Source organism: Tiliqua scincoides, chromosome 1 (genome assembly GCF_035046505.1).
Source record: "Tiliqua scincoides isolate rTilSci1 chromosome 1, rTilSci1.hap2, whole genome shotgun sequence".
NCBI lineage: Eukaryota > Metazoa > Chordata > Lepidosauria > Squamata > Scincidae > Tiliqua > Tiliqua scincoides.
In genome coordinates this window covers 263,022,811-263,094,899 of record NC_089821.1, presented here as the reverse complement: position 1 = coordinate 263,094,899, position 72,089 = coordinate 263,022,811, and the positions used below count along the sequence as shown (strand labels likewise).

Genomic DNA, 72,089 nt, shown 5'->3' with positions numbered 1-72,089 from the left:
GCCCCCCCAAAAACACCCAAGAAGGAAGTCCCTCCCTCCAATCAGGCGAATGTATTGAGCCCTATGGAAAGCGAAAGTAAGCCACATGGTTGCGTTTACTCGTGAGTAAGCAAACGTGCCTTGGCTGCTGTTCAAGTCAGGCAAAGGGGAATGCAAGGCTGGCTGCATGGTCCCAATCTGATGAAAGTGAAGCTCAGCAAGTGCTCCAGAAGGCAGCACCCCCTCCAAGAATGAAACAGAGGCTTGAGCTGGTAAGGTGGGCACTGGGGAGGGCTGAAAATCTCACTGATTTGTTGTGGGTAGGGTGTTATTGCAGGTAGGCTACAGAGAAAATCCACTTGGTGAAATAGGGTTAGCTTCCCCTTATTTAATTATCTGTTTTTAATGTAATTATTTATAATTATTTTATTTTGCTTGTTGATGTCACTTCCAGCCATGATATCACTTCTGGTAGGTCCTGGACAGATTGAAATTCTAAAAAGTGGGTTCTAGTGTTAAAAATTTGACAACCACTGTCTTAACTCAAAACAGGCCAATGAGACATTCCGGGGGGGGGGGGGGAGGGTGGCACCCTTGTGACCACAATTCTGGAAATCGTGGCTTTTAGGAATACTACCATCATGTTATATACCATTTGATGCAAACTTCATCTATTGCTTGTGGGGAAATATTCCCTGCTTTTATTTTCTGGCCATTATTATTATTAATCTCATGTCATGACTATTACTATCTCTCAGTCTCACCTACCTCAAAGGGTTGTTGTGAGGACAAAGTAAGGGGAGGAACCATGTACACCACCCTGATCTGCTTAGAGGAAGGGTGGTATAAAAATGTGAATCAATCAATGATTAATAATTAATTAATAATATAATTAATAATTAATTAATTATGTTGTATGGGGTGACAAAAATTTATGGGGCCCAGGTGTCAAATGACCTAGCTACGCCTCTGCCCCAAAGTGCTGCTGCACAAAGTTTGGGAACCACTGGTTTAGCTAAACAAATCATGATCTCACAAAGTTACCCAGGGTAGCTTTGATCCCACTATTTAGCTGTAGGTTGTCTTGCATAGCTGTGCCTCACTTCTTTCACCTTTCATGTGAGGCTACTCACATTCAGGTGGTAGAAATTTAGTCTAAAACCATGACACTTTCTCAAGAGATGCCTAAATAGTTCAGCTTTCTCATCTTTTTGCAATGTCAACTCACAGGCTTATCGGTTGAGATGTTAACCCTTTCTATACTCCTGGAAAACCTATGCCACCATTTTTGGATGCAGATAAAACCATGCCCTTGGCAGCAGCACTCAGGTACTGTGTTTATTTCCATAGCTTTTATTCTCAAGTTGGGACAGGTTCCACAACAGTCAAGTTATCTTCACTGTTGCAGAGGATTCTGGGAATTCCTCCAAAAGAAAAAGCATTTGGGGGAGAGAGGCAATGAGGAAATCAGCAGTAGGTATGTGGGGAGGGTCTGCATGCCCTCTTTTCTATAAAAATCAGAACTTGGTCCCTCCTTTATATGTGTTTGGGGATCATCCCAAATTTATGCAGATGTTTCCCATTTTGTCTGGTTGTCCAGCCATCCATAGCATCTAGACTGGACACTCCTAATAGGCTGCCTTATCTGTTCTATACTCTTAAAGCCTCTTTGTAACAAGGACAGTTTCATTAGAATCTCTGCCTGAATTTGACTTGTGCTATGTGCATCTGTTATTCCGACCATCAAGTGTTTTATTTGTCTCAGAGTTAAGTTCCCTTTTCATTAACTTTCTTCCTTTCATGTGGAAAATGTAGTCCATTGAGAAAGAGAATGAATTAGCAGAGTGAATTTACACATGTAAGTACTGCTTAACAGACTTCTACTGTGAGCTAATCAATCCCACCAAAATGAAAATTGTACAAAAAAGTCAAATTGCCTTCTTTTTTTTTAGAGCAAGTCAGCTAAGATGGCATCACGGACAACTTAGAGAAGGGAAAAATCAATAAGGAAGGAACAAAAAAAGAGAGGTCTTGTTTGTTAGTTTGACTTGGGCTTTTGAAGTTTTCGCTGACATTGGAAGCATTTCTGTATACTGCTTGTATTCCTTTTAATAGCATCCAAAAGTAGCCTGTCAGACAGAACAGCTAGGAAAGTGTAATTAAAGCCAGAAACCAACACACTGATGAACTGTGAACTTCCACTTCTCCCCACCCTGCCCGACCATGCAACATTACTTCCAAGAAAGTGAATACAACTGGACTTATTATTTGGAAATAGTCTTCTCCATGCAGAGAATCTGACTGAGATCTACACGTGACTTTAAAAAAAAAATGCTGTAAAAGTGAAGACAGACATTTTAAATGTAGTGCCAATGATTTGAGAACACACCTTCTCTCTCCTAAAAGCTACTGCTTCGGAATGCCCCGGGGGCTGCAGGACGGAAGTGCATTCTGGCCTCTGTCCTTGCTGGAGGACTAAGGGCTGCTTGATTGTTTTGGGGTTGTTATCTCCTGGAAGCTGCCTTGGAGATCATTTTGATTGAAGGGCATGGTATAAATCTTCAAAATAAAGAAAGAAATATGCCACTGGGTACAGCTAAGCTCTTGGGCATGCCTATAGTTGCTCTTTGGATCTTGGCCTAATTCAGATGCTTAGAGAAGTGTTTCACATCTCTGTGAGTTAGGGCGAAGCTACACAGGAGGTTTGAAGAATTATTAACCCGAGTGGGTTTAGTTTTTCTGCCTTTGGTAGCAGTCAGATGGAGGGGCATTTGTGTTGGGATATTGGGGCTGTAATGGGAAGCAGAAGGATTTAATTAAACCTACTTTCTTTGGCTATAATCCCAATCCATGGGGCTCCCAATTTGGTTTCTGTTTCCTTTGTAAACTTGTTGAGAGTTGGCAGCTGGCAAGAGAGTTGAGAATATGTCTGAATAGACAAATGCCAAGTCTTCTTCACTAGAAGTGTGGGCTCCACTGTTGGGATCCTTCAGTCTCGGAAGACTATGGTATTGCACTCTGAATAGTGGTTCTGGAACAGAGTTTCCTCTCCAGTGCGCGAAGCCTGGGTAAAGTAGATATGGAGGATAGACTGTAACCCATGCAGCAAATCCCCCCTCTCCACATCACTGAAATGGTTCAATGGAAAGGCAGAAGCCAATATGGTTGGTTCCAGTGGCGTTGCAGGAGTTGCCAGAGCGTGACTGTGTTCAGCCATGAACTGCCTCAGGGACTCCGGCTCCGGATTTTGCCTTGAGGTTGACTCCTGAAGCCTTTTCCATAACTGGATGTAGCCACAAGGCAGTGGAGGTTTGGGATCAGAGTTTTCCTTCTCTCAGATGAGCTGCCTTCCCAGGCTAACGAGTCCCATCTACCTGGTGGCTGTTTAGTCGCCTCTTATGACAAGTACAGCCAAACTAAGGGCCTATTCTTATCCCCAGCCCCCAGGGGAACACCAGGGGCTCAACTGCTCCCCTTAAATCTTCTCTTCTAAGCTTGTTTATCAAACAAGGTAGGGAGCATCTCTTATTCTCTCACTAGAGAGAAAACATGTTGCTAGAAATAAAAAGGACTAAAGAGTGAATCACAAAAGAATGAGAGTCAGCAGGCAGGAAAAGGTGCTTTTGGTCTGACTTCTGTTTACCACCACAATGAATATTCTTATGTTCATGATGTGAATGTACAAAATTGGGTCTCTCTCTCTCCTCAGAAAAGCAAAGTGAAAAAAGAAGACAGACATGACATTTCAGCAGTAATACAGCAAGTTTTTCACCTTTATTATAATCCTGGCCTTGCAATTTGCCGTACACACATGTGCCAACAAGTCAAATGCTGGTTATGCCATCAATCCTGCTCATCGTCTCATGCTTCAGGAGTGCAATCTGCCTTAAAAATGTTTTGAAGCATCGTATATACATGTACAAATAAATATGTCCATCATTATATCATTGTATATTATGTTGTGAGATTGGAATTTGATGTAGGGTATGAAACATTGAATGTTAGAAACTACTTCAAAAGTCATCTAGTCTAGCCCCCTGCTTAGAACTACTACAGCATCCCTTATAGTTGGCCATCCAGCTTCCAGTGAAGGGGAGACCATTGCACGAGGTAGATTGTTCTAGTGCTGAACAGCTCTTACTGCTAGAAATGCTTCCTCGTGTCTTGCCTAAATCTACTTTCCTGTAGTTTCAACTCATTGCTTCTAGCCCTGCACTCAAGAACCCAGAAAATAAGTTCTTCCCCTTCCACAGGCCTTCAGATACCTAAAGATGGCTATCATGTCTGCCCTTAGTCTTCTCTTCTTCAGGCTAAACATACCAAGCTCTCTTAACTGTTCCTCATAGGAATTGGTTTCCTTGGCTCACCGTCTTTGCTACCCTTATCTGAACCAGCGTACTATTACTATTACAGTATTTATACACCACTTTTCAACAAAAAAGTTCACAAAGCGGTTTACAGAAAAAATCCAATAACTATAAATGGCTCCCTGTCCCAAAAGAGCTCACAATCTAAAAAGATGCAGAACACCACCAGCAAAGAGCCACTAGAAAAGATCTTGTGCTGGGATGAAAAGGGACAATTACTCTCCCCCTGCTAAATAAGAGGAGCACCACTTTAAAAAGTGACTCTTGCCCAGTTAGCATATCAGTATCCTTTTTAAAATGCTGTGCTCAAAACTGCACACAGTGTTCCAAGTGAGATCTAAGTAGTGCAAAACAGAGCAGAACTATTGCTTTTCATGAGCTGAATTCCATGTCACTATTTCTGCAGCCCAATGTTGCATTTGGTTTTTTGTAGCTACATCAGGCTGCCTGGCTCGTATTCGGCTAGTGGTTTGCTAAGACACCTAGATCTTTTCCAAATGTGCCGCTACCAAGCCAGGTCTCTCTCATACTGTATTTGTCCCTGTGATTTTTGTATCCACATGCAGGACTTCACATTTATCTCAACTGAGCTTTATTTCCTTAGTATGGGCCAAGTCTGTCAGGTTGGTTTGGATCATGGTTCTGTCTTCCAGGGTGTTAGCTATCCTTCCCCCAGCTTTGAGTCATCTGTAGACTGTCCGCCGGGACAGTGCAGCCCTCCTGCCCGTGCTCCTAACTTGTGCAGTGCCGCAAACATGCTTTACGGCACATTTGTGACACCTAGCACCAGTGCAGCAACTGTGGTGCTGGCACTCCATGCAAATAGGATTGGGCCATGAGCGAAAAGACAGCATGTGCTGGTAGATTCTAAAAGAGGTAGAGAGAGGGACAGGATTTGATCTGGGAGAGACTGGAATGGAAACCAAAAAGAAGAGCTGGTGGTTAGCAGCTGCACCCAGGCTCAAAAGACAGGTGTAGCTAACCTTGCTTGCAGGAGCATACTCCCTATCCCATCCAGAAAGCATCCAGTGATTTCTCCTCCATAGGAAGGCCGAACCCAGATAACATACTCCTGGAATGTCTCATCGCTCAAGGAAGTGGGTCACACAAACACTGTATAACAACGAAATTACATACTTATAAATGCCCATATGCTGCAAAACATCATACCTACTACTCCTCTGCAAATATTTTTAAAACATGGGCAAATTTGCTTCAGCAATTGCATGTGGGGGGGGGGGTGATGACATGAGTGCTAACCAACAGGCAGCTTTTCCTCAGTTCAAACCACACCACAATGAAAACATGCAGCTCAAAGCTAGAAATACAGCAATATTTTGGGGGAAATTTCTTTACCATCCTTTGCCATTTTTATCAGGGTGGCTCACAAAGCAAAGGGGATGTTTTCAGTGAACATGGTGAGGGAACTTTCAGTCTGCCCCAGTGCTTTTACAATGTCATGTCTGTCTGCACCTGAGTTTGATGAATGTCAGAGTCAGCAGAACCCTGGAGCGTGTTTTCCAAAGATTCATGGACAGGCATACCAGGGAACATGGTCACTCTTCCCAGAGCCAGGAAACAAATCCAGTATTCATTCAGATCATTCATTCAAATCCTCAAGGCCTTTTGAGGCAATATTGCCTTTACGCAATAAATGCACGGTTATCCCTTATTCATTGTGGGGAGGAGCCAGATGTTTCCCTTCCACATGGTGGTTTTGTGTAAGGGTACCATCTTGATCCACACTTAAATTGCAGTGTAGTGCTGCTGGAGAAAATGGAATTCAGCACTTCCCCCTCTTCCAGGGAGTGCTATATTTGAAGGAGTTTGTCGTACTCCTCTGCCCTGAGACATTTATGTTATGGTGTTCTGGAGAGTTCTTGTGTTTTTCCACATCTATATGAAGCTGCTGGGTGAGGAGATCTGGAAATCTGGTGTGAGAAATCATCACTACACCAATGCAGGCATTCCAGGCCAAACTTTGGACAATTTGGCCGCATTGGGCCCCATGTTGCCCCATGCTGCTGCCGCTCCGACATAGAATTGCCCATGGAATCATGTGGACCCTCCTGCCCGCACTTACTTACATACAGCCCCAAATGGGCCTCCTGGAAGCATTTGGCAGCGACGTAGTCACATTACTGCCAACTATTTTCAGGTGATGCGCTTTGTGCGTGGCACCTTCAGTGATTGGTTGCCACGGTGAGTGGAGGGCCTGCGGGAAGGCTGGGAGCTCTGGCCAAATGCTCCACATTGGGCCCCACCACTCCTGGGGTTGGCACTGCACCAATGACACCCAAAGCCGTTTTTCCTTTCAACAGTCAAGTGAAGCAGTGAAAGTGCTGAAGAGGGCTAATACACTGAAGTTCATCTGGATAAGTCCAGACTTGGAGTGAGTCCTTAAGTCTTACCAAGGAGAGCCTGTTCAACTTGTCTTGGATGCATCCTAGGTTATTATGGGCAAGTGTGAGTAACCCCTTCATCTCACTTTATTAGGGTTATAGTGATGGACAGATGTGACTTTGTAGCTTTGGTGGGCAGCTCTCCTAGAAGGAGGAAGAGGAAGTTCCAATCACAAATCCCACACCTGCGTCAGCTGTCATGTTTTTGTAATCCTGTGCATTCGTGCAACAATAGCAAGATGGGCTCAACAAACCTTTCTCACTTAAATTCATTCTTAGTGCATGATCTGCAGCCAAGCCATGTGTCATAATTAACCAGCAAAGCTAAGCCAGAAACATGAAGAGTGGAAGTTGCCAATGGATTTGTGCTCCCATCAGTCAAAGCAACAGGGAGTCTAGGGGTGGTGCAGGAGGCTAGAGGATGACACGCTATGTTAAAACACCCAAGCAGTTTCAAATGGCTTACGTAACAAATCCTACCAGGATGCAGTCAAATTGTTTTTCTTGTCTCTCAGGCAAAACCCAAGCAGAGATTCTGGAGCTGACTCTTAGGGATAACCTCTGACTAAAATGAACCTCTAGCATTAGTCATGCAGATGATTTGTGAGAGCAACTCATGTGGTTGAACACTGCATCATGCAAAGAAGCCTTCTGCATATCAATCCAACCATCATGCTCACTTCCTCTAACTCAAAGATGGGTTTTCATTGGGAGTAACTACATCCTGCCTTGTTTGTAATTCAAATACTGTAAATCACATGGGGATTGTAGGATACCAGCACCTCCAATTAAAGACTGTGGCATGTGAACCATTTCCTCTTTTGTTTTCTAAAAGTTCATCTGCAGTTCCAAAGACATATTTTCCTCCATGAATAAGGACACCCTCCCCTTGGAAATGATGCATTCTCTAAAGCAGCAATTTTCAACATTTTTCTCATGGCACACTGACCTCTATGGTCTTCTCTATGGTCTTCACCTCTTGTTACGTCACTTCCAGCTTCCGGGAGACTTCCGCGGTTGAAAAGAGCTGAAAAACTCTTCCAAGTTCTGCAGCTCTGTTCTTAGGGCAACTGTCTGTAATAACAAATTGTCTGTCCCTCTTTCTCAGCAGTAGAAGAGGACAGACAATTCATTACTATAGATAGTTGGCCAAGAAACAGACCCACAGAATGCGGAAGAGTTTTTCAACTATTTTCAACCACTGCACTCCAAACTCCCCACAGCGCACCACAGACCTTTCACAGCACAGCAACATGCTGTGGCACACCAGGTGAAAATCACTGTTCTGAAGAGATGTGGAGCATTTGGGTTTTTTCCCAAGAATAATGTACATTCTGGACCATCTTCTGGCAAAAAAAAAAAGCCTCTCACAGCAAAGTCTCCGCCAGGAGGAAAAAATTGTGCGCACATTTCCTGGGGAGAAAATGCCATTATTTTCCCCTGAGGAACTGGTGCCATTTTCCATACTGAAAACAACTCTTTCTTTTTTATTGAGTAAAAATGTTAACTTTCAGGTGCCTGCAGAAATGAAGCATATATACTGGGGGAGGACAGAGAAAACGTCAAAAGAGGACTGTGTTAATGGAGACTCCTGAATCTAAAGATATGACCACAATCAGATTTTAAAACTGTTTTAAAAGGTTAACTGGCAATAACCTGTTAAAGGTAGAAAGGCTGGAGGAGGGACAATCCCAGATAGCTGGAGTACTTTGCTCAAACCTCCGTTGGCATTGCAGGCATCCCAGGGCAGCCCATCCATGAGGTCAACTGGAATGGCTGCTTTGAGCAGTGGGAGGTGGTAAGCTGGCACATGGTGCCCACATTCAGCAATCTAGTCACTCTCGTGCAGAGGGGAGCGCCTCTCCAGGACATTGGGATAAGCCAAAGCACTATTATGGGGATGGGGGGAGAAAGTATGAGGGGAAGAGGAGTGTGCATATTTGTGAAAAATGAGAGTGAATGCAATAGTAGAGGAATGTACGTGAGCTAGAGAAAATGAGGAGGGCTAGATCTGTTCTCCCACATTTCCCAGAAGCTGCCCAGCACAGCTACTCTCTTCTAAAAGGAGTGAATCATTGGTAGATGGCTGCCTCACTTTTCCATCCCCCTTTTCCTCCAGTTCCTCTTGCTGTGCCCCGTCCCTCATGCAGTTTTATGTTTGTGTGGAAGCAAAAGTGCACTGTTCTATGGGCTTTACTCTCAAGTTTCTGTAAATCCATTTGTCTCCTCTTCATTTTTTCCATTCCTTTCACACCATTATCTCAACTGCGGACATCTGCAGCCCCGTGCCGGGGCAAAGCTCTGTGATGGTGCCCCCCCCCACAGGCTATCGCAGCCCCCCCGCACAGAAATCCGCCCCCCCCTATTCACCAGAGGCTCATGGAGCCTCACACGACCTTTTCCCACATCAGGGAAACCTCTCTGAGGTTCCCCAGTGCTATAAAACGTGCTTCCGGCAAACTGGAAGCATAGTTTCCTCTCCTGTCAGGAGCCTCAGAGAGGCTTCCGCGGGGTCCTAGCGGCTGCACCTGGGGCATCTCCCCAGGGAAGTCTATGGTAGGTACGCAACTGCATTATCTTTCCCCATCCTCTTCTTAATATTCTGTTTCTCATTCCTCTTGCAACCCTTCTTTCCTGTTAGAAGGCATAGGATCCACCTGTAACTCAAGTCTCTCTGTGTTCGGCAGGACTAAGTATGCACACGGTTTCTGCTCTAATTTTATTCTTCTGTGCCATTCCAGCCCTCCTCTCAGTTCTTTACCTTTACCATCTTTAATGAAGTTACCTCTCAGATTTCCGCTGCCAATGTAATGTTTTCCTTCCCACCTAAATAGCAAACACAGCCTTACAGTATTTTTCTTCTACATATCAGAAAAACACAAAAGTAAAGGGGGGGGGGTAATAGCCTCTGCCACCTTCTCCTCATCCTCTCCCCAAAACAATTGGTGTTTCTTGGTGAAGGGAGACAGGGAACAGTTCGCCTCAAAAAGGCACCCACAGGTGGAAGTGGCCACAATGACTCTTTGCTTTGATGGCTTTTCCTAACCACCGAACAGGGCATGGAGTGATAGCATAAATGACCCATCAATCTTTGTTTGTCAGTTGTGGACATTTGAACAAATCTCATGGAAAAAGATGACTTGCAAAATGATGATGTTCTCAACAATCATTAATATAGCACAAAGAAATAAAGCATCAGTAGAGACCTAGGGGAGAGCAGCGGCCAAGATTGTGACAAATGAGGAAGTCCATATTTGAATTTCACCCCAGTCTTGACCTCACTGGGTGATTTTAAACAAGCTGTTTGTCTCTCTCCACCTCAGCCCTCCATCTGCAATACGGTGATAACAAAAGCTAAAGCCATAAGAAACACCATTGATTGTGGGACTGAGTGTTGGTTCAACACGTTCAGAGCAGGAAAATGAGAAATATGCTTTTATTAAACTGATCCTCAATTTTGGCAGACAAGCATGTATGAGATCAATATTCCCCTGTAAACTGAATCAGGATTCTCACACATATCTAATTTCATATGTACTATACATTAAAGATGAATATAAACTTAATGTTCCTTTCCTTTAAACTTGCAGCCAAGAAGAATTTTATACCAATGTATCCAGCTTACAGGCCCATGGGAATTACCCTGGGAATGAATCTCATTCAGAAATGTCTGAAGTAGCAGCATCGCCAAGGGCCCCAGTGCAGTGACATTGTGATGTCATGCAACATTGTGACATCACTTCCTGGTTCTCCTGAGTCAGAACAGTGGGTGGGGTGCATGCCCACTCACAGTGGCAGCTTCAGTGATATCTGGACATTGCCAAAGCCGCAATGTGCTCCACCTACTGTTCTGACTCAGGAAGTGACTGGAATATGTGCACTCCCTTTGGCCTGGCCTGGCACCTGGGGTGGACTACCCCTCTGCCCACCACTTGCTACATCATTGGTCTGAAGATCTGGAAGGCTTTTTTATGCCTGCAGTGGAGGTGAACAGAGGCAAGGAAAAACAAGCATTGCTGGCTTAGTACATGAGATGTGGCATGCTATGGCTTCATTTAATGTAGTGGTGGGAGAAAGTAGACCATGATCTACTTGGTGGGCCACTGGCCAGTTGCCAGAAGCCACCTACCACCTTCTTGTGGTTCTTACTAAAATGCTGAACTAGGAACCTATATGAAGCTGCCTTTTGTGAAGATGACCCACAGGTACACTATTGCCTGGGGGTTGAGATAGAAGTCTTTTGTAGCCCCACCTGTAGGTACCAAGTTCTGGGGGAATTTCTGCATCCAAACCTGGTGCTCTGCCACTGAGCTACAGCCTCTCTCCAGAAGGACTGATGTCCAGGGACTGAGCTAATGCAGGGATAACTGGGACTGACTCAATCGTGCGACTCTGAGTAAAGTTGCTTCCTATGTTCCTAAGGTGTCACCTTTTCCTCCAGAGGAAATGCTTGAAGCCAAAATTTTGAATCCTCCTTCTGCACTGAAAATTGAAGTAATTCTCGTTCCTTCAACAGTGCGCTTTTCATGCTGATGGTATTTTTTAAAGGTCAAGGATCTTCAAATACTTGCCTCTTTTGCTTCTCCACCTGACCTAATTTCCTCTTGACTTGACTGGCAGACTCAACAAAGAGGAAGAGTCATTTCCTTTCCAGTCACTTATGGCTGTATTTCGTTTCATCCCTGAAAGCAGTCTTGTGATGGAAAAGCCTGGACGATTCTGCATGTGGAATTTTCCACCGTCAGTGCAAACTCCCTCTGTGCCGATGCCAAGACAGGTGCTGGGTGAACGTCTTGGCTATGTTGTGATGCAGAGATGTTCCAGAGGTAGTGCTGTTGGATTTTGGCTTCTTTTGGAGAAGAGAATGCTGGAGACTTAACTGTGTGTGTGTTTTTAAAAGACACACAAAATATATCTGTGTTATTTTCAAATGTGCATGTAGCACATAAGTGATGACAAAGGACAGACCACTTCATACCATATTCCCAGAGAGATCTAGGTGACAATCTTCTAATCTCCCTCTGCCTGTTCCCAAAAAAGCTCTTTTATTTTTGTATAATCTCTCTCTCTCTCTCTCTCTCTCTCTCTCTCTCACACACACACACACACACACACACACACACCCCTCTGCTTACATCATCCTCCCTTTTAGCTGAGAACAGGCTGGGATGCACCACTTCTCTCACATTCTCACAGGCTATTGCAGAAATCCTAGCATCATGGAACCAAATTTTGACAATTAGCTCCCATTGAAGAGACATCAACTGACCATTAATGAAATTTTAACATTTTTCTGTCAAATCCCTCATCTGTTGATCACGCTCTGGTCTGAGGCAAAATCATAATGAGAGGTCAATTCACAATACACTGAAAGCAAACCCAGAACTGCTGTATCCCAAGTGACAGTATATTTGTTTCATCAGATCAGTGGTGTCACAAGGGGGGAATGGGGATGGGCCACCCCTGATGACACCCCCAGAGAAGGGTGACACACCATATTGCCCTTCAGCAATCTCTGGCCTGCTTCGGCCCAGCTGCCACATGCCCTGGGTGCCAGGCTTGGGGGGGGGGGTGCCGTGACCAGCTCCCCCCCACCAGTTTTTTTTGCGCAGTCCGGAACCATGCTACCAATGGCTGCACTCGCACAGCTACTGTTGGCATGATTCCTTGCCAATCTGAGGGCTACCCTCTTCTGCTCCTCTTTTTTAAAAGGGAAATGCTGCTTCCAGTAGGCGTGCACCACTCCATCCATGCCTCCAGAAGCAGCACTCACCTCCTAGGTGCTTTCTCTAGTAGCACAAAAAAATTCCAATGGAACCTTTACACCACTTAGCAGTGACGTGCAAGCCTCCATCAGAGCCTGGGCTGCCTCCTTGCTCCCCCTTTTTTTCAAAGGGGAAAAGGAGAAGGTGGTGTGGAAGTTGCCACTGCAATTACTTCCAGTTCAGGGGTGGCAAATGGAGGGGGTGGTCCCTGGCAGGAAAAGCGCCAGGACTGCCACTGCCTTTTAGGACCATCAGGATCCATAAAAACCATTAACTAACCTCCTGGATTATTTGCTGTAGAAAAGCAGCAGCTGGCCAGCATTCCTGACTGCTCACCAGTTTCAGTATGTTGACCTGCTATTTAAAATGGAGATTATTTATCTCTCTCTCATTTGCAATGTGGGAATCTATGGAACTGTAAAGTCATGACCTCCTTAAAACAAAATGGCTTTACAAGAGCCATAGAAACCACAAATTCCTGTAAAGGGCCCTCTCACTCACAAGGGCTGTTACTGGAGGATTGATCAGGATGCAGACCGAATTAATCCTTCAAGCCTTTTTCAGATCCTAGCTTAAACAATGCTTGGCATATGGATGCTTTTTCATAATGGAGTCAAAATATTCAAGGGGGTAAGGGAAAATAATTCCCCTTTTCCTCCCAAGCCTCATGATCTCCTCCCCCTCCCCGGTGGATACAATGTGTGCCTTTTTTGCACAGCTGCATCATTGGGGGAAGGATAGGATTGGGCTCTGAAAGGCTTTATGAAAATGGTGGCCGTCAAACACCATTTAAAAAATAGCAAAAGAAACTCCCTGATGTATTCCTAGGCAGGTGGAAGAGTACCACAAGTATGGAGCCACCATTGAAAACGCTCAGCTCTGGTATTCATCACATATATCTGATCTATTAAAAGTAGGTCAGAAGGCAGGGTCTCCAGTGCCTATCATATCAAAGCAGGCTGTCCGTGAGACAATCTGGTCCCAGGCCTATTTGGGCTTTGAAGACTTGACTGCACATGTGCCAGGAATAGGAAGTATTGTGCATGATGGAGAGAAAGCAGAAAGAAATTTTTCTTCCTTTCTCACAATACTAGAACTAGGTTTGGCCAATGCTTGGAGGGAGCTTTAGGACAGACAAAAGGTGCTTCTCCACATAATTGCATAATTAGTCTGTGGAATTGGTTGCCACAAGACATGGTGATTTCACAGTATTTTGGATGGCTTTAAAAGGGGTTTGGGGAAATACATGGAAGAAAAATGTATTAATGTTTATGTGATATCTCCGGGTTCACCAACAAGCTAACTTGTCACTCTTTTGTCCCAGTGCCATCCTGGGGGGCTGGGTGAGAAGGCTCCGAGAAAACTTGCTGCCATGTTGAAAGAGCATTCTGAAAGCGGTGTTGCTGTCCCCCAGTTCCCTCATGTACAAGTGGAAGAATTCACAGCATGGGGGCAGGGCTGGCCCATTTGTGAGGCCAACTGAAGAGGCAGCCTCAGGCAGCAGACTGGCAAAGTGCACCCACCTCTGTCCACTGACTCACCTTCACAGCTTCTTCTCCCTCCACTCTCTGGACTGAAAAAGGAAGAGAGGGAAGAAGACATGTGATGGAGAGTGGTGGGTAGCATTTGGCACACCAGCTCAGGCACCAGGAGATCTTGGGTCAGTCAGTGGTGGGGGAAAAGAGAAGAACAGTACACATTGAATATGAAAGCTCACCCTGGATACCATCTCTCAACAATTTATTGCTTAGAATTCACTGGAATATCCCTGGTGAAACAAAAAAGCAGCACAACTTTGTTTCTAGTTTCAATCCATCTGAACCTAGGATTCTTCAAGTCCCTGGGAAGATTGCACAAACTCAACCACTCACACAGGCATCTGTTACAAACTGAATCCGTCCCCCAATTTTCTCACATGGACTTCTCATCCCAAGGGCATTTGGGCTTGGCAATACACAACAGTGAGAACAGGGGAAAAAACACAATTGTTCTTTCTATTCCCCCTTGCATGAGTTCCTTGTGGGGCTTCATTTGCCCCCTTTGAGGGCCCCTCTCCCCATACACAACCTTCCACTCTGGGGGTTTAGCATCACACTGCTAAATCAGCAAGAAACATCACTGTGTAGGTACACTGTCCAGGGTCAACGTTTATTCCAACCCATCCATATTTCTGCACAGCAACAAGGACAAGGATCTAGCCATCAATCCATAATGGAAAAAAAACAAGCAAACCATGTGTGTATTCCATTAAATCTGCCCCCTCCAAAGTTTGTGGGTTTAATTCCGAGAAAAATCGGCCTTCAGGAAGATAACTCACTGTTTCTCATAAATAAGCAACGTCGTTTTTCTGCCAAGGCCTTCAAACAGTTCCACCCCCTCCCCCTTGGTCCAATTTTATTCTTCCAGGCTACATTTAACCAAAAAGGGTCCCAGCATAGATCTCGGCTTCTGCTGTCAATCACCGCAAAGCAGGCCTTGTTTAGAGACCATTCAAATTATGTACATTCTTATTAGATGACAATCCTCCAATGCCCTTCATTGCATAAAATGGAAAACAGTTCTTTTCCAAGTTTATCAGAAGGGCAGCCAAATGCTGAGGTTATACAGTGAGATCTTGCACTAGAATGCTATTTTAATCAATGGTCTTCCAGGGAGGTAAATTTAGAAGTTGATGAGTGCTCTCTCTCTCTCTCTCTCTCTCTCTCTCTCTCTCACACACACACACACACACACAATCCTTCCAAAAGAAGAGGTGCATTCATCTAAGTGGAAAACATGACAAAATACCTTGTGACACCTTAAAGATGAACACTTTTACAAGAACTTACACTTGTTAAATGCAACCATCCTCAAGGTGCAACAACACTCCCTGATGTTCCCATTCTCCCAGAATTTGGAGTCAATGAAATCATTTAGCAGTAAATTCTGGGAGCTAAAGAAAGGACTTCTTCACACAATGCAGAATAAAATGTATGGAATTTGCTGCCACAGGATGCACTGATAGCCGAAGTGCAGAAATTCATGGAGAAAAGGTCTTTCAATAATCATGAAGGGTATGTGGAGCCTCCAGATTCAGTGGTAGTATGCTTCTGAATACCAGCCACTGAAGAGGCAACAGCATTGCAGGGATGTCAAACATAAAGCCCAGGGGCTGGATGTAGCCCATTGAAGTTTTTTATTTGGCCCTTGAGCACTCAGCTACTGAGCAGTGCTGAGGTGGCACTGCTGAAAAGGTGATCTGCATGATAATTGGGCTCTCCCAAACCTAGAAATATGATCAAGATTTGCATATTTTCTCTTGCAGTTTTCAGTTAATAAGTTCCTAGATGAGAAAAAGTGCTTATTTCTGGTTATGACCTGTTTAATGACATCACTTCCTGCCTAATGACATCACCTCTGGCCCTCAGCAGGCTTTGTGAATGCTAGTCGGCCCACTGTTTGAAACTAGTTTGACACCCCATTGCCTTCATACCCTGTTTTTGGACTTCCTGGTAGGCTGCTCTTGGAGGCTGGTCCAGATGAAGTTTCAGATGGATCCAGCAGAGCTCCTCTTCTGTAGTATTATTTTGATGGAATTGCTTCTTCAGTTTATACAAGTCTACTGAAGGGAAATGGAAGCAAATGATAATGGAAATATTGGTGTCTGAGAAGTACAAATAAGCCGCCCAGTAGCACAAATCAGGGTTGTTATGCTAAGAACAGTGGAGATGTGGTTTTTGCATGAGACTTTGGTATGGCCCAGTGATCAAGGGAGGCTGGAAGTTTGGTGTTGTTTCTAGCATCCATAATGTACTTCAGTCATTCCTATCTATCAGGGTTTTTCCTAACTGACAAAGGGGGAGGGGGGAGGGATCCAGGCAGAATGTCCTGGAGGATAGCAGGAGAAAAGCAGTCTTGGATACTGGAGGGCTGTATTGATCTAGAATACACACTGCCCGTATACTTTGTGAACTGCAAGACCTGCTAACTTCTATATTGAAAACTGATTGTCATCTAGATACCTTAAGAGTCTCCAGTGAATCTTACTGCCAAAAGTTAGCTGATACTAAAAAGGCTGCCCTGGACTTCCTTCTGCTTGCGGAAAACACAATAGAAATATAATACAGATTATAACATGTTGCCATCTAGATAATACCATCTAGCCAAGAATGGTCCATTGAGACCCTAGAGAGTCACTACCAGATACTGGCAGAGGTCTTTTTCCAGTACCTGCTACTCAAGATCATTTAACAGGAGATATTGGAACCGGAAGCAGAGGACACTAATTTCAGTGTCCAATTGCAAACTGATTTTACAAAAGTTCACAAAACCAGTAGCATGTCAGCATGGAGGAGAAGACAATCTACATGATGGTTCCAAGAAGGGAGGTAGATACATATCTGGTGTCCATCAAGTCCTCCCAGCCCACACACTCCTGCAGCTTTTAATCTATTTAGGCTATGCATTCCTGACATTTTGTTATCCTGCATTATATGCTAATTTTATGATTGCTCACCATTTTGGAAATGTGAAGAGAAGTTGAAATGTAGATTATAAATCTCTAAAAGTTCTTTAAAAAAATTACATGCCACAAAAGAGAACCTTGCTCTGACCCCTTGAACTACTGATTTAGCCCACAAAATCTTGGAATGAAGGGCAAAGCCATCTGAAGGCTCTCAATGAATCATCTAACTTTGTTTAAAGGAAATGGAAAGAGACAGTTCTGCAAGCCACATAAAAATCCAGAGGCTGAGCTCTTTGGAATACTACTACTTTGCACTTGTATAGCTCTTGCAGAGGCTTTAAAAACACGTGTATACTTTTGTTGCAATCTTTACAAGAACCCTGGAAGGTTAGTATTATTATCCCCATATCATAGATGGGATGGTTAAGGCTAAGAGAGAATAGCTTGCCTAAGCCTACCAGGTGAGCTCATTGGCAGTAGTGAGAGTCAAATCAAGGGATTTCCAATTTGAAACTCAGCTATGTGGTACAACAGCTCTCTTTGCATCTTTCAGCAGGAGTTAGTATGGACAGATAACTCCCTCCAATTTATGACCTGCAAGAATGGTTCTGGGCTGCATCAAAATCACATTCCTGGTTCTAATGGATTAGGGATCTGTTCTGTATGAATGAAAACATTTCCATTCTTATTCACAGAAGCTGACTTGAGCAGTATGTTTAAAAACAAAGGCCCATTTGCACTGTTGATGAAAATGGAACACTGTTAGGTCACCACCAGCACTGGTTGCCAGCTTGGTATGCAGTCTCTCTGTTGGGCACAGTCTGCAACCTGCTGCTGCTCCTGCAGTCCATTCAGTGAGAAGTCACAACATCTATGAGAAGAGGAAATGGCCACTTAATTGGATATGGTATCAGATCTGCTCCTTTGGTATAAACAAGCTGGCTCTCAAAGACTGTCTTGTTCAAACATACACTGCTGTAAGAGTGTATTTAGTGATGTGTGCCTGCAAAATATTTATACCAAAATAGAAGCATGTTTGCAAAATGAATAAGAGAAAAAACCAAGTCACCTGCTGGGATTATCAGTCAGGCAGTTTCGCTGAGGGTGCATCCATACTATTCCTCCTGATGCAGCAATATTTTGCAGGGGCTCCACTGGAAGTCTGATACATGCAAGTAATTCTCATTCACTTTAGTGGAGAGGCAGCTACTTTATGAGTCCTTGTGAAGGATTTGTGGGCTTCACCCTGCCATTGAAATTAAGAGGAAAAGCTGCTGACATAGGAGCTTCACATACAAAGCAGAGTGTATGTGGGCATCTCCATCAAGGCATAACTCTTAACTGAGAATACAATCCTATGTACTCAGAAGTAAATCCCATTGAATTCAATGGAGCTAACTCTCAGATAAGTGGGTATAGGATTGCAATGCCAAGCTTCAGCAGCATTGTTGCCAGTAGAACTGCCATTATGCTGCAGAATATGAACTCCTTCATCACTAGAATTGCCATTATGCTGCAGAATATGAACTCCTTCATCACTAATTATGCCTCTAAAAAGGTAAGCAACTACTAGCACTTGCACAACAGATAACTGTACACTAGACTGCCAAATTTCTTTGCCACAATGCCAGCACCTTTCATTTCTTCTCCATGTTTAATTATTGAAGATATACAGTATTGTACTTTAGTGCTTTTATTACAGCCAATGGAACAAGTGTTCTGAAAGGAGGAATTGCCATTCAAGAGTTGAGCCCATCAATGCCATTAATTTAAACACCACTGACAATGAAATGAGCCACAAGCTAGCTAAATCAGGGAATGACAAATGAATTGCTATCTTGGATAATGAAATCATGAATGGTAATCGAAGGCATAAGCCCCACATAAATCTGAATGAATACCCTGCAGTACTTTTCAAATACATTAGGCCAGTGGTTTTCAACAGCTGTGCTGTGGCACACTAGTGTGCCGCGAGGCAGCCTAAGGCCAGAGGAGGCAGGCAGCAGCTGTGGGCGGGAGAAGCGGCCGCTTTGACCCTCACACAGCAGCAGCTGCTTTGCATCTCCTGCTGTGAGCAAGAGGAAGGCTGCAACCCGATCCTCCTTTACCTAGGAGTAAGGCCCATTGACTATTATGGGGCTTACTTCTGAGTAGACATGCCTAGGATTGGAGAGCAAGTCCCTTGTCTGCCCTGCCTGCTGACTGGGCAACCAGAAAAGCCTGGCAGAGGTCTGGGCGGAGTGAGAAGGAGGAAGCCTGGCAGGCAAGCAGGTAGGAAGCATCCAGTCTGCTGAGGCCACCAGCCTAAGAATGGGCTGGCTGAGGGTCCTTCTAAGTGCAGCTCCCCAAAGCAACCCTCCCTGCCTTGCCTTTGCCTTTCAGAGAAGGAGTGTTGGGCCACAATCCTATCCACACTTTGCTGGGGGTAAGCCCCATTGACTATAATGGGACTTCTGAGTAGACATGCCTAGGATTGGGCTTTTGGTCATACTTTTTTCTGAAATACAAGAGCAGGCAATGGGGGGGGGGAAATGTGAGACAAGTGATTCTGGACCTTTGGAAGGTGTGGACCAGTGAGGGGAGGGACAGCAGGAGAGGTGCTAACTGCAATTATGAGATGATGGGAGGGGGTGGGGAAGAGGAGGAGAGAGAAGTGCCATTGCCTCCTCCTGTATTTGAGAAAAAAGAGTGCAACCAAAAGCCCAATCCTAGGCATGTCTACTCAGAAGTAAGTCCCACAGGCACACCCCCCCCCCCAAGTCTTTGGCTGCAATCCTAACCACACTTTTCTGAGAGTAAGCCCCATTGAACAAAATAGGACTTACTTCTGAGTAGACCTGGTTAGGATTGTGCCCTTTGTCATGTAATGATTTGATTGTATTAATTATATTAATTAAAAATTAATTGTAATATCGCTATTTAATGTAAGTAAAAAACTGGGAGTGTGCCTTGACAATTTTAGTGCCTTGACAGTGTGCCATGAGCTGAAAAAGATTGAAAATGGCTGCATTAGGCAATCATGTACTCCATTTTTACTCTCTCCAACTACATAATCCTGTTTTTGTAGTTTAGTCGAACAATTAAGTCACCAATGCATTTTTTACAACCTGCAGAGTATCTTGCAGGTTTAAAAAGATTTCTTCTTCCAAATGCAAAGAGGAAGAAGAATCCACCCCAAATCAACTCTCTTTTATAGTTGCACCTGCTTTCATTATATCACTTTCCTAGTGAACGTATAATATACCATACTATATACTATGGGCAGGAGGTCTGGTCTAGAGGGTAGAGCCTCCATTTGCCTGAAGATAACATCCGAAGGTCGCCAGTTCGAGGGCACCGGTACCGTGCAACCTTGAAGCAGCTGACAAGCTGAAGCCGAGCTATTCCATCTGGTCTGAACGTGGGAGGATGGAGGCCAGAATGTGAAACCAGATCAAGAAAGTAACACCTGAATGTTGTGGTTCTTATAAGATAGAACATTATTTCAATTGTAAAAATCCCAACGGGGATTTAATAAGCCTGCCTATGTAAACCGCCTTGAATAAAGTCTTGAATAAAGACCAAGAAAGGTGGTATATAAATACCTGTATTATTATTATTATTATTATTATTATTATTATTATTACCTGAACACTTTAACAGCAAGTACATTGTTTGAAAATAACTTGAAATAAAAACACAGCCTTTTTCCCCCCCAATTTTTTTTTAACCTAAATTTGAGGGGTAAAAACACTAACAAAAAAACACATTTTTATTTATAGGGGATCCAGTACAGGCACTCAGAGCTTGGGTGTTTCCAAAGGCCTCACCATTCATGGGTATGGTTGCTGGTATGAAGTGCTGGTATGATGTATGAAGTGAATTGTATGGTTGCCCCTCTGTGGCACTGAATGAGAAAATTCCCCTTGTGTGGGACTTGAGATATTTTCTCTTGTAAATTCTGTTAAGAGAGGGTTCACAAAAAAACAGCAGGTGTCAACCACACAAAGGCATATGATCACCAACAGCAGAGGCATATCTTGGACAGAGCCTGAGGGGCACGTGTTCCAGGTGCCACCCCAGGGGGGTGCATAACTGCTGCCAAGCTCTGCTCAGTCACCTCCACAAATGTGGGGCACTGCAGGTTTTGCAGCACTCCATTTCAGTTTCTGTAAAGGCTCCCAGCCGTTGCAGAAGCCAGAAGGATGTGCACCACGGCCCACCCTCGGAGAGAACATTGTGACGTTCTCCCCGAGGGTGAGACTTTGCAGAGCCCTGTCCCGAGGTGGTGTGACAAACCCCGCCCTACAGAGAAGCTGGGGCAGTGATGTCACAATGTTGTGGAACATCATGACATTGGATGACAGCATGACATCTCTGCCACAGGTACTGGGGCGAATACCTCTGAGTGACAGGAAGCATCACATATAAGAATCGTATACATGAAAGACATGACCAAGAGCATATCTAGAAGTCAGGTCACCTCACAGCAGTCATTAACCTGCCTTCTTGTGGCATATCAATGGAAAGAGGCCCTTGTCGTGTACCCTTCTATGCATGATGGACTTTTGTTCTACCATCTTTGCCACTGAACATTCCGTACTGCTTCCCTGTCCATCTTCCTCTGCCTTTGTTCTATCAGCTTGCTAAGCCCATCAGCAGAAACAATTATCAAATTCAAAACCCAAAAACTGACATCAAGGTCTTTTTCCCATATCAAAAAACAATAATTCACAATTACTCAATGTGATTGTTAAAGTCAGGTGGATCAAAAGCAGAATTTGAAGTGTGGAAATTTCTCAACTGCACCAGGCCTGGGCCTTTCTCAGCATCAAAGTTCAACAGTGCAATGAGTTGAAGGCAGCAGTGGCTACCAGTTGACTTCAGACACAAGCGAGCAAGAGCATTCAGGTTGCCAGTTGACTGGCTGCCAGTCCAGAGCTACTGCTTGTACAACAATGCAAGGTGCTGGCAATTAAAGTCCTAAATGGGGATGTCCAAAGAACTGCTTCCCCAACATGAAGTCACCCACTCATTAAGATCGGCCAGAGAGAGCTTCTTGTGCACCCCTTCCCTTCTCAAGGCTTAGTTTGTGATGAGAGATGAGGATTTCTTGGGGGTGAACCCCAAAATGTAGCACTTCCTGTACTGGGAGATTTGTCTGGCAACCAGATTTGTCTGGACTTAGACCTGGATGATCCAGGTTCAAATCTCCCCTCAGCCACAAAGCTTCCTGGGTGACCTTGGGCCAGTCACTTTCTCTCAGCCTCACCTACCTCACAGGGTTGTTGTGAGGACTAGAAGGAGGGGAGGAGCAGCTGTGTAAACCGCCCTGAGCTCTTTGGAGGAAGGGTGGTATAAAAATGTGAATAAATAAAAAAAAACCAGTTTGCTTAAATTCCAAGACCTGACTTGTATGGCTGGTTTTTAATTAGTCATTCTGAATTTACACAGAGAGCTAGTATAATGCCCAAACTACATGTTACCATTAATGTAGAAATGCAACCCTGTGTTTTTTTTTGTTTTTTGTTTTGGTAAATATTGTGTGGATGAAACAGCAGAGGCAGGAGTTTTGAGGTGTGAATAGTTCCTTATATGCCTTCCTTATGCTCTTACCATTGCAAGGTCCTTCAACCCAATGAAATTCAGGGCGCAATCCAAAAGTGCCCTTGGGCCAACACGTCCATTGCGGCAGCCCAGAAGGGTTACTTCTTTGAGAGGAAACTGGTCCGGCACTCTGACAAGTGCCAGCCTGCAGAGGGTGATGGAAGCCTCTGTGCTGGCTTCCTCCTTGACTCTTGCGTCGGCCCAGCTGGGCTGGGGTAGGTGGGGGGAGGCATTCCTGGGGAGGAGGGCAGATGGGTGGGCAGGGAGCAGGGGAGGCATTTTGGGCAGGCGGGTAGGGAGTGGGAGGCAAGGCAGTAGTTATGCTGGATCCCAACGCCCTTTCCCAGGGAGAATGGAGAGGCTCCAAGCCGCTCTGCTCTCCTCAGACTTGCACCACCTCTTGAGGTGGCGCAAGTCTGAGGAGACCCATAGGGGCCAGTGGCCCTTACCCAGGGTAAGAGGAAAAGTTTCCCCTTGCCTCTGGCTGAGCCACTTATGGCCACTATCCTGCACAGGTTTGTCCTTTCCAAATATTTCAACTCCCTTCTAATACCCTCTTCTTGGCTAATTAACACCCTCCTTTTTCAAGAACAGGAGCTGTGGAGTGCAAAGAAATGAACAGAACTCCTTATCAGTTGAGCGATTAACAAGAATTTATTGCTACAAACACATACACTCCCTGCAAGTCCTCTTGTCTAGAGACTTTCCCTCCCCAAAACTCCACTTAACTCAGTGGGTAAAGTCCAAAGCCTCCAGTCCAAGTCCATAGTCTAATCTCTAAAACACAGTCCAGTCTTCTGAAGCAGAGTCCCTACTCTCCAGTAGAGTGTCTCCTCCAGCAGGGTCCTGGTAGTCCTCTCTTCTGTCTCCTCCAGCCAAGTCCTGGTAGTCCCCTTCTCCCATAGGTCTGGATCAGGTAGCTCTGTCTCCTTCTGAAGCTGCCTTTTATCCTTGGATGTCCCATTATCCAAAACGCAGGTCAGCTGTGAGCTACCTTGTTAAGTCCAAATTAGGCTCAGGTGAGTCATCCCTTCAGTCCATGTCCATTCAAAGTCTCATCAAGGGCAAATGAAGCTCAGGTGTCCATCCAGGTCTCCATTGGCCTTGATTGATTACAGCTGTGGAGCCAGCCCTGTCCTTCCCAGAGCTGTCAACCAGCTGTCAAAACATGGAATCACTGTCAACACCACATCATTGACCTGATGATCTTCTGATCTTTCATTACAGGTTTACAGCGCAAGCCTCCTGGCTTGCCTGTTCCAGCACAGGATAGGATTGGGCCCTCAGTCAGCTATTTCAAACCCCTTTGCTTTGTTCTTCAAAAGTGTTTGAAATAGTCTATGGCTGCAATCCTAATGACACTTTCCTGAGAGTAAGCCCCATTAAACAAAATAGAACTTACTTCTGAGTAGACCTAGTTAGGATTGTGCCCTATGTTCTTCCTGCAAGTGAAGCAACTGCCCATGTGTCATGCCCACTGGCTCCAACTTCACAAACCACATAGGTGTGACTTGATAAGGCCAGTGGCCATTGAGGGAAAATGGGGAATTATGAGATCCATGAACGACTTTTGCAAAAAAAAAAAAAAAAAAAAAACAGCGCACAAAGTTACATATTCACACTAGAGCAAACTTGTCAGAGCCTTTCATCAAGGAAGATACATACATTGTCTTCGAACTATTTTATGCTATTTCGCAAATTGGGGAACAAGGGTGAAAGCTTATGACACGCCCAATGTCAGCAAGCATACAGATGAGACAGAATTTGAATCCAGATCTCCCCCCTGCAAACCTAATATCCTACCTACTGGGTCAAGCTGGTACTTGTCATGGATAAACATGATAAACTGGAGTAACAAAGGCCATGTACAAAGTCTAATGGTAATTTCTAACAGTGCTCATATCCCCTGTATTTCCAACAGAGGACAAATCCCCTGGTTTAAAAATAATGCATTACTTGCCTACTATAATGACAGGGACAAAATTATTCCCAGACATTCAGTTTTAATCAAGAATTAGTTATTAGTCTCCTGGGAAAGGGGCTTGGAGTGGTTTGGCTTTCAAGGCAGACTTCGTGCCCACCTCTTGAAAAATCTCTTGGCTTTCAGTTACATTCATTGAGGCCGAGGGGCTAACTGGAAATCTTGGTTTATTAGTTTTCATTTCAGGCATCAAGCACATTTTCAGTGTTTACTCCCTAGAAGAGATTTTTATAGCTGTTAAGTGTTTCCAGATGTGGGTTCATGTTCAACTTTGAAGGAACACTGAAATCTTTGTCTAAGGCTTCAGGGGGAACCAGAGATGAAAGCTTCCCCTTTTGGAAATTGAGCATATTGAAGAACTGACTTGGCTACGCACTACAGTGCATGTATGTACAAGAGTGCGTTTACGTGGGCACACACACTTTTCTTCATTTCTGGGGTGGACCAACAATGTGGAGTTACTTGTAATAAGAACCCAATTTGTGCCTAGCAGCAGTGGATCCAGCAGCAGCTTGCTAATGTGAAGGGGACTTATGTCCATTAGCAGTGATATAGCAGAGGAGGAATACATTCAGAGGATGTAAACAAAGTTAGATGTTCATACATTCAGAGAAATAAAATAAGTGTAGATAGATAGATAGATAGATAGATAGATAGATAGATAGATAGATAGATAGATAGATAGATAGATAGATAGATAGATAGATAGATAGATAGATAGATAGATAGATAGAACAACTTTTTAGTTAGCACTCCGAAGCCTTCCTTCTTGAAAGGGACTGTTTGCAGCAAACATAGCAGGCATGGCACATGGAAGGTGGGCATTCAGGGTCAGCACCATAATGCAACTGCAAAGGCCCCAGCACCTCTGGAAGGCACACTAGCACTAAACTGGAATGCAAAAACAGTATCTGCCATCACCAGTGAATGCCCTAAATCAATGGTTCTCAAACTCTCTGGGAGAGAGCCACTAAGTACTTGCATGGGCGGGGCGGGGGGGGGGGAGGCAGCGGTGGTGGGGGAAGGAGCTAAAGGTAGCACTGGGCTCCCCACAGCCTGGGGAGGCTGCAGGAGGCTTGGGTAAGTGCCTCCTCCCTGCCTCCAGGCTGCCCCCACCCCTTAAGGGGCAGAGGCCAGGGCTCACACACTGGCATATCACGATGCCCCAGTTTGAAAAGTCCTGCCCTAAGTGGTTGGAGGTCCGCCTTTGCCACACCAAAGAGGGTATTGAGGGTATGGAGAAAGCAAGCTGAGATTCTCACCTGCTGGTGGGGGGAGCAAGGATCGGGTGCAGACATGTTGCTGTGGCCTCTCCAAAACTGGAAATATCTGGTTGGCAACAGACTTTGAGAAATGAACACTGGAGCTTCCCCCTCCAATACTTGACTCCATTCCACTACAGTGGTTCTATAAGAAAATTAGTTGAGCAGGGGTCTGTATGTATTGGATGAATTAAATCCCACAATATGTTGTTGTTGGCAACCTTCAGTCTCGAAAGACTATGGTATCACGCTCTGAATGGTGGTTCTGGCACAGCATCTAGTGCGGCTGTCCCACCGTTGGAAGCAGCCCCTGGCGCCACACTCTACACCAATCGAGCAAAGACTTATAACTGGTAAACTGCTGCTTCCCGCATTGTGCTGACGCCGTATGGTAAAGTTGGAGTGTCCTCTCCAGTGTATGAGGCCAGGGTAAAGTGGGTATGGAGGATAGACTGTTACCCATGCAGCAAATCCCCCCTCTCCACGTCGCTGAAATCGTCCAATGGAAAGGCAGAAGCCAATACGGTTAGTTCCAGCAGCGTCGCAGGAGTTGCCAGAGCGTGACTGTGTACAGCTGCGAACTGCCACAGGGACTCCAGCTCCGGATTTTGCCTCGAGGTTGACTCCTGAAGCCTTTTCCACAACTGGATATAGCCACAAGGCAGTGGAGGTTTGAGGTCAGAGTTTCCTTCTCTTAGATGAGCTGCCTTCCCAGGCTAACGAGTCCCACCTACCCAGTGGCTGTTTGGTCGCCTCTTACGACAGGTACAGCCAAGCTGAGGGTACATACAATATGAGCAATGTACAATATACAAGCTGAGCCAAGTACATACAATATGTATGGATCACTATATACAGAGAGCCCTCAGTAACCACAGGGGATTTGTTCCAGAACTCCCTGCATATACCCAAATCCACAGATGCTTGAATCCCAGATGGGGGAAGAGTCCAGGCACTGCAGTCACTTACTCTGATGCTGCACTAAGCCCTCTGGAGGTTGTGCCAGCCTGCAGCTCACTCCATAGTTCTCCCTGCCTCCTCAGAAGGCCTCCTGGATACGACCAGAAGCCACTTCACGTCCACAACTTTTGGTTTGTGTCTGAGAGGTGTTCTGAGACCGGGGAAGCCCAATGAGTGGGCCACAGGCCACTCCGTGCTGAGTGAGTGACTAGACGTGACTAGAAGTCACAGATGAGAACTGGAAGTGACTTCCGGTCACATCCTGAAAGCCTCTTGAGGTGCATTGGCATCTGCAGATACTGGAATCCGCAAAGGCCAAACCTGCGGATAAGGATGGTCCACTATATTTTCTTTAGATGCATTGACTTCTGGGTTCAGGTAATGTTGTGCATTTTTGTGTGCAGAAGCTGTTGCTGTAATTGGTTATTGGTGTAGAGAAAGCTGTGATGGTTTCTGTAGAGGTCACCCCTGTACCACTATCACTATGCTATCATAGTGGGAAAGCACTGGGAAGCTATGGCATTCCAGGGGCCTGGTAACAGCTCTGTAGGATTGTTGACAATAGGAGGATACCCTTGATGCCAGCTAAGGTTGGATCATCTGCCACCTGTTTCTGTAATGGAGCTCTCTGCATCAGTTCTGGGACAGAAGGTTTTGACCAGGTTGAAGATGGATGTGCTCATCTTTCATCATCCTGAGCAGGGGCACAAACCAAGTCTCAGTTATCATGGCATTATCAGGATACAGGTGGTTGCTGAACCTGTATATACTGTTGATCACTTTGGTGATGAGTGAGGAGGAGCGGGGGAAATGATGCATAGAACAGACCCACTGCCCCTGGCACAGAGGAAGCATTCCCTATAGAGTGAGAATTGTATTCAGCTTGGCTGTAGAACTTCTTGCACTTAGCATGGTGGAGCTGCTTGCCATTTAACACAACAGGGCTACCCCAATTATGATGTAGGACAACCTACAGCCAAAGGTTTTGGTGTAAAGCCTTCATTGGTGAGCAATGGTCTTGTCCCTGCTCTGCTGAAGACACCTGACAAGTTGTTGGACTCCCTGGCAAGATGGATTGCAATTACGGTATCCAATTACACAGATTCTAGCAGGATTCTTGTAAACTGGATTTATTGGGTAGCTTCTTGTTGAGACTTCTTTGGGCCTGTGTATCAATCACGAGATGTTAAAAGGGCCAGGGTGAAGCCCAAATGTTTTTAGGAGTTGCTGCTTGAATTCTACCACTACGAGTCAATCATCTAGGTATGGAATGATCATGATCCTTCAAAGCTGAACCATTGGGGCAGCCAGAGAAACACACTTCCTGAAGGCCTGTGGCACCATACAGAGACCAAGTATTCCAAATTGAACATGCTCAGTGACTACTGCAAAACATCCTGACTATATTTATCAGTCTCTTGCTCTGAGTCAGTGAGCACTTTATTCTTGGCCGCATGCATATGTTCTACAAATCAACCACTTTAGTTTAGGGTAAGTGAATAGAATCTAGCCTTTCTACTACATTTAATACATTTATTCCGGTCTCCTAGATGTTGATGGAACCAAACAAGGTTCATCTAAAGCTTCCTTCATTGCCTTGAGGAAGACTGGAAACATTGGTAATGGTGCGTAGGCATCTGCTTGAACAAAGTTCTAGATGGAATACCTGCCTTTTAATGGCATTTAAGGTCTAGTGTAAAGGCCCTCCTGATCACCATCTCATTGTGAAGTTTCAGGTTCTTTGTAGGAGAATATGCCTTTCCAGTCTCCACATGATGGTCTGGGCAAGGCTCAGAAGACATTATGGAGGCTGCTGTCTCCAGTTCCAAATCTGGTCTACCACTGATTTGAATGAGACAGGTTTTGAGAGAGCTGCTATGCTGATGGAGAGACAGGCAGGTTTGCTTCTGCTGATGACAACACTGTCAATGATGCTAACTCCACTGGAGTTGTCAGTGTCAACTGCACTGGTACAGGTTGCTGTCCTGACAGGTGGAACAGACTTCATGATTCAGGGTAGCTCCTCAAGGCTGCTAGGTGGCACAAGCAGCTGGAAATCCAGAATTAGCAGCTATTCCACTCTCTGCAACAAGTCAGACTAGCCCATGGTGAATATGACAGCACTGGTATGGATGTCTACACTCAGAATATCTCAAGCTTGATTCCCGCTTCAATTGATACATGGATATTGGGCTTATATACAGACATCACTAAGGGGCTGCACCAAGCCCCCACGCACCAACTTTGGCTTCTAGCTCACCTGCATGGTGTTTGAGATAGAGGCCTTTGGAGTGATGGGAAGGAAGATGTCTGGCTATCTCCATAGTCTTTTCTTTAGAGATATTAGGCACAAATAAAATATCCAATCCTGAAAAGAATCCCAAAGAGGGAGTTTTAGCTATCCATATTGGTGAGGGAGGCCCTCCTTGACTTGCTCACCCATGCCCACCCCTTACAGCAAAATGGGAGGGAGGTCCTTTTATCCCCAGCAACTGGAGGAAAGATTCTTCATCTAGTGAAGAAGGGAGGTTGCTTCCCTTCCCTGCCCAACTGTCTTTCCTCTGCCCACAACATTCACAGAAAGTTTCTCCTTCCAAAAGGAGGAGGCGTATTAAGACCTCTATGCCCCTTAAGGTGTCATTAAGATGCTACAGGACTCCATTTTTAGATTTTATTTTTTAATTACTGGCATGAGTAAATGCCATGAAAAGTAAATGAGTAATTGAGTACACTTCTGTACTGCAGCGAGTCATGGACTCTTTGCTCACAACAGGAGAGGAAACTGAGCGCTTTCCACATGCGCTGCCTCCGACGCATCCTCGGCATCACCTGGCAGGACAAAGTTCCAAACAACACAGTCCTGGAACGTGCTGGAATCCCTAGCATGTATTCACTGCTGAAACAGAGGCGCCTGCGTTGGCTCGGTCATGTCGTGAGAATGGATGATGGCCGGATCCCAAAGGATCTCCTCTATGGAGAACTCGTGCAAGGAAAGCGCCCTACAGGTAGACCACAGCTGTGATACAAGGACATCTGCAAGAGGGATCTGAAGGCCTTAGGGATGGACCTCAACAAGTGGGAAACCCTGGCCTCTGAGCGGCCCGCTTGGAGACAGGCTGTGCAGCATGGCCTTTCCCAGTTTGAAGAGACACTTGGCCAACAGTCTGAGGCTAAGAGGCAAAGAAGGAAGGCCCATAGCCAGGGAGACAGACCAGGGACAGACTGCACTTGCTCCCGGTGTGGAAGGGATTGTCACTCCCGGATTGGCCTTTTCAGCCACACTAGACGCTGTGCCAGAACCACCTTTCAGAGCGCGATACCATAGTCTTTCGAGACTGAAGGTTGCCAATATACTGGCATGATGCTATTATTACCACTAACCATCTGCATGAATAGTGATGGTCAATATGCCAACATTTTTAAAAAGAGAATTCCAATAAAATTGTTCCAGCTACACCTCCCCATGCCCACAGAAACAATATAGGAGGCAATGCACGAAGGGATGGACGAAGGAAAGATTTTGTAAGCCCCAATCATGTTGCTTACATTTAGCTTTTATGGTTTAGTGGCTAAAGGAGACTGAGGTGCAAACTGAGACTAGTTCAGGTTGAACCTCACCTTCGTCATGAGCTTACTAGATGACCTTATTCTAGCAACTCCCTCTCAGCCTCAGCTGCAAAAACAGGATAAAAAGGTGACATGGGTGAAACACTTAGTACAAATGCTAAGTATTACCAATAGTCACCTTTGTTCTAAACTAAAACCCCTAACACTGCAATTTACCTTGAAAGGAAGATACTGCAGGTTCATTTTGGTGGTCCTCTTCTACACCTTTCCAGTTCTACAATATACTTGAGGTGTGGCAATGAGAACTATGCAGTTGTAAGTCTAAGCGCATATGAGATCGCCTACTCCCGCACAATCCGGCTTGTCCTCTTAGGTCATCAGAGAAGGCCTTTTTACAAGTGTGACCACCTAGGGAGGTACGTGGGGCAGCGGCAAGAAATAGGGCCTTCTCAGTAGTGGCACCAACGCTATGGAATTCCCTTCCCCTTGACTTAAGAATGGTTCCCTCTCTTGAGACTTTTTGGCAAGGCCTGAAGACCTTTCTGTTTAAACAAGCCTTCTGAGTTCTCGGCCTTTTTAACATCTTTTCACCATCTTAATATTTTGAAATACTTGGTTACAGGCCTGATTCTTTTATGATTTGCTGCTCTATGCTCTTTCTACCTGACTATTTTTATCTGACTACTGTTTTTATGATATGTGTTAATATGCTTTTATGTTTTTAAATTGTTTTTAATCTGTTTTAACCTGTTGTTAAGCTGCCTTGAGTCCCTTTGGGGAGAAAGGTGGGGTAAAAATAAAGTTATTATTATTATTATTATTATTATTATTATTATATGTACATATGCACTTCTTCAAAATGCTGTGTTAGCATAATCAATTCTCCCTTATTTATATAAGTGCAAATGAAGGATACTCAATCCATTTTCCAGATTCCTCAAGTCAGCTCTACCTGTATTGGCAGCCACTTGCATCACAACCACTTACGCTGCTCGAGCAGTCTCATGGGCTGACCAGGCATCTTTCATCTGAGAAACATAGTATATCTGCTATTCCTATAAAGCAGGGGTGCCCAAACCCTGGCCCGGGGGCCACTTGCGGCCCTCAAGGTCTCTTAATGCGGCCCTCAGGGAGCCCCCAGTCTCCAATGAGCCTCTGGCCCTCCGGAGATTTGTTGAAGCCCACACTGGCCCAACGCAATTTCTCTCAGATTGACGGCGACTGTTTGACCTCTCATGTGAGCTGTGGGATGAGGGCTCCCTCCACTGCTTGCTCTTTCACATCTGTGATGCAGCAGCGGCAGTAAAGGAAAGGCCAGCCTTGCTTTGTGCAAGGCCTTTTATAGGCCTTGAGCTATTGCAAGACCTTCATTCGTTCATATAAGTTCATCTTTAATATATTCATTTATGTAAATTTATTCAAATTTGAAATGTAAATTAATTCTTTTTTTGACACAGTGTCAGAGGGCTGATGTGGCCCTCCTGCCAAAAACTTTGGACACCCCTGCTATAAAGGAAAGAATTATGATCTACCTCAAAGGTCTGTTATGAGCTCAAATGAAATAGTAAGAATATTTCAATTCTTAATTCATAATAAGACCATTTGTACATTGCTTTTCAACAAAGTCTTAAGTTAATTTTGTAATAAATTGTTTCACAAGAAGTCAGGACATATTTTTTACTGGATATTTTGCTACTTTTGGTAGCAAAAGTACACCAGTTTAAACTTCATTAATTCTTCAAACAGAAGTACCACCTCAAAACTAGTTTCAAGGTCTAATTTTTTTTTAAATTTTAATAAATTGCAAAGTGTACACTTGTGCTGAAGTGGAGCAGAGGGAGCTTTCAATCTCTGCCCCCCCCCCACTATAGTCCTGATCCAATTTGCAATCCTGCATGCAAGCAGTTTTAATTGGACAAAAGTTATTCCCCACAACTGCTATTATGAAAAAAAATCCATGCGGTTTGCATATGAGCAGGTTTTTAATCCAACACTCAGAATTCTGTAAGACTTCTATAAAAAACATGATGGAAAATGTGAGATTCAGGGTCATTTGCTATTATTGAGGGGCCAGTCACTTTCTCTCAGCCATTGTGAGGACAAAAGGAGGGGAACAGCTGTGTACATCGCCCTGCGCTCTTGGAGGAAGGGCAGTATAAAAATCTGAAAAATAAAAATAAAAAACTCAGCCATGTTCTCTTCAATCAAAATTGAGGAGGAGCCATAACCTGGTGGTAAGGCACATGCTTTGTTTGAGGATGATCTCAGGTTCAACCTTTGGCTTCTCCAAGGACGAGTGGGAAAGACATTTCTATGCAAACCTAGGGAGCCATAATCGTTGTAGGCTACACTGACTCAGTGTAAATAAAGGCAGCTTCATGTGTTTAAATAACAGGTGCCATATGTAGAGGTGTCTGTTTCTGATAAGATAAGAATACAGCCTAAGAGTCTTACTGCATACAATGGGCTCACTTCAAAGTAAGGTAAATAACACCATTTTTAAACACCTCTAGCCATATGGAAAAATTCAACAGCAGTGGGAAGGCAAAGAAATAAGAAATGTGCAACATCCATTCTGTCATTAGAATTAAACTTAAATGAGAAGACAATTAGCACTGGACTTTTTCAAGTTGCATTGAGAGAAGTTCTTGAACAGCAGCGAAGTCTTATGCTGAATGGTTACTAAAAAGCTATAACGATTCTCTCTCCAAGTCTTGTAGTTAGATACAGTATATTTATTCTTTGTCTCATACATAATAAAGGAGCTCTCTCAATTCTTTACTTTCAAGACATCTACCAAAATGAGCTGGCAGAATAATGGTTGTCACCCTGAGTCATCACCTAGCTCAAGGTGGCTTCTTCCTGCCCCTACCCTTATTTGGGAAACAAAGGAATGGCTTAGGTGCAGTACATCTTGGAGAGAAATAAGTATCATGTCTAGCAAAGCTGGGATTTCAGATAACTTGCAGAGATTCAAATGAAGCAAGACCACCAACTCACCATTCACATGGTCAGAAGCAAGTATTTTAAAAAATGAATAATTAAACTCACCTGCCTCCACCTATACATGGTGCACATTTACAGTGACAAGAGGCTTGGACAGCTTTACTAATTATAATTTATTTGGAAAGGAGTTTCAACGTCTATCAGTAGCTTATTTGAGCTGTTGAAGTTTTCAGAGTGACATTATTGGCAGAACTTCAGTGGAAATTATTCTGCATAATAATAGGAGGGTTGAGTGCATTCCTTAGGTTTACTTTTATAGAACATAGAAATATAAATTGCCTTCAAAATTACTGTACACAAGCCTAGCATTCCTTTGAGACACAAATCAGAGTTTTCGTCTTCCATCATATATACAGTAATAAAGGATCACAGCCTTTCACCAGGACTTTCATGTCTGTGAGCCATCCTGAACTTGCTATTCTCATGTGCTAAAATTGCACCCAATTATGTCATTACATTCAAAATGTCAAGAGTGAAGCTATTAGAGACCCAATACAGCACTGCTTTGAGGGGTTACAAACTCACTGCACAACACTGCAGCAATGTAATCTTAAGAGGGCAATGTGTGGGTGCCATTCCTTTTTATATATCTCTGCAGCAATGAGAGAATGAAGGGGGGGATGAAGAGAAGGCAAAGGGGGGAGCAGGAGGTCTGGCTCAGTTGGTAGAGCTGCCGCCTTGTATGCCTGAAGATCTGAGGCTGCCAGTTCGAAACAGTCAGAAGTACCCGAGAACTGACGACACGCTGATATACTGATGAGCTGACCCTCAGTGGCAGAGAGGAGTTGCCGTCAAGTGGAGCGTGGAAGGCGAAGGGCGAGAGAGAGGCCAGACCGGAAAGGAATCCAGCTGAAAGGAGGAGTTATATGAAAGACTAGAACTATTCAATTGTAAAAATCCCTGGGGTTTAGAAAAAAATGGGGGTTTAGAACAGCCTGCCTATGTAAACCACCTTGGATTAAAGTCTGAGGAGAAATCTGATGACCAAAGAAAGGCGGTATATAAATACCTGTATAAATATAAATAAATAAAGGCCCAAATTCTTATCTGCAGCACAGTCAATTTATGTTTTAAAATTTATTTTTTAAAATGACAGACTGTGCAGATTTCTCACTCAACAGAAATTGAGACTTTAGCCACAATTTGCATAATCAAGTGGGTTAAACTCCTAGTATAGCATTACTAAATACTTCTCACAAGGTATGTTACAAAGGCACATGGGACTGGAAACAGAAAGTGGGAGGGCTCAAAAAAATGCAATGCAACCTCCTGCCAAATCTGAAAAAGTTTATCTATTTTTTTTCATTGTCCCAGAAGGCAAGCAGTTTGAGGCCCTACCTGTCTCCCACTTTAACTTATACAGAAATAGCCTCAGCCTGAGCATCCTTTTTTCAACATAGGCAATGTTCTCCAGGCATAGCATTAACTAGAGTCTCATTTATTTACAGTGTAGCACCAAAAGATAAACCCAACAACAAATCTAGTTACATCTGCGTACAGGATGATTACAGCTAATTCAATGTGTTTCTCACAGCTTTTGAACTCTGGATGCCTTTTCAAACTCTACTTTGAATCCCTGCCCTCCCCCAGCAGACAACTTTTGGATAGGAAACCATATAGAACTGTTGCACACAGTTGTACATATCCAGACTACTGCAATGTACATCCAGAGGTCTTCCTACATACTGCTGACAAGCACCTACTCTACTGGCATCTGTGCACCTGTTCAATACTTTTCTTCACTCAGGCCCTTTCTGGCTTCTTAATGTTTGCTGGTGATGTTTACAAACTGCACTCAGTTGTTTAGTTTGTTATGTAATATCATATTGTAAGTCATCTTGGGAGCCTGAGATCTGTAGTGGGGAATAAAAAGAGAGTTATAAGAAATGGCATGTCCCAGCCTCCATCTTATTCCACTGTCAGCCAACAGCAGAAGCTGCTTTGGCCAGAAGCTACCACAAGTTTATGCAAACCATTGATGCTGCAGTTTGTGTGACTGCAGTATTAGGCCTTGGAGGAAAGGGTACATGCTGCTTCCTCCCTGGAACTTGATCTACCCACCTGAAGGGACCTTCTCTACAGTTTGAACATTACTGGGCTAAACATGAGAGAGTATTGGAGTAGATAAAATGTCAAGAGATTCCCACACAAAAGTGAAAGCACAGTTGTTTCAATGAAGGTAAATGACGTTTTAAAATGCTTCCTGTAGAACAAAGACCAGGTCTCCAATCTGAATAATTTTGGAACAATTCACACTAAATACACATTCACAACACTAAGGTCCACAGACAATCCAACATAAACTGAGGGAACACAAAGAAACAGGGAAGGTACACTTCGGCACAATTTCATGCTGGTGACTTTTGTTTGTTTTTAATGTAAGCAGCTAGTTTCAGAGCAAGTTATAAACCAAGAAATTGCATATTCAGTTACACATACACACACACACACAAATCCAACAATTATCACATGCTTACATTTAACATTAGTGAGAAGTACTTACATGTTCAGAACAAAAAAGTTAGAAATTCCACATTTGAAATCTGGAAACATTTGAAAACACATTTGATACATCCATTAACGCCAAGTTAAGATTTTTTTCTAAGTGCCTGGACATCCAAAACTTGATACTGGTTCCTACCAATTTGAAGTTCTCAGCCCCAGCCCAATGAGATAAGCGGTTTTCCAAAAACTAAATTTTAAAGTGCTCTCTGAGAGTCTACCAGCACAATCCCATGCATGTCTACTCAGAAGCAAGTCCCAATGCATTCAATGGGCTTGTGCCCAGGAATGTGTATAGGACTGTGGCCTTGGTTGACTCTCAATGTATAGCAGTCTTTTGGTCTTGAAGTAGAAGACTCTGAACAATTTTGTACACCGAATCTACTTTGCATTAAAAAAGGTTACGAGCTACTGCTTTTATTCATTTTCATGAACATGATTTGTGAAGTTGCATATTAGGTAAGTTTAAGATACTTTGGTTTAATAATTTTAGTTTGGATTATAAGATTTACGCAACAAGTGTGTCCCTTTACCCTCTCTTTGGTAAACATCTCTGGTCAAGTTCAGAAGAATTTACAAGACAGTAGCCTTCCTTGAGTGAAAGAGTGAACACAAGCCTCTCCTCTCTGAGTATGCAAATCCCAAATGCACAATGGCCTGATGTATAGAATCTTTTCTTCTCTGAGGGGGAAGAAACATGAAGGAGGCCATTATGCATACAGGTGCACTTGCCTCACAGGTAGGGAAGTGCACTATGCGCATGTGGGAGATAAGAGGCACACACACATTCCTCCAGACAAGGAGGACAGTTGCTTGTCTCTAAACTCACAATTAGGTCCATTTTCTACATTAGAAGTTGGTTAAAATTTGAACGTATAGGTTACATTTTATCAAAATTTTATCAATATGTAAATTTTAACAGCAACACCTAATGCAGTAGACAGTATCAAAACAAACTCAATTTTAGCTACTATAAAAGGTGGTTGAAACCATACTTTTAAAACTTTTAATTTTTATCCCCATTCCTTGTCGCCTCAATGCATTGCTCATACACCAAACTCACTAGTGCAAAAAGGTGTTTTGCCTGATACAAGAGATGAAAGTATAAACAATACCTTCTATCATTACCACTTATGACAGACCAATTTTACCTGATCTTAGGGCCACTTCAAATATGACATGTTTGATATAACATACATATGTTATATCTCTCCAAGCATAACATACAATAAATTGTGAAACATTTTATCAAAGTTTAAATGTTTAAGATGGCTTAATTCAGAGGCACTGAGTAGTTAGTGCCTTTGAATGAATGCATCTTGCAAAACACAGAATATACTGTACATATCTGAACAAAGGTGTGCAAACTACAGGCGTGACATTTTGCTAAGCATACATGGAATAGCTCATACATGATTTTTACACTCTTTTTATCCCAAAGGATTTTCCATGTATGCAACTCTCATGTCTGAAATGGCCTTTTGTAACATACTGTTAGACAGAGTACACAATTACTCATTTCTGTACAGCTAAAGGTGTTTCATGGTTTTGTCATGACTTCCAAGGGCCATTCCACATGCTGGAATTTTGTTTTTGGGTGTTTGGAAACACCCAAGATACGTTTTTAGGTCTGCATTTAAGGTAAATGTGTTAATGAACAAACAATGAATCTTGAATTGTCAGGGAGCCGCAATTTGCATTAATTTTGTCAAGTATTCACTTTGTGGCAAACATAAGTTTACTTATGTGTGAAATGGTCCTGGGTGCTTGGAAATGCCTGTATTTGGGATTCAGGGAAACTGCATATATGTGGAGATTTGGTGACCCAATTATTTAACTGCACATTATTTGTGCAAACTATACTAATTAAAGGTAAAGCTTATAAAAAATAGATTGGTTAACTCCTACACAAAGTTATGTAAATATAAAAGAGCAAATATACAAGTATAACACTGAAAATACTGTACTTTATTAGCACAAAAAAGCTGTAACAAGGCACAGCAAGCAGGATGGAGGGGAAGACTCACACACTGATACACTGGTTAGTGTCGGCCTACAAATTCTCTTGCACACGCAGCTTTGAAATTTCCCTAACTCACAGTCACTGCTATGAAGGAATAAGAATATACCGTAGTGACTGTTCAAGAAACTTGGGAGCACTACATGGATACAAGATACAGATGCAAAAACAAGGGACTCTGTACTCAAACACAAATTTTAGTGCAACACAGCTAGGACAAAACAGATTGTTCTGTCCAGAGGAGGAAAAAAAGGAAGCCGACACAGAGCAAGTTTCAAAAAGTATTTCGCTCAAAGAGAATACAATCTACAGATTACAAAAAAAGATGCTACACACTTTTGCCAAATACAACAGTACCTATAAGTCTGAAACTTTAGTTCCAATTCATCAAGTAAGATGGAAGAGAAAGGGAGAAGAGAAGTGGGACAGACTATTAACTGCTCTGTTTGAGATTATAACTCCGCTAGATAGCCTTTACAGTTTCTAAGCAGTTGAATTACCTTGTTGAACCAAGGCAAACAAAGTGAATACAAAAGTTTTCTACATACTGCAGAGCCAAGTTTCTTATGATGGAAAAGAATTTCTTGAACAATTATGTCCAATGTCGCAATGTCACGCACTGTTGCAAATGAGCCATAAAGCATGTTTGTGAGCCCTCATTGCCAGCCCAGCACCAGAGCTGGCCCAGCACCGGCCAGCACTGGGCTAGCACTGGTGGAAAACTAGTCCTCTGCTGCTTGATGGTTGCCCGAACAGCCAGGCAGCAGAGAGCTACGTGGGGGGGGGGACCAGAGCAGGGAGGAGGTGTGCTGGGGGAGGGAGAGGGTGGGAGGAGGTCGGGACTGGTGAAGCTCAGCTCCATCGGATCCTGAGCTGCATGTCAGGCTCTACAGTCCTACATGGAACTCTCCAATTCTGTGGCAGCTCCAGAGCTGCCATAAAATTGGGTAGACCCATTGTAGAGCTACTTCCTTTACTAGGGGAAAGGGGGCAAATGTCCCCTTCTCCCAAGGTGGCTGCGGCTGCCCTGAATGCCACAGTAGCCATTTTCCCTGACACTGCAGCCCCGTGCTCTAGGCAGCTCAGGATGGGGCTGCCCGTTGGCAGCTACTCAAATGTTTTACTTGCACTAAATTTGCTTAAAAGTGCTGCTTTTGGATTAGGGAAGGATGCTTAGCTATCAGTGTCACTAATGGTTTAGCCTACTAAAAGGTTTTAAAGATGGTCCCAAATGAGTGGCAATTTTTAAATCTCCAGTTGTTTATACAAGTAGCAGGTGCTATCTTGAAAAAGTGATTTCACTCACACACCCGGCCTTCTGTTACACAGCAAGGAATGCCTCCAAGTGTCTGCATTATCAAAAGAAAGTATATTTTTTAAAAAATTTGCAGTTTTAGTTAGCCAATATGAACTTGAACTGATAGAATGAATGAAATTAATTTAACTGGGCAAGGACCTTATTTAAAACCAGTTTTCCTATAGAGCAGATGCATGCAACTCATTAGTATACATGACTGATTTTTAAGAGTATGAGGTGACAGCAAGATTTCCCTTGTTGCTCATAATTGTGTGTCTCAAGAACACTTTAATTTAGAAGTTGGCGTAAGTGAAGAAATCAAATGCTAAAAGGTGGTCTTTTTGCTGAGAAAGCAACTATGGAACACAGTTGCTGGAATTCAAGTGCATGTGTTCAAGAAGGAAAAAAAGAAGAAACACCACTTTGTTCTGCATCTTGAAATTACAAGGAACTTAAGCCGATGTCTGATAGCTGCCTCACATCATTACTACAGGAGCTCTGGCAGGAAGAGAGTATCTAGGAACTGGCAAATTGTAACCGAAAGACTGCATTAAAAACTTGCAATTTTGTGTTGTGTATATTGTTTCAAGAGGTATTCACAACTAGACTTAATTAACAGCAGGCAGTAGCTGACAGTCTTAACATGAAGCTAAAAAGTAGAATGTTGCAAAAAAAAAAAAGCTAAACACTGATGTGCTTACTGAAGTTATACTGTAATACACATACAAAGCACAGATCCTAGTGACCTGACCGGGGGGGGGGGGGGGTCTGAACTCCATTCACTTTGCCTTAATTGGTTCCCGCTCCAACCATCGCACCCGAACTTTCTGCTTATAGTGATATTCCTTTAGAAAGTCCTGCAACAATGATGGCAAAGGGAGACAATCAATCCCATCATATGATGTGTACTTACAGATTACTGCTCGGCATATATATTGCAAACTAAAAGGAAAAGTTCTGTTTAGAGAAACAGTAAGCAATGGTTCAAAAAACATGCAAGAGCTGGGATCTTTGTAGTGTTCTAGAAGCCCTGTAACAGTGGAGGAGTGAAACACACAAGGGTCGTGAGCATCAAAACTGAAGTTGTGGTTCCATTGTTCAATACGTGCATGGAGAGACCGGTTGTAACGGCGGAAGCTCACGGAGAAGAGGTAGTCTTCTTGTGCAGAATCCCTGAGCAAAAAAGTACCCTCAGGTTTTCCTTCCAGAAGTGCTTCTGCCTCGTAACGGTCCATCACACCCCAGTAACATGGATTACCAGTAATCTGAAGCAAGTCTGGCACAAGGCAGTGTATATAGTCAATCTGAGTGTGTATTTTCCAAGCTCCTTGCCTGCTGATGTGGCTATGGCTCTCTCCAGACATCTGGCGTTGCTTCTGCCTGCGTGACTGCAAGCATAGGGTTGTTGTGTCTTCCTCCAGGTCACAGCTTCCTTGTGGTGATGAACTAGGGTCACCAGTCAGCTCAGACATGCCAGGGGCCAGCTTTGGTCCCAGTTTATATAATGGATTAACCTGTGCAGTAGCTTCAAATGTATGTATTTGAGCATTGGGAGGAGGATCAACCCCTTCTTCAATGCTGAGTCTTCGTCGCTCTCTGAGCCTGTCCTCTTCATCTTCTGTTGAAGCCACAGAAGGATCAAATGCATCGAAGAGAGTTGAGTGTGGGCTCACTGGGGCCGTGTGCTGCTTAATTAGATGCCATTTTTGGGCTAGATCTGATCCAGCAGGGAAAGGGCATTTTTCCAACATTAGTTCAGAGAGATGAATCTTTCTTTTGTTAGAAAAGAGAGGTTTGGATTGTTTGCTATAAGTTCTCATGGGGAAACATAAGCCAACAGTATCCTGGAGCCTTTGCCGCAGAGAACGACCTCCGACAGTCCTGCTTGAGACGCTATCTGTGTCATGAACGGAGCTCACACCGTATCTTCTTTCTCTCCTTTGCAAACGAGAACGGCCAAATCTTTTGTCATTCTCCAAAGAGCTCTGAGTTTTTGTAGAGCAGGAGTGTTTCTTTTTCCCACCCCATGGTGCATGTCGTGAGTAGGAATCCCTTCGTGCAAGTCGGGTTCCTGTGGCAACACCCAAGTCACTCTCTTTCTCAATGCTTATTTCCACTATTTGGGGGATTTCTGTGGCACAGTTTTGATTTTTCCTTGCAGAACTTCTTGGATTTAGACTCAGTTGCAAGGAAACATCTCTTAAAGGGCTCCTTGGTTGCTGCTCAGCACAGTCAGGTACAAACACGCTCTTTTCTTTGACAGATGAATTGGAGCTTATGTCTACATTTTCACCTCTGTTCCCACTTTCCGGGCTGAAGAGATTCTGGCATCTGTATTTGAAGCTGTTCCACATCTTCCCAACTTTACCCATGGATTAGGCTACCTACAGAGACAGGAAGAAGACACTTAAGTCATTTAATACATTCTCAATCAAAATGAATACCTGAACAGTTGTGAAGTCCAAATATCAATAAAAGAGTAAACAATTTAAAAATAGGAGGTTACATTGGGCAAGTGTTTATACAGAATCAGATAATCCCCAAGGGCCCTCTCTGTCCAAAACTTCTACAATACAATCCTTTGCATGTCTACTCAGAAGCAAGTCAACCAAGTGCAATAGAATTTACTCGCAGGTATGTGTCCATAAAATTGCAATCTTAGAGCTTTTGAGTTATGAGCACAATTGTTTGGATCCAGAGTTGCATGTGCAAAGTTTCATGTGCACAATGAGTTTCTGATGCCCCCCTCCCCCAATTCTTCCTTGCCTCTTAAGTCCCCTGTATGACAGTTCATGTGCAAGTCTACCACAATTCTCAGAAGTAGATTTACAAGGGGGGGGCTACAATGAGAAAAGGGGACAGGAAAGTAGTGTTACATGGGTGAACATACAAATCTGAGTAAAAAACCTTTAATTTTTGTAATTTTATGTAAAAGAAAAACCAAATATTCCAACTAGAATCTTAATGCATTTTGATATGCTTTGAACATGTACATATAAAAGATTTAAACTGAAAGAGCAGCATAGATCTCCAAACTGGAGAAAGCTGTGTCTCAAAAAAGCCCTCCCCATCCCGAGCAGAACTTACTGTTCCGCCATGGTGCTGTGTGGTTTTTCTAATGGAACATGAAACACAGATGCTCTGGCCAATCACATCTGTTGCCCAGTGTCCCAGAAGGCTGTATCACAGGATATTCAGGCAGATGTGACTGCCCAGAACGTCCCTGTGACCTGTTCTGTTTGAAAAACATGCTGTCCCACGGCAGAACCATAAGCTCCACTAATGTGAGAGAAGGCTTTCTCTGAACCCCGAATCTAGCCCATGAGCTGGAATTTGGAGTGCTTTGGTATAACCCAATACTTTAAACTGAAATATCCACTTCCGAGTTTTCACTTTCCACAGATAGATATAAGTACAAAATATGGCAAGATATTCCTGCGTATCTTCCAGGATTACTGTGTTCAAATACTGTTCCCAGTCATACCAGAATTTCATATTTACTTACTTCCAGTCTCCAATAAAAAAAGTAAAGTTATAACAAATTTTTATGACCAAGGTTCTCAAACTAGGGTGCCCACCCCAGTCTGAGAAACCCTGTCTCTGGCCACTTAAGAGGCAAGAGAAGGAAGAAGGCAGAGACATGATTCCCAGGATTGTGTAGCTGCCAGGACTGATCGGTTGTTTTTTTAAAAAAACTTATCTGCAGCTAGTGCTGGACTCTGGGGGGGGGGAGGTGCAGGGAACCCCACAGAGCTCCCCAAGTCTTTGTATGTGTAAATGATTGGAAACCATTCCAAAGGAGTATGGCAACTGCTGCCCGATGACCAACAGCCATGCTGAATACTTTTTAAAACGCAGCTGAACACCTATTCACTTCCCTAGAGTCAACTATCAAGAATGTGCTGCATGTTAAGTGCAACCCACATTTTATTTCAGAAAGAATTTTAGACAGATCATCTTTGGCATTATGAACTTTGGGAGGGGGGAGGTTAAAATAACCCATTGAGAGTTGATTACAAAACAGGATCCTGAAAGTTAAGTGCTAAAACTCTGTTAAATAATTACAATAAGTTTGCAAGTGCACTAGAGCAACAATTCGGAACAATGGCCCACATAGTAGTTGGTGATCAGAGGAACTGGTTGATCATTTGAGCTTGCTGCTGGCTCTTTCCTCCAGCTGCTACTTAGCATCAAAAGACTACTAAATATATATCCCTTTCCTAATATTAGCTTTCCAGGTAAGCAATTTTATAGTTGTAACGATACAACATTGTCAGCAGATTTTGTTCTCGGCCACCACCCCCCATGTCATCAGATTGCCCAAAACCTAAACTGACAAAAGCTCATCTGCCTGTGCCTTATGGCCAATTTATTCCTTATCAGAGCGGTACAGGGATCCATTCTGTGTTATTGGGCTCTATGCAGCACTGGTTAATAGTCAAGTTGAGAAGCTCCATCAGAAAAGTGGGCAATGGTACAGATTTGCTAAACCCCCATTTTCTCTCTATTCCTAAAGTTCTAAAGTAGTAGTAAAGTTGATAAAGTAGATTAACCTTTTACTTATTAAATTATTTTCAATAGTGATAAAAATGAAAGTCTTATAATTTATGAAAACAGCCATGAGTTATCATCTGTATACTACGTATAGGCTCGACAACAAAGTGACAAAATAGAGACACACCCACCAAAATAAACTAAAAATATAAATTGGAAGTTTCTTTGTGCCTTTCAGGCAAACTTTAAGTCAATTGTGAAACAAGACAGGCTCTCTGCATTAATTTTTCCCATGTATCATTTACATGGTGATCATTTACATCATCTTCTAGACTAGATTATCACAACAGCAAGCCTTTCCTTTCACATCAGCTATTGAAGGAGAGGGGGAATTGTACAAAGTGGCAGTGGGAATAAGAGGGGTACAGAAAGAAAGGGTATTGCTTCCTTCCACTCTCTTCACACTCCCGCTCATGTGGGCATGTTCATACACATACAAATAAGGGAAGGGACTCTCCAGGCACTTAAAGTGATTTTACCGCACACGGAAATGTCAGTGTAAGGTGGGAATCATGTTCACATATCATGTGGGAAAACTGCAAGCAAAGGAACCTATTCATCAAGTCCTTATATCCCCATGTGATGAGGCAAAGGGAGGACCCATCACTCCTGAGCTTGGTTCTCCCACACCTGCTGAATGCCTCAAAACAAACTTGAAACATACACTGGTAACACCCTGCACATTTAAGTTAAACATATTTTTACCTCATAAAACTGAAAAATGGGGAGGGAACACATATTATTGATTGACACATACATAGATATCTGATGCATCAATGTTGGTCATGATGTTCGACACAGTGTAACAGCAGGGATGGGGCAGATGCAATTCTGACTCCACTGTCCCACTAAGCATGGAATCCAAATGTCAACATATGTTGAGGAGTGAGCCTGAAAAGGATTTTGTCTTAATCATTGTAGAGAGAAGGTTTTTGGGGGGGAAGATGGGTGGGTGGGAATCAGTACAAATTTATGCTAATGAAAGCTTTGCCATTAGTGCTCAATAGAACAGGATGATTTTTCTAAATTTGTCTATCAAGATGTAAGAATATAGACACCTGCTATAGCAAAAAGAAATTACTAACTGAGTACTACTGAGTTTTATTTGCTACTGACTGAGTACTACTGAGTTTTTTTGCTACTGACTATTTTATGAGATTTTTGTATTTTAAATGCTTGTATATTGTTTAAGTCCAATAAGAAGAGAAAGGGTGTGTGAGTGCATGTATAACATTGTAAATGAACACCCAATTAAAATTGGTTATCACTGACAATAAAGCACTTATCGAGAGGCCACTAGTAGAAGAATTAATCTTATGTCCAAGAATATCCGTAATGCAATAAATTAATAATCCTTTTGGGAAAAGCTCGCATTTTCATCAGAGAACTACAGCAACCAATATCATAAGCATCAAAAAGTAGCTTACTCAAAGATTCAACACTGCCAGATGCTGTCCTTCCCAATTACTAACCTGTGGTGCAACCTCAGAGATTAAAGCCATAATGCTTAGTTTATTAAATTTCTGAGAAAAGTATACCTTGAATTCCACCAATGCATCATAACATGTCAACATGCAAGACCTCCCTACTTATTGGATGAGGTGCAATAATATCACAAAAGCCTGGAGCCACTAGAGCTAAGGCTTCATACTATCAATGTGAGCAAGTGCAAACTGGTAGTGAAAAAAGCTTTATGCTTTGCTACCATGACATTTGCCCAATATGTACCAGAACTGTTCCAGGTGAAGGGCGCAATCCAAACTTGCACTGGAGCAGGAAGGTCAGCAGGCCTGCACTGCATCCAGAGCAGGTTTCGGGCCAGAAACAGTACAACCTTAGGCAAGGGGAAAATTCTCGCCTTGCCCCATGTCACGCTGCACTGGCCCTCATGGGTCTACTCGGATCTGCGCCACCTCAGGAGGTGGTGCAAATCCAAGTAAACCAGAGCAGCCAGAGGCTGCTCTGCGCCGCTTGAGAACAGGGTCAGGATCCGGCATAACTGTTGAATCCTGGCCCCAGTTCCCACTCACCCCCCCCCAGGAATGCTTGCTGCCTGCCCTCCCCCACCCCAAAATGACTCCTCCCTGCCTCTTCCCTGCCCTCCACATGCCTTCCAGACCCCTGCATTGGCTGAGCTAGGCCGACACAAACTTAGCCTGCTGGGGCTGGATCCAGTGGGGGGAGGCCAGCGCAACTTGTTGCGCTGGCCTCCCCAACTCCTGAGTCAACGCAAGTATGCCTTATGGCACATTTGCAACACCCCAGATTGGCACAAGTGACTTGTGCCAACCTAACCCAGGGGTTAGGATTGTGCTGCACGTGTGCATACACTCCAGAGACTTCATTGCTTGCATCTATTTTGACTGCAACAAAGCAGAGTCTTTAAACAGCTTCCACCATTGTTCTTTTATTATGGAGCTCTGTAAGCTGCCTTGGGCATTTGCTTCAGATTGAGAAAGGCAGGATATAAATTTTTCAAATAAAAAATAAACTCAAACATTACTTCAAGTGTGGTTACAGCATTTAAGCATTGTATGAGAGGCACTGTCAGATACAAGGTAGAATTCTGACAGCTAGAAATAGATTAAAGATTGTGCTAAACCAGACTCCAGCAAGAAATAGGTCTCAAATCAAGCATCACAGGAAAATAGTCTGCATAATTATAGCCTAAATACCAAGTGTAGCAGGGAAGTGGACAGAAGAGCAAGAAAAAAATACACTTGAGATAGAAACTCGAATGGAATCTAAAAGACTACAGCCAATGGCACCCCAGGAAAAACCAACAAAGCACTCCAGGCCCCCTTTAAAAGGGGATGATATATTACATTGAAGAGCTGTTTGCTAGGATCTACTAATCACTTTGAATTACCTAAAGCCTATTCTCTCACACTCAATTCACAGGTTTCTACTGAACAATGGATTTAAAATGCTTTATGAAAAAAACTCGTGGAAATGCACCTACATGCATTTGTGTTCTTGCTCTGGTTAAGAAAGTCACCGATGAGTCACTGAAATAATGTTTTTTTGCACTGCTATATTTAAGTTTCCTAGCTTGTAATATGCCACAGTTAAAAACAGGTGCGCAGAGTGAACAGTGTCATTCAGCCTGCAAGCAAAGCATGGCAGCCCTCTTGATGACCTCTTAATGGAGGCAATAACTTGAGAGCAAGTGTTTTCTGAGGTACTCACCTACTATGCTCCTATAAAATGCATTAACAGTGTCACCTTAAAATGTCAGCTTGAAAAAAAAATTTCAAGGACCCTGCATAGTAGATGCTTTTAAAAGTATACTACACTGTTCAGACATTAAAGCACAAAACATCTAACTAATTCACAACACTAGAAACACAAAGCTTTTAATAAAGCAACACATAAAAGGTACACTATTTTAACCGATCATAACTTATAAGGCTGTAGCCATTTCTGCACTTTCAAACAGAATGCTGCGTTTTAATTTTTTTTTTTTAACATAACCATAGCCAATCAAAGATTTGAAGTTGCTCAATTTGCCTTGGGCACTAGATTCTCATTTTTCACTAGAGCTGGTAGAAAGCAGAAAAAACAAACTATTAGTTTTTAGTAGTAACAATTACTGGAACAATAGTTCCAGTTATAAGTAGTAACAACTACCTACAAATTACAATTAAAGACAACAATAATCTACTAGCTACTAAAAGATCAACTGCTCACAAGCAGGCCAAGACAGGGAGCACCCTCTTTTGTTCTTGCATCTGGCATGCTTTTTTAAAAAAATGAGACTTATGGACCACACTGTAGAAATGCTTAATAAACAAAGTCACAACCAATCAATAAAAAAACCTCATAAAAACAGCAGCAATGCAAAACAGACCAACTGCAGTAAAAACCTAAAAACCCTCAGTCATGGAACAGTAGGGTCTCAGATTAGAAGGTCTGGGAAAATAAGAAACCTTAACCTGGTGCTAAATATACATCAAGATAGACATCAGACATTGAGGAAGGGCATTCCAGAGGTAGGGAGCCACATCTGAGATAGCTCAGGGCCCAATCTTATCCAACTTTGCTTCCCTACCACAGGATTCAGTGCATGCCCCATTGGCACAGCTGCAGTGGCACTGAAAAACTGAATAGGATTGGGCCCTCTGTCTCCATTTACTTCTGCTTCTGCAAGAGTTATCAAAGTTTAAATAGAGACAGAGTCATCTATGGTTAAGGGAATGACAATTCTTCTAGACAGTTCGGGATGAGGTTTGAGCAAATTTGTATTATTAAACTTCACTGTTTTAATATCAATAGTGGTGAATCTTTACATAGATTGGATATTTGTGCTTTTTAATTATTATGTATGTTTATGTCTAATTTTTGTTGATATTAATATTGCCACTTAGTACACCATATCAGTTAAACTAGTGATAAATTGTTTCTTTATACTACTTCGATGCACTGCTATTCTCTGAGTGACCACATTGTCTAATTTTCATCTGCATATGTTTATTTAATAATAATGTTAAACTGGAACCTCTTCATCCTTTTAATCAGTCCAATGATAAAATCTGAAGTGATATTTTGCTCCTTGGCTGACTCTCTATATGAAAACAATGCAGGATACTTCTTTGTGCCATAACTTTGCCAATGCACTAATTATCCTGAGCAATGTATGTTGTCCGAGACTCATGTCAAACTTGTGAATTTCTTCCAAAGAATGTGTTCAATTAACAGAAAAGCATAAAAAAACTAGAGTCACCTCACCTCCTGAGCAACTATGTATATGTGAGTATTTTACTGTGTATGCACAGTAAACAATGAACACCTTTGGATCAAGTTTGGTTGGGAATCAAAGGGAACAATTTATGTTTTATCACTATCTTCAGATCTTTCCACTAGCAACTACATACTTTCAGAAAGATCTTCTAAAAAATTCCCTCTTCTAAAGGGCAAGCAGTGCTATGAAGCAATGCACTGGCAAAACCAGATGACGCTCACAGGCTGATTCCTACAAAAAATGAGGAATGGGGTGGGAAGAGTCCCACTATTTAATACTAGTGGGAAGTCATGGTGCAGAGAATAAATCTGTCAAAGCTATGAGTTAAGTTCTCCTATAGATTATTTCCTTCAATCATTATTTGGAATATGCTACAGCCAGAAGAGGTGACTTCACAGATTTTCAGATATCTGGAGGTACAGAGGAGTTGCATCATAAGCTTATTTAACTTGAATTTGTGTGTGCATTCAGCAAGAGAGAAAGAGAGACAGAATGAACCAGTTTAAACAGTGTGGGTTATTCTGCCTGCCATGCCACTCAATAAATTCTTTTCCCAGAATAAACATGAGATGGGAGACATGAATCCACTGTTCCCTCTGTTGATCTCAATTATCATATGATCTCAATTCTCATATGATCTCAATTCTTCAAAACACATAGACGAACAGGCCTTGCTGAGGGAGAGTCAGCATGGCTTCTGTAAGGGTAAGTCTTGCCTCACAAACCTTATAGAATTCTTTGAAAAGGTCAACAGGCATGTGGATGCGGGAGAACCCATGGACATTATATATCTGGACTTTCAGAAGGCGTTTGACACGGTCCCTCACCAAAGGCTACTGAAAAAACTCCACAGTCAGGGAATTAGATGACAGGTCCTCTCGTGGATTGAGAACTGGTTGGAGGCCAGGAAGCAGAGAGTGGGTGTCAATGGGCAATTTTCACAATGGAGAGAGGTGAAAAGCGGTGTGCCCCAAGGATCTGTCCTGGGACCGGTGCTTTTCAACCTCTTCATAAATGACCTGGAGACAGGGTTGAGCAGTGAAGTGGCTAAGTTTGCAGACGACACCAAACTTTTCCGAGTGGTAAAGACCAGAAGTGATTGTGAGGAGCTCCAGAAGGATCTCTCCAGACTGGCAGAATGGGCAGCAAAATGGCAGATGCACTTCAATGTCAGTAAGTGTAAAGTCATGCACATTGGGGCAAAAAATCAAAACTTTAGATATAGGCTGATGGGTTCTGAGCTGTCTGTGTCAGATCAGGAGAGAGATTTTGGGGTGGTGGTGGACAGGTCGATGAAAGTGTCGACCCAATGTGCGGCGGCAGTGAAGAAGGCCAATTCTATGCTTGGGATCATTAGGAAGGGTATTGAGAACAAAACGGTTAGTATTATAATGCCGTTGTACAAATCGATGGTAAGGCCACACCTGGAGTATTGTGTCCAGTTCTGGTCGCCGCATCTCAAAAAAGACATAGTGGAAATGGAAAAGGTGCAAAAGAGAGCGACTAAGATGATTACGGGGCTGGGGCACCTTCCTTATGAGGAAAGGCTACGGCGTTTGGGCCTCTTCAGCCTAGAAAAGAGACGCTTGAGGGGGGACATGATTGAGACATACAAAATTATGCAGGGGATGGACAGAGTGGATAGGGAGATGCTCTTTACACTCTCACATAATACCAGAAACAGGGGACATCCACTAAAATTGAGTGTTGGGCGGGTTAGGACAGACAAAAGAAAATATTTCTTTACTCAGCGTGTGGTCGGTCTGTGGAACTCCTTGCCACAGGATGTGGTGCTGGCGTCTAGCCTAGACACCTTTAAAAGGGGATTGGACGAGTTTCTGGAGGAAAAATCCATTATGGGATACAAGCCATGATGTGTATGCACAACCTCCTGATTTTAGAAATGGGTTAAGTCAGAATGCCAGATGTAGGGGAGGGCACCAGGATGAGGTCTCTTGTTATCTGGTGTGCTCCCTGGGGCATTTGGTGGGCCGCTGTGAGATACAGGAAGCTGGACTAGATGGGCCTATGGCCTGATCCAGTGGGGCTGTTCTTATGTTCTTATATGCCTCTTGGAGAGATTCTAGATTTGAAAGAGATAGTATGTATTTTTTGAATTTAAGAGATTTTCTGACAATACACAATTTTTGCCTTATGCACTGAATTTAGAGCCTAAACCCTACATAAGTTCCATCTCCACTTTATCAGCATAGAACTGACAATGCATGCACAGGATATGTTATGTTCCATCAACTTCTTCAATTAAACTAGTTTTGCAGGTTTCTGTGGCGGATCAAGCAGCACTTGGGGAAAGCCAACGCTAGTTCCCAACTATCATGACCAACACTGCATGTACATTGTGTGTGACTTGCATGAGCAACTGTAGGATACTAGCCACCTCTCCCCTCAGAGAATAGACATTCTTAAACAGAGCCTCCAAGGTACCAACTTTTACTTCACTACACAACCACAGGATGTGTAGCACAAGGGCACGAGTTAAGAACTTCCTGTTCAGAAAGAACTTCTGTCTCTTGCATTCTCTACTTGGCCTCTTATCTTATTGAACTGGTCTACATCACATTTAACGGTATTTTAAATTAGATTTCCAGGGCTGCAGCACACTCTGGTTTGCGTAAAAAAGCAGCAAGATATATTAAAAACAGAACTATGATCAATAATCCTCAAATGTGATTAGGAACAAGCACTCTGCCTAGACTAGGGGTCGGCAACCTTAAACACTCAAAGAGCCATTTGGACCCATTTTCCGGAGGGGGAAAAAAAACCTCAGGAGTCACAAAACCCTTTTGACATCTAAAATGAAGATAATATTGCATATATAGTGCTTTTTTTTAACCTTTATGCTCTTATAGGTCCTGTTTTTATAATGTAGCCCCCTCTTGTAGCTTTTAGTTAGTTTTGTCATACATTCTTGTCCTGTGTTTTCAGGCGCCTGGTCCTCTGGTGTTTTGCCTGATTCCAAGGCCATTCTCTGCCTGGAGAATTATGCCTACTTTAAGCAAATTAGCTCCCCTTCTTTCCCCCAACAAATGACCCTGGTTCTGCCCTGCACTCCTGCTGGACCCCACCTCCAGGGTAGCTCGCCTGTTCAACCTGCAGAGGTCCTCTCTCCTGCCAGCAGCCTCCCACCACTACAGCAGCCCCTTGGTCCTCAGCAGGTCTTGGACACAGCAGCCACACACCAAACTCCAGTGTCTCCAGCAGTCCATTAGTCACAAAGTCAGTCAGAGTATCCAGGGCAGAGTCCAAAATCAATAAACCAAGTCACAGTCCAAGGTCAGATGCCAAAGTAAGTCAGTCAAATCAGTCAGAGTATCCAAGTCAAAGTCAATAAGCTCAGACAGTCTCCCCTCCAACCTGCACCTCTTCCTGCCTCAGGTGCTCCTTATATCCCTGAGGGCCCTATTGCCTTCAAGTGGCTGCAGCTGTGCAGCACACTCTGCTGGATGCCCAGGCCTTATCCTTAAAGGGGCCACTGCTGACACCACATCTACCTCCTCACCAGATCTTCCAGGATTCCAATACATATGGCAGTTGTGACATCTGCTTATCTTACATGGATACTAAAGAACTCCCCCCACCTTCCAGAGGCATCCTGCTGGAAGGAAGAAAGGACACAGACTCCAGAGGTGGGGAAGAGAAGAAGGGGGGGCAGCCATAGGCCAGCTTCTGCCCTGCCTGCCTGTCCTCCCTCACTCAGGCTGCAACCCTCTCCACACTATCCTGGGAGTAAGCCCCATTGACTACAATGGGACTTCTGAGCAGACAAGTTGGTTGGAGCTCTCAGGTTGCAGTCCTCTCCACACTTTCCTGGGAGGAAGCCTCACTGACTACTTGTGAGTAGACCTGCATAGGAGAGGGCTGAGGCTGCAGCCCTCCAAACCTTCCTGGGAGGAAGCCCCACTGACTACAGCAGGGCTTACTTGTGAGTAGACCTGCACATGAGGAGGCTGAGGCTACAGCCCTCCACACCTTCCTGGGAGGAAGCCCCATTGACTACAGTACTTGTGAGTAGACCTGCACAGGAGGTGGCTGAGGCTACAGCCCTCCACACCTTCCTGGGTGTAGCCCAGGGACTACATGGGGCTTACTCTCTAACAGACCAGGGCTCCCACTGGCTCCAAGGCTGCCATCCCAGGCACCCTTTCCTGGGAGAAAGCTTCATCTGCTGTAATGGGGCTTACAACTGAGTAGACACACAGGATGTCTCCTCAGCTGTGGAGGAAAAGCCTCTCCTTGCACTGAGTGGGGACCTGCTCAGGCAGGCTGCAAGGGCTCGCAATGGCTGAGAAGGAGGGAGGCTCAGGATTGGCTGGTCTGTCTGCCAGTGAAGGGCCCTGAGCCATTCCAACTGAAAAAGCCAGGAGCCTGCTGGATGCTGACTGGCTGAGCCTGCTGGAGAGTTGGGGAAGGGAAAAACAGGGAGCTTAAGCCTGCAGAGCAGCAAAATTGAAAAGGGAAACCAATGCGGGGCAGGTGGGGGTGAAGGGAGAGGAGGGCAGTGAGCTCAGGGGGCGGAGGGAAGCAGCCTGCACTCCCAACACAGGTGCCTCCTGTTAACCCCTTTGCCACTTTCACCGGGAGGAGCCGCAGCAGACACTTGAAAGAGCCGCATGCGGCTCTAGAGCTGCAGGTTGCCGACCCCTGGCCTAGACAGTGTCCAAGGCCTGTGCCATGAATTCCAGGAAAAGGAAGCTCACATACTGAAGGACCATATCCAGGAGCTTATAGACTACAGTACTACTCATGACTGGATTGGTTTTTACTATTTTATCTCATAGAACCTGTTGCTGGCTTCCTGGTAGCTCCCAGTTATTAAAGCAGCCAGTCACTGTTTTATCCAGGGAAATTGCCTTATGCAGTGAATTGTCATTAAATATATATCCATAGTTCCAAAATCTCATTTTTAAGAGACTTGGTACAGAGAGCAATAAATTATAATACAGGTGGAGCCTATTTATTCATGGAATTTCTACCTGCAAATCTAGCTCAAACGTGGATCCCCAGGACCCGCGTGGAGCCAGACTTGGCCCCACCTGAGCCCTCCAGAGGCAACTAGAGCTATGCTCCAGTCACCCCTGGAGGCTTTTCTGAGGCCCATGGAGGCCACATGCAGACTCCACGAGCCTCAGAAAGGCCTACGGAGGTCCTAGAAAGGCACTTCCAGTTTTCAGGCGAACACCGGAAGTGCCCTTCTAGGACCTCCAGAGGTCATTTTGAGGTCCGTGGAGGCTATATGCAGCCTTCACAGGCCTCAGAATAGCTCTCAACACATTCGGAGAAAGGCTCCGGTCACATTCAGAACTGGGTGAAACCCGAATTTCATGTGACTTGGTTTCATGCAAAATTCGGTATTCCAGGAACGGAACCCTCACAAATAACAAGGGTCCACAAGGGTAGTTCTTTCCCATTATCAAGAGCTTTAGATAAGGCAAATGATTTTAAATACAGTGCTGTCCTGCTATATGGTGGGGATGAGAAAAGGGGGCTGAAAGCAAGTATTGGACTAGAACAGGGGTGCTCACACTTTTTTGGCTCGAGAGCTACTTTGAAACCCAGCAAGACCTGGAGATCTACCAGAGTTTTTTTACAATGTTCGCGCCATCATAACATATAACATTTTTGTGTACAATGTATGTTGGTGTACCTTGCATAACCACATGAGCCAATATTGCACAACACAACATAATTAACTATAAACATTTTTTGTAATTACTTGAGTATACTTTGATGACTTGCACTGAAGTGAATCAGCCAAGGATGCATAGTCCGGACAGTAGCTGCTGACAGCCAGCCTCAAGCACACTTCCAAATGTTCATCAGTCATGGTGGAATGGTACTTGGGCTTAATGATCTTCATGTAGGAAAAGGCTGACTCACATAAATAAGTGGAGCCCTTTCTGCCTCAGGTGCTCTTATATCCCTGAGGGCCCTATTGCCTTCAAGTGGCTGCAGCTGTGCAGCACACTCTGCTGGATGCACAGGCCTTACCCTTAAAGGGGCCACTGCTGACACCACATCTACCTCCTCACCAGATCTTCCTGGATTCCAATACAAGTGGGGGGGGGGGGTAGCAGATCTCTATACAGACCAGTGCAAAAACAGGGGAAAGGTGCGGGGGAGGGAAGATCTTTATATAGACATCACAGCAAGACCAGTGCAAAACCCCTTGCACACAGAACCAACAGATGGAAGTTGGCGGGGGGGGGGGCAGATTTCCATACATACCAGTGCAAAAACAGGGGAAACGTGTGGGGGAGGGAAGATCTCTATATAGACATCACAGCAAGACCAGTGCAAAGCCCCTTGCACACAGAACCAACAGATGGAAGTTGGGGGGGAGGGCAGATCTCCATACATACCAGTGCAAAAACAGGGGAAAGGTGTGGGGGAGGGAAGATCTCTATATAGACATCACAGCAAGACCAGTGTAAAACCCCTTGCACACAGAACCAACAGATGGAAGTGGGGGGGGGCAGATCTCCATACATACCAGTGCAAAAACAGGGGAAAGGTAAGTCAGCCCCAGCAGAGTCAACGGGGCTCACTCCCAGGGATGCGTGGACAGGAGCTCACTCCCAGGGATGTGTCACTCCCAGGGAGTTCACTCCCAGGACGGGGCTCACTCCCAGGGATGCGTAGACAGAAGCTCACTCCCAGGGATGCGTCACTCCCAGGACGGGGCTCACTCCCAGGGATGCGTGGACAGGAGCTCACTCCCAGGGAGCGTCACTCCCAGGACGGGACTCACTCCCAGGGATGTGTGGACAGGAGAGAAGCCTGCGATCGACTCATTTTGCCTCGCGATCAACCGGTGGATCGCGATTGATGTACTGAGCACCCCTGGACTAGAACAACAGAGATTCTCAGAACCTGGAATCTATCCCCTCAGCATTGCCAGGTGTACATACAGTACAAGTTATATTTTTCCAGTCATTGTGAACATACACCTATACCAGACTGCTCAATACAATTTCTGAGATAGCTGTTCAGGACTGCATAAACACAGTAGGTATTAATATCAGAGTATGGCCTAGCTGCCTCTTGAAGTCATAAAGAGCTACTTGCTTGATCAGCAGTGGTAAGTAGGAATTGCCTCAAGGAAACCAGGCAGGCAAGACTTTGTAAACAAGAAAAGTGCCACCTATTTTCTTTCATGAGTTGATGTACAATAATAAATACTGTGCACATGAGGATGGCCTGGCCAGCAAAAAAATGTCATGTGGTCCAACAACATTTCTGAATCTCTTTGTACACACAGTTTGCTCATTTTCTAAAATACACAACTTGCAATTTATAAACAGACTTGTAGACATACACAAAAGTTACTAGCCAACAACACTTTTCATTAGTCAGCTTGCCCACAATATACCTGTGCCATTTAAAACACTTTTTCATCATCTTTCACATTGGGGAGCCCCATGGTGATTTATAAGACAAAATATAAAATATAAAGTTTAAATTTTTAAACCACCAATAGGAAACTAACAGAGCTGCAAAACACAACCTCCAGCCAATAAGCAAAAATAGACGCACACAAACACAAGCTTCAATCACATCATCCTCTGAAGGCTTACACGAAAAAGGGTGGTCTCAAAATTCTAAAGGGTGGGGCAAGTATGGACCTCCCCTACAAAAGCATTCTGTAGTCTGGGACCAACCACCACAAAGGGCCTTTCCCACACCCATGGCAAATGAGCTTTTGCCAATAGGAACATATGGAGCTGGGTCCTTCCAAGAAAATCTTGTTCGTTAGGTAGACTCACATAAAAGCAGGTGGTCCTTTGGCTACCTCAGGCCCAAGTCATTTAAGGTTTGACAGATAGTGACCAATACCTTTAACTACAAACTGAAGTAGAGATGTGAACCAATGCAACTCTTTCAAAATTGGAATCATGTGTTCTGAGTGGTTCCCAACAGCAGTCTGGCTGCAGCATTCAGTATCAACTGCCATTTCCAAGTACTTTCCAGCCCTATGCTAGTTTGAGGCCTGAAAAAAATTAAGCTTTACAAAAATTATCTACTTGGATACTTTAACTGTAAGTACTACAGCTAGTACTTACGAGCTGGTCAGCCCAATCCTGAGCTGCCCAGGGCACGCACTTTCGGAGGTGCCTCAAATGGCTGCCACCACATCCTGTGTGCCTCGGGCTGCCATGGGTAAGGGAAATGCTTTCATGAAATGAACTAATGGTTAATTTGGAAGAGGTTACACAAAAATGGACTGATGTGTTTTAACTTATTGCATTTTTGCTATAAAAAAGCAACAAACCAGAGACATTTGTCCAGAGGAATTAAAATATGTTTTTCACCAACTGTTTCTAAGCTCATACCGGATTTTAATCAGTCAATGTATAATTTATATCACCATTCTACTCCAAAGGGTGGAATAGATAACTTGCAACATTTCTCCTAACACTGAACAACTAAGGGCGCAATCCTAACCCCTTATGTCAGTGCTTTTCAGCACTGACATAGTGGTGCCAATGGGACATGTGCTGCATCCTGCAGTTGGGTGTCACTCACAGAGGCCTCCTCAAAGTAAGGGAAAGTTTGTTCCCTTACCTCAGAGCTGCATTGCCCTTATTTCAGTGATGGAAAGCACTGACATAAGGGGTTAGGATTGCACCCTAAAGATGTTTTACACATTTATCCAAATATTTACTTCTGTTTCCCCTTAACAAGATGCTTACTCACCAAATAAGTAAAGTCATTTCCTTGTATAACTAGAAGTTATTGAGCCCTGAGACCAGTAACAGGATACACTATGGCCCATGTAGTTACTTAATTCCAATATATATTAAAGTACAGAGCAGCTCAAACAAACCCTTATATTAAACCAGGTTGCTTCAAGTTTCATTTTTCCATTCCCCCAGTTTTCTTTGCACTGCCCCAGTACCTTTTCTTCCCTTACTCCCTCTCCTTTCCCAGTTTTCCTGTGAGAAGAAAATAGTGTGTATGGGGAAGGAATTAATTTTGGAAACAAATTCCTGCCATACAGCTTGTGTAAAAAGCACTGTGGGAGAAAAGTTGCATTATTTTGAGCTAGACAGCAATATGCTCGGTTCTTGATTCAAGTCTCAAAAGCAGACAGTCAAACCTTTGAACATTTGAGTTCAGTTCTAGTTCAATTTTTTTTTTAAATTCTGCAGTTCAGATACATGTCATGCAAAAATCAAACCCTCTGCTTGCAATATAACTCTAGTGATTTTCAACCAGTGTGCTGTGGCACACTGGTGTGCCATGAGTGGTCTGCAATGTGGTGCAGGAGTTTGGGGCAAGGTAATTTATTAGTAGGACCATTGGGGATATGAGTCCATTGCTAGCAGATAGAAAATAAAAATTAAATGCTATTTAAACGCAACGTCCACTATCTCTGTGAAACTGGAAGTGATGTTTTTAATGCCCTAGAAGGCTGCCCGGAGTAGCTTATAAAGCATTAAAAACTGCACTTCCGGTTTCTCCATGAAACTGGAAGTTGCATTTTTTAAACTGCTGGGCTTAAACGACCCTCCAAAGGTGAGGAAGAGCTCCACTTGTCTCTGAACAGGGCACGTGTAGGGGGGACTGCAGACTTAATCCGTTGATAAGTGAATCTGCGGATACAGCCCCCCCCCCCACGCTCCTAGTTATAGGGACTTGAACCCACAGTGGGACCTTAACAAAATCAGTGATTTCAGCTTATGCATTGCCAGCAGGTTTTGGACAAAAAGGGAGACTACAGGGTAGCCAGCCATAACAGCAACAGAGTAATACACCACAGAAGGTTGTACATCTAAGACCTTTGACTAATTTTTCTGGAGCATGCAACCAATACAATACAATCTTCACCTAAGCAATTTTACCTCTCCTTATTTTGAGATGGCCATGTCACATTGTTCTGTTTTTATGGATGAAGCCTAATTTTGTAAATTCTTGATGACATTTACTATGTTTTTTGAAATTATGTCTGTTTGCCACCATGGGGGGGGGAGGAAAAGAAACTGAAAGAGGTAGTAAGTAATTCAATAAATAAAGGTAAGGTACTGCCTGACTTCTTTAAAAAGCTTTCTGCTCAAGTTTACTTACTCACACTTACTGCTCAAGTGTGAGCAGCAAGGCTTCTACTCTAGCAAAAAATAAGATAAAAATAGAAGCAAACTTTTATTTCTGCTTCACCTTCACCTTGTTCTTTTTACCACTCCCTTGTGCAACCTAACAAGAGCTGTGCAATATCAGGCTTCAAGTATGTTTTAGGCTCTGGTTTTCCACTGAAACTGGCAAGTTGAATGGCCCGTGTAGCATGAAACTTGGCTTTCAAGTTCATCCTGAGTTATGTGGTCTGCAGCCTGAACGACATAGGCTAATATGTGAAGCAGCGCTGCATGGAATTATGCCTTGATTTGTATTTTATTTACTTTAGAACATTTCTATGCCACCTTTCTTACCTATCAAGAAAACCCAAGGCAGATAAAACAAACAACCAAAGTACTAAGAAGCAATGCAACACAAAAACTGAAAAGCCACAACTAATCACCTCCCTCCAAAAGCTTTGAGGACGAGTCAGGTCTTAACATCCTATCCTCCAAGTCTTTGGAGCAGTGTTTAGGATAGGTGATGACTGATCAAAGCACATAGAAACAGGGCAGCAGGGCAAGTTAAAACCAAGAAGTAGTAGATTGTTTGAAATCTTTTGCTACACACCTTATACAAGTAGTGAACAAAGAACAGACATTCATGAGAAGGCGGGTAAGAAAATGCAAAAAGTCTCCTGACAGCCAAGGAGGATGAAGTTGTAGGCATCCAGAATAGGCATAAAAGACAAAGCCTATATTTCATGGTAACTCAGAAAAATATGAGCACTGATATTCACGGTGCATTACCTACCATTTGCAAGATACTGGATATTTTAGATAGCTAGTGCAAAAATTCACATGACTACATTAAAGGAATACCCTTTGGCAAGACTACCATAAACAAGTTTTTTATGTTTATGAATCTGATCTGAGGTACTCTTGTTTAGAAAAAACAGCAGCCTGATCTGAGGTACACTTGTTTAGAAAAAAGTTCCACCATGTTCAAATGAATACCCAAGAATGTTTTAGAGCACAGTCCTAGTCCACTAACACTTCAGTTTTTAGTATCCTGCAATAGGCTTGGCACTTGATCCAAAACCAAAGTCACCAAGTTCTTGAATGGAAGACACACTGGTGTGGGAACTTCAGAATTACCATTTGGGGTTGGGGAGTTAATATAGGAACTCAACAAGATTGTGTGTTCCTAGCCAATGATTGCAAGTGTTTGAGAATCTGCTTTCTCAGAAACCAATTCCTCTAGGTTTAGTGAAACTTACTAGAAAAGTAAGTTGGGATTGCAATCTTAGTGTTAATTACATAAGATTGTTGTTAAATGTGCAGTAAAACAAAACTTCAGTTCAGAGTAACCCAAAGCAGAGTATAAGATTAGTAATGCAATAAAGTGCAATGAGTCAGCAGAGAATGAAACTTATTCAGGTCATTTGTCTGGCAAAAACAAACCATTGACTAATTTTGCTAGTGTGCTGAACCTCCACTGCACTTTTCACATCATGTATCAGAACAATAAGTAGCAAAGTGAATAATAACTCAGATTTGGCTGTAGGTTTAAATCTGTTCTCAGTCAGGAAAGGACACTATCAACAGCTTGCCACATATTAACTGCAAACTTAAAGTTTGTTCACATTATTATTATTAATTATTATTAACAGAATTTATATACCGCTTTTCAACAAAAAGTTCACAAAGAGGTTTACAGAGAAAAATCAAACAACTAAGGCTCCCTGTCCCAAAAGGGTTCACAACCTAAAAAAAATGCAAAAGAACACCATCGGACAGCCACTAGAAACGACACTGCTGTGGTGAGGAGGGCCAGTTACTCTCACCCTGCTAAATAAAAGAGGAATACCCACTTGGAAAAAGTGCATCTTTCTCAGTTAGCAGGGGTTAACATTGGGGGGCGGGTGGAGTTTGCAAGGCTAAATGTTTAGGGACTACTGTATATGCATGTATAAAACTATACTATAAATGATGGTATAGTGCAGTGTTTTTCAGACAGTGGATTGGGACTCACTAGGTGGATCGTCTGCCCATTTCAAGTGGGTCACCATTCATTTCAATGTGTACTTTATTTTTAATATATTAGACTTAATGCTACCATGGTATGTGACTGCATTTGAGAAAATGTTACAGATTTGTACTTTTAACAGGTTACTATATATTTTTAACTATGATAGTCAATGGGGCTTACTCTCAGGTAAGTGTGATTGGATTGCAGCCTTTGGGATGTTTGGGGAATATTGCTGCTTGGGAGAATTAGAAGGGTTCCTATTTATTTTAAATACATTTTTAAACGTATACTTATTGTAAACTTTTAATTTGCTTGCTTGCTTAATGAATGAATTTGATTTGATAACATGGGTGGTATTAAAAAATTTTCCTGCTTGATGGTGTCACTTCCAGCCACCACACCACTTCCAAGTTAATGACATCACTTCTGGTGGGTTCCGACAGATTGTCACTCTAAAAAATGGGTCGCGGCGCTCAAAAGTTTGACAACAACTGGTATAACGGCTTGGGAGTTGAACTTAGACCTGGAAGATCCAATTTCAAATCCCTGCACAGCCATGAAGCTTCCTGGGTGATCTTGGGCCAGACACTATCCCTCAACAAAAGAAGAGAAGAAACCTTGCATAACACTCTGAGCTCCTTGGAGGAAGGGTGGTATAAAAAGGTGAAAACCTCTCGTTCATGTGCTCCCTCTCACTGAGCCCTCCCACACTTCCTCTTGAGACAGATTATAGTTTGCCATTTTACCTAAATCAGACAAACGGCATTATAGTTTCTGGCAGAGAGGTGATTGAGATAGGAATTGGAATCACAAGGTAAGAGGATTGCCCATGCAACTACACTATGAGTATAGAGTTTAAGAGTTATGTCCAAAAAATTTTTATGCTTGGCTCAAACAGACTATTTTAATCAGAACTGGTGAATAATAACTACCCAGATGTTTCTATCTAACTTGCATAGTCAGGGTTCTTACCAAAAGCCAGTAATGTAACAGCTCTAGTATTTGGGGTTAAAGCCTTTGTAAACATAGTTCATAGTAGTTCAGAACCCACTGACCACAATAAGTACAAATAGCATGAATCAAGTATCACCGAACACATTCCTTAAACCTTAAGAGTTTCTTAATTTTTTGTGTCATAGAGATTTTTTGTGTCAAGGTGTGTTCATATAATTTGAAAACATTAGAAAACTCATGAGAAAAATCAATGAGAAGGCCGAACACAATATTTGTAGCCAATAAGAAAGTTACTGACTTTCTTTGGCCCATCGGTAGTCTGGGTTAAATTCAAAAAAAAATTTTTTTAAGTGTGTCATGGCAATTTTTTCTTAATTCAGCTCACCCTCCAACCCTATTTACACTTCCCCTAAGGGTGCAGGCCCCACAGGTTAAGAAACCCTGCATTAGACTGCTCCCAGCATTACCACTTGGTATTCTAATTCATTTCCTGTTTAGTGGTAAGAACTGTGTACATACAATTTTTCCCAGACTATAAAATAGCCAGTATGTTTGGCCTATAGCTTTAGCCAACCACCTATACTGTCTTTTTTCCCAAATGACAGCCTTGGAACTACATAAACATACTATAGGGACTACAAAGGGAAACAATGTATTTCTACTGCGGTGAGTATTCATAGGACTCCCAACAAGTTAGTCAACCCAAAGAACACTCACCGCTTGGCAGTTTTTTTTGAAAAACGTGTTAAGACTGAAATCTCACCAACAAATAAGATATGTACAGATAAGTCATTTAGTAATGCTATTCATGTCCCCTATGAAGATCCACTGAGTTCAATGACTTGCTCCTAGAAAGTGTGTTTAGGGTAGCAGCCTTGACCACTTTACACTACGATAATACACTAGCCCTCCCCTGGGGGCTGGGGATAAGAATAGGCCCTCGGTTTGGCTGTACTTGTCGTAAGAGGCGACTAAACAGCCACTGGGTAGATGGGACTCATTAGCCTGGGAAGGCAGCTGATCTGAGAGAAGGAAAACTCTGATCCCAAACCTCCACTATCTTGTGGCTACATCCAGTTATGGAAAAGGGTTCAGGAGTCAACCCTGAGGCAAAATCCAGAGCCGGAGACCCTGAGGCAGTTCATGGCTGAACACAGTCACATTCTGGCAACTCCTGCGACGCGGATGGAACCAACAGTATTGGCCTCTGCCTTTCCATTGGACCATTTCAGCAATGTGGAGAGGGGGGATTTGCTGCATGGGAAACATTCTATCCTCCATATCTACTTTACCCAGACTTTGCGCACTGGAGAGGACACTCTGTTCCAGAACCACCATTCAGAGAGCAATACCATAGTCTTCCGAGACTGAAGGATGCCAACAAAATACACTAGCAACCCACACTGCAAAATTCTTCTTCAGAAACAATCAAGAGTATGGCATGTCTTATACTTATTCAGGAACTCTGCAGATGCTGCAAATTTTACAGAAGTGAATCTGGAGAACATCTACAAACAGGATCTGTCTGCAAACTTCCTCCACTTCTAATCTATGAAATATTTCATTACCAATATGAGACTTTTCTTGGTTCATGTCTTAGTGACTCTAAAAGGACAGATGTATTTTCACAAAGTTGACATTTCTTCAGGGCACATGCATATTGCTCTGCTATTTCACTGTCCTACAGGTGATCCAGAATGAACATTTTGTAGGCTAAGATGCAAGGCAACCATTATGTTTCCTCACTCAGTGTGCCTGTCGAGTATTTTCTGGATATTTTTACTCTACAACTACAGTACACACATCATGTGGCCTCCTGGTTATTCCAGTGAAGCCATTTTCTGTGAAAGGGATTTAAATACTAAGTCATATTGCATCCACAGAGACTTCAAAGAAAGTGGAATCAGGAAAGCTCTTTTGCTTGACTAAGCAGTATCTTAAAGCAATGTTTTATTTTTTTAAAGAGTGGAATATATGCTGCCACAGAAAGAGTCTTGGTAATACAAAATGAACATTTTCATATGTTTCTGATACCACATTACTTTGCAAATTCTCTGCCAGTCAAAATCAACAATACAGATGACTGACTCTATACAACACAATCTGCACACATAAGCAAATTACTTTAAAATCAAAATACATATTTCTGAGTAAATACTGTATAATTAGGAATGGGCTCTAAAGCTCTGGCAATGAGCTTTACTATATTCTAATCTAAAATAAATAATTCACTCCAATTCAGTTGTTCTTATGAATACTGCACACAAACCCATCAAATCTAGATATAGTACATATTATTAATAAATCATGATCAAAGTTGGATTCTCCCATCAGTGCCATACCCAGCAAAGGCTCAGAGACATTATACTTCACAGCCAAGGTTCAGATTAAGAAATAAGATTACTGTACTTCTAGACTTGTTTTGTGAGGATGAATAGAAAGATAATATCAATGCTTTTTCTATATAGCAAAAAAAGCAAAAAGCTTTAACAGGATGCTTTTTTGTGCCACCCACAAGTTTTATGTAGACTGTTACCCCACTGCACAGACAAGAAATTAGACTTTTCCTTTGAGGGATGCCTCCTACCACACATGTCAAATTTCACATATGAACAGCACTAACATATAAGGGGGAAAATGGACAAACTAGATGTAATCAGTCCTGTGCAACAATCACACCCTTTAGGCCACTTTATGTTACAAATGGCCACAGCTTTCCTGCTCAAATTTGCACAGATCCATTTTGCTGTATGATTGTCATATGCAATAATCTACAGACAGCTTACAGGTTTTCCTCTCCCCCAATACACTTTTGTACAAAGTTCATCAAATACCTTCCATTTATCCAAGGTTGCACCAGAATTTGAATACAAGACCCGTACTCTTCTGTATAGATCCATAACAAAGAGGTACCATGGAAATTGCAGAGTTCATGCTTCTTGTGAATAAGAACTAGTTCAACCACTGCCATCTCCAATTAAGTGATCTCAGGCAGCAGGGCTGGGCAAGACGGGGCATCTTAGAGAGTTGCTGCCCATAAGAGTTGACATATTGGGCTAGATGAGCCTATTGTCCGACTCGATATATACAGATCTTTCAGTCATATTATCTACTCGTTACAACTCAGCCTGGCAGGGAAGTGGGCGAGCGGCTCCGTTTTGCCCCCCCTACCGGGAATGGCTCCAAAGGGAGGGGCTGCTCGCCCCCCTCCCTGCCAAGCTCAGTGCTCCGCCCCCCTCCAGCTACGCCACCGCAGAGCAGCATGTTGAATTCAGCAGCCACTTTTCAGTCCCCCATTTGTCACCCTCAGAATCCAACAATTCCAAGCTATGGCTGTCACCACCACTCCCCCTCCAGCCACCGTTTCAGCTTGCAGAGCGAATGAATGAAGGGTGGTCTCCTGTGCGCTGGCCAGACCCCAGCCCTTGCCTGGCCACAGGCACCATCCAGGCCATGGGTTTCTGAGCCGCAAGCCCCCCTTGCCCGCCTCCTGAGCCTCTGCAAGGCTTCCAGCCTCAGGGGAGGAACCAATCATTCTATTAACTGCGCTTCAGGCAGCCCGGGGTAAAATTCATACAGCGGGCCTGGCTCCTCCCAGCCAAAGAGGGATTCCCAAGCGGCGTGCCACGACACAGCGGTGTGCCACAAATGGTCTGCAGGTGGGTCGTGGCTTGGGGGAGGGTCATTTGTTGTAGGGCCGCTGGGGGGTGCGAGCCCCCCACCAGCACCTGCAAAGCGGTGCGACTTGACAGCTTGAGGCTGCAAAGCCCACCTGGGAAGAAGCCCCGGTCGCTACAGTGGGCCTTACTTCTTACCGCACGGGACGGGCTGTCAGTGCCTGGCCAGCGGGCAGGGAGATGGAGGAGGCTGGAGAGCACCGAGCTCGAGGGGAGGGACGACGGAGCAGCAGCAGCCCGGGCGGGCTTTCAAGGAAGCCTCTGCACCCCCCGCCCAACGCCTCCTGCCCTCCTTGGAAGGCCTCGCTGCGGGGGCGCCCCAAGAACGTCGCCCTCCCCCCGCGACGGGGTCTCCTGAGGCGACCCTCCCCGCCGCCCTCCACCCCCGGCCCGCCGCACCCACCTCAGCCCGCTCAGCAGCAGCAGCTGCGCAGGTGGCGGCGGCGGCGACGGCCGCGGAAGCTGTCGGGGCTGCGGGGCCGGCGCATCTCCCCCTCCGAGGCCCTCTAGGGGACAGCGCCGAAGCCCTCGCCACGAACCGGGGACTAAACGGCTCTCGCCTCAGGCCCAGGGACCGAGCACGGGGGGGGGGCGGTGAGCCGGAGTGACAGCGAGGCAGCCAATGGCAGGAAGCGGTGGCCTCGTTTCCTTTGGCCAATCAAACGCGGTCGCCGTGCGGGGGCGGAGCCGAGGCGCGGCCTATGGGAACTGCGGACGTCTCATTCCGTGTTCGGGAGAGGAGAGCCCGCCCTCGAGAGAGGGAGGGAGGGAAGCCGGTGCAGGCTCGCGCCTAGCCCCGCCCTCTCTCGGCCCCACCCCCTCACCTGACGTCACTTGAAGGGGAACGGCACGTTCGCGCTCAGCCCCGCCCCCCGCCTCTCGACCCCTCCCTCTCCCATCACGTCACCCGCCATCTTAAAGGCGCAGGGCAGCCGTGGCCACTTCTGAGGCGAGTCCCTCTGGTGTCGGTGGCGGGGCTTCCTCTGGAGTAAGCCCGCCTGCGCATTCTGCTTTAAGAAACGCAGGCGGCCAGCCTCGGCGGTCGAGGCAGCGGAAGGCGTCGTTGTCGCTCATTTGCATAGCCCGGCATGCATTGCGCGGCGAAGGGGCGTGAATAAGAACGAGACGCTGAAACAATCCCGCGCCTAGAAGCCTGGCTTGGCTGTGGGGGGAAAGCGGCCTCTCCTCCTGTAGCCTGGCGATCCTTGAGGCGGCAGTCACTGGGTGACAATGAAGGCGGGCCACTGTCACCTGAGTGAACATTGGCCCTTCCCAGGATGGCTCGTTAGAAGGCGGGGAGTGTATAGGTGGATGTGTGTTGGACACTGGGAGGGTTATATTTTGTGCGCCAAAGTTATATAGGTTTCGTGTTTGTGACGTATATGCGGCATAGGGTGCTGCTGTGCTTTTCGAGCTGGGGGTTGGGATCTGTAGGTTGGTTTCAGGTGGGTCACATAGTGTGTGACTGCACCTGGGTATATACACAGAATGGTATTGGCAACCTTCAGTCTCGAAAGACTATGGTATCGCGCTCTGAATGGTGGTTCTGGCACAGCGTCTAGTGTGGCTGAAAAGGCCAATCCGGGAGTGACAATCCCTTCCACACCGGGAGCAAGTGCAGTCTGTCCCTGGTCTGTCTCCCTGACTATGGGCCTTCCTTCTTAGCCTCAGACTGTTGGCAAAGTGTCTCTTCAAACTGGGAAAGGCCATGCTGCACAGCCTGCCTCCAAGCCGGCCGCTCAGAGGCCAGGGTTTCCCACTTGTTGAGGTCCATCCCTAAGGCCTTCAGATCCCTCTTGCAGATGTCCTTGTATCGCAGCTGTGGTCTGCCTGTAGGGCGCTTTCCTTGCACGAGTTCTCCATAGAGGAGATCCTTTGGGATCTGGCCATCATCCATTCTCACGACATGACCAAGCCAACGCAGGCGTCTCTGTTTCAGCAGTGAATACATGCTAGGGATTCCAGCACGTTCCAGGACTGTGTTGTTTGGAACTTTGTCCTGCCAGGTGATGCCGAGGATGCGTCGGAGGCAGCGCATGTGGAAAGCGCTCAGTTTCCTCTCCTGTTGTGAGTGAAGAGTCCATGACTCGCTGCAGTACAGAAGTGTACTCAGGACGCAAGCTCTGTAGACCTGGATCTTGGTATGTTCCTTCAGCTTCTTGTTGGACCAGACTCTCTTTGTGAGTCTGGAAAACGTGGTAGCTGCTTTACCGATGCGCTTGTTTAGCTCGGTATCGAGAGAATGAGTGTCGGAGATCGTTGAGCCAAGGTACACAAAGTCATGGACAACCTCCAGTTCATGCTCAGAGATTGTAATGCAGGGAGGTGAGTCCACATCCTGAACCATGACCTGTGTTTTCTTCAGGCTGATTGTCAGTCCAAAATCTTGGCAGGCCTTGCTAAAACGATCCATGAGCTGCTGGAGATCTTTGGCAGAGTGGGTAGTGACAGCTGCATCGTCGGCAAAGAGGAAGTCACGCAGACATTTCAGCTGGACTTTGAATTTTGCTCTCAGTCTGGAGAGGTTGAAGAGCTTTCCGTCTGATCTGGTCCGGAGATAGATGCCTTCTGTTGCAGTTCCAAAGGCCTGCTTCAGCAGGACAGCGAAGAAAATCCCAAACAAGGTTGGTGCAAGAACACAGCCCTGCTTCACTCCGCTTCGGATGTCAAAAGGGTCTGATGTGGAGCCATCGAAGACAACAGTGCCCTTCATGTCCTTGTGGAAAGATCTGATGATGCTGAGGAGCCTGGGTGGACATCCAGTCTTGGGGAGAATCTTGAAGAGGCCGTCTCTGCTGACCAGGTCGAAAGCCTTTGTGAGATCTATGAAGGCTATAAAGAGTGGCTGTCGTTGTTCCCTGCATTTCTCCTGCAGTTGTCTAAGGGAGAATACCATATCAGTGGTGGACCTGTTGGCTCGGAATCCACACTGCGATTCTGGATAGACGCTCTCTGCAAGTACCTGGAGCCTCTTTAGTACAACTCGGGCAAACAGCTTTCCTACAACGCTAAGGAGAGAGATGCCGCGGTAGTTGTTGCAGTCACCCCTGTCACCTTTGTTCTTGTACAGCGTGATGATGTTTGCATCCCTCATGTCTTGAGGTACTCCACCTTCTCTCCAGCAGAGACAGAGGATTTCATGCAGCTCAGTGACGATGATCTCTTTGCAGCATTTTAGGACTTCAGCAGGGATGCTGTCTTTTCCAGGTGCCTTGCCAAAGGCAAGGGAGTCCAGGGCCACGTGAAGTTCTTCTAGGGTTGGTTCACTGTCAAGCTCTTCCAGCACAGGCAGGCACTCAATCTTGTTCAGTGCTTCTTCGGTGACTACATTTTCTCTGGAATATAGCTCAGAGTAGTGCTGCACCCAGCGTTCCATCTGCTGCGCCCGATCCTGGATGACCTTGCCTGTGGCAGACTTCAGAGGGGCAATTTTCTTCTGTGTTGGACCTAGGGCCTGCTTGATACCATCATACATCCCCTTGATGTTGCCCGTGTCAGCTGCTATCTGTATCTCGGAACAGAGCTGGAGCCAGTAGTCGTTAGCACATCTCCTGGCAGTCTGTTGGACTTTGCTGCGAGCAGTTCGGAGGACCTGCAGGTTGCGCTCACTGGGACAGGCCTTGTATGCTGCTTGAGCTCTCCTCTTTTCCTCAATGACTGGTGTCAACTCCTCAGAGTGGGCTTCAAACCAGTCTGCCGCCTTGTTGGTCTTCTTGCCGAATATGGACAAGGCGGTGTTGTAAACGGTATTCTTGAAATGTTCCCATCTGTTGGATGCGTTTGCGTCGGCCGGGCCTGGAAGAGATTCCTCAAGCGCTTGTGCAAATTCCTCCACTTTTCTCTGATCCCGGGTCTTGCTGGTATCAATGCGAGGTCTTCCTTCCTTTTTCGTGTGATACAGTCGCTTTGTTTGCAGTTTCACTCTGCTGCACACCAGGGAGTGGTCAGTGTCGCAGGCAGCACCATGATAACTGCGTGTGATCTTGATGCTGGGAAGGCTGGAGCGTCTGGTGAGGATCAGGTCGAGCTGGTGCCAGTGCTTTGATCTTGGATGTCTCCAAGAGACTCTATGTTGGGGCTTTGTGTTGAAGAACGTGTTGCTGACACAGAGACCGTGATGACAGCAAAACTCTAGCAGGCGTTGGCCATTTTCGTTCATCCTCCCAGTGCCAAACTGACCTAAGCAAGTGGGCCATGAACTGTTATCAGCACCAACTCTAGCATTGAAATCGCCGAGGATGAACAATGGCTCTTTTACAGGGATTTTCTTGACAGTGGTGGCCAGGTCATCATAGAATTTGTCTTTGGCTTCTGCTGGAGACGACAGAGTCGGTGCATAAGCACTGATGAGAGTGATAGGTCCTGCTGATGACTGGAGCTGCAGGGACAAAATTCTTTCACTTCCCACAGTAGGTGGGATGATGGATTTCAGCAGGGTATTTCTGACCGCAAAGCCAACGCCATGTTCCCTGGTTTCGTTTGGTGGTTTTCCCTGCCAGAAAAATGAGAAATTTCTCTCCTTGACAGATCCGGAATCTGGCAGCCTAGTCTCTTGAAGGGCGACGATGTCCATCTGCAGTCTGCTCAGCTCCATGTCGATGACAGCTGTTTTGCGTGCGTCGTCTATTTCTTGCAGGTCATCAGAGAAGCCAGGTGTCATTGTCCTAACGTTCCAGGTGCCCAGCTTTAGGGCAGTAGTTTTCTGTTTTCTGTTGCATGGTGCAGAGTTGTCGATCCGCTTGTCGGTTTTCACCCTAAACCCCACGCACCCCATGAGGTTAACGGACCGTGGCGAGGCAACACCTTACTGGCTGGGGACTGCCCAGCTTAAGGCGGGCGGTAGCTGCCCAATGAGATGCAATGATCTCTCCCACCGTCGGAAGCAGCCCCTGGCGTCATGCTCTACGCCAATCGAGCAAAGACTTATAACCGGTAAACTGCTGCTTCCCGTGTTGTGCCGACGCCGTATGGCGAAGTTGGAGTGTCCTCTCCAGTGCGCGAAGCCTGGGTAAAGAAGGTATGGAGGATAGGCTGTTACCCATGCAGCAAATCCCCCCTCTCCACGCCGCTGGAATGGTCCAATGGAAAGGCAGAAGCCAATACGGTTGGTTCCAGCGGCGTCGCAGGAGTTGCCAGAACGTGACTGTGTTCAGCCATGAACTGCCTAAGGGACTCCGGCTCCTGATTTTGCCTCGAGGTTGACTCCTGAAGCCTTTTCCAGAACTGGATGGACAGAAGTGTTATTTTAACTTAGTCAAGTGGGGACCAACTTTTTAGAATGAAAGTATGTGGGGACGCACTGGAAGTTATGTCATGACCGGAAGTGACATAAGGCAGAAAATTTTTTTAACTTAGGCTGGAATCTTATCCACACTTTCCAAGAGTAAGTCCCGTTTACTATCATTGTTAAAAGAATATACATAGTAGCTTGTTCAAAGTACAGGTCTGTAACATGTCCCCAAATGCAGTCCCCTACCATGGAAATATCAAGTCTAATATATTAAAAATAAAATATTGAAATGAATGGGGACCCACCTGAGATTGGCTTGCGACCCACAGTTTGAGAAACACTGACATAGTCAATGGGACTTTCTCCTAGGTAAGTATGGATAAGGTTGGGACCTACGATAGTTAAAAATGTGCTGGAAAGTTAAACAGGGTTGGGACCTAAGTTCTGACTGTCTCTGCCAGCATCACAGTTTTTACTTCTGCAGTACTGATTATTAAAAAGTCCACAAAACTGTTGGAACTATAATTCTCCTCTCTCTCCTCCCCCTAAAATTCCGTATTATACATGTGGCTAAGTGTATTCTCCATTCATCATTCCCTTGTCACTGTAGCCAACACTGTAGCACAGTTCTCTTTCATTCATCCCAAAAATACACCCTGTCCTCCTTTTTATCCTTTTTTTTACCACTGATTTAAATGAAAGATAGTTGAACCTGAAAAGGTTGCTTTAAAAAGAATTTTATTATTAACTTTTTAAAAATGACTGATAATTGTGAATTAATTTCAAGTTAGAGTTGGCTCAGTACTTGTTTTGAAAACCATTGGTCATCACCAAGTGGAAAATACAACGCAAAAGAGAGGTCAGCGACAAGCTTAAAAGGTAGAGAATTGAAAAGTTCATGAACAGTTTCCATTCGGTATAGAATTTTGGATCAGTCTCCATAAGAACAAATTTCATTTTACATCACAAAATTCTGATTTTTTTGGCTGCTACTGCAATGACAACCATGTGCATGTGAAATACTTGTCTTGTTTGCTTCGTATGAAGCATAACATAGCCGAGTTATCCCAAAGTCTTAGCTGACAAATAGGCTGGATAATACCAAATTCAGAGGTGGGGGGGGGGTGAGGCAGGGGCACTCTGTACTGTGCACCACAATGCCACCATCTCACCTACACTTCCCAAGAAGGTTGGCCATCTCCAACCTGATGCTTCTGTGAGCACAATAAAGTGTGGTCTTCCTGAAATCCTTCTGCCATCTTTGCTGAGGTTCTGAAGGCTTATCTCTGGCCCTGTGTTACCCATAATCACGCCTGCCTGCTCCTAGGTTCTCCGTCCTGCTCCCCATTCTGTGTTTTTGTTTACTTATTTGGAGGATTTATATCCTGCCCTTCAGGTGGCTGCCTCCCAAAGCAGTTGAGATGAAAAACCCAAGTGAAAGCAATAAAATGTGAAAACGAGTTCTATAAGAATAGCATAAACAGGAGATGGAAGGGATGGTATGGTGATCAGAGCCCCTTCTCCCACATAAACAAGTCTCAAAGTGTGTGTTAGAAGATGTTGGCTTGGGTGCTTCAGCTTGGGTAGCTTCTTCACTTTGACCACAGTAATATACATGTCCACCAGAAAGATTTAACCTTGAACTTATGTTTGGAACTCTGGAGAGTCTGGCCCTAGCCTAGGTGAAAGAATT

The 72,089-nt window shown here is 44.3% G+C and overlaps 1 protein-coding gene across 2 annotated transcripts; it reads right to left on the bottom strand.

Moving 5' to 3' along the window:
- Window positions 1-33,019: 33,019 nt before the first annotated feature.
- Window positions 33,020-65,751, bottom strand: SOCS5 (suppressor of cytokine signaling 5). Of its 2 annotated transcripts, XM_066624727.1 has the most exons (3): window positions 65,570-65,751; window positions 40,052-41,522; window positions 33,020-34,168 (listed from the first exon to the last, which is right to left on the bottom strand). In XM_066624727.1, the coding sequence occupies exons 2-3, from the start codon at window positions 41,508-41,510 to the stop codon at window positions 33,870-33,872; spliced, it is 1,758 nt and encodes a 585-aa protein (XP_066480824.1). In that variant the 5' UTR covers window positions 41,511-41,522; window positions 65,570-65,751; the 3' UTR covers window positions 33,020-33,869. The 2 variants fall into 2 exon arrangements, with proteins under 2 accessions (XP_066480824.1, XP_066480831.1); XM_066624734.1 differs by lacking the exon at window positions 33,020-34,168 and having other exon boundaries at window positions 38,111-41,522.
- Between the last annotated feature and the right edge of the window lie 6,338 nt (window positions 65,752-72,089).

Coding starts and splice junctions, on each gene's coding strand:
- SOCS5 (XM_066624727.1), bottom strand. CDS start 41,510: ATGGGTAAAGTTGGGAAGATGTGGAACAGCTTCAAATACAGATGCCAG. Junction 34,169..40,051: donor TATATGCCGAGCAGTAATCT/GTAAGTACACAT, acceptor TCCTCCTTTCAG/CTGGATTCCTTTCCGGTCTG.